At 48.7% G+C, this 72,089-nt stretch overlaps 2 protein-coding genes across 2 annotated transcripts; both read left to right on the top strand.

Annotated features, from left to right (window-relative positions):
* The first annotated feature begins 16,326 nt into the window (after positions 1-16,326).
* Positions 16,327-27,986, top strand: LOC144602652 (E3 ubiquitin-protein ligase TRIM39-like). The gene is made up of 6 exons (XM_078415784.1): positions 16,327-16,420; positions 16,512-16,607; positions 18,123-18,292; positions 19,487-19,509; positions 23,943-24,061; positions 27,270-27,986. Exons 3-6 carry the CDS (start codon positions 18,185-18,187, stop codon positions 27,800-27,802), a joined length of 783 nt encoding a protein of 260 aa, XP_078271910.1. The 5' UTR covers positions 16,327-16,420; positions 16,512-16,607; positions 18,123-18,184; the 3' UTR covers positions 27,803-27,986.
* An 8,356-nt stretch (positions 27,987-36,342) lies between these two features.
* On the top strand, positions 36,343-67,967 carry LOC144602818 (uncharacterized). The gene is given in 16 exon segments (XM_078415940.1): positions 36,343-36,753; positions 36,844-36,939; positions 40,554-40,787; positions 42,311-42,333; positions 42,429-42,544; positions 44,664-45,187; positions 45,189-45,215; positions 53,855-54,304; positions 54,396-54,491; positions 55,965-56,198; positions 60,962-60,984; positions 63,929-64,047; positions 67,274-67,800; positions 67,803-67,890; positions 67,893-67,924; positions 67,926-67,967. Coding segments are annotated over 16 exon segments (3,042 nt in total).
* Positions 67,968-72,089: the final 4,122 nt, after the last annotated feature.

Genomic DNA, 72,089 nt, shown 5'->3' with positions numbered 1-72,089 from the left:
TCAATCTTCTAAATTCCAGCGAGTAGAAGCTGAGTCTATCCAGTCTTTCTTCATATGAAAGTCCTGCCATCCCAGGAATCAATCTGGTGAACCTTCTCTGTGCTCCCTCTATGGCAAGAATGTCTTTTGTCAGATTAGGAGACCAAAACTGTACGCAATACTCCAGGTGCGGTCTCACCAATGCCCTGTACAACTGCAGCAGAACCTCCTTGCTCCTATACTCAAATCCCCTCACTATGAATGCCAACATACCATTCGCTTTCTTCACTGCCTGCTGCACCTGCATGCCTACTTTCAATGACTGGTGTACCACGACACCCAGGTCTCGTTGCATCTCCCCTTTTCCTAATCGGCCACCATTCAGATAATAGTATGCTTTCCTGTTCTTGCCACCAAAGTGGATAACCTCACATTTATCCACATTATACTGCATCTGCCATGCATTTGCCCACTCACCTAACCTATTCAAGTCACCCTGCAGCCTCCTAGCATTCACCTCACAGCTAACACTGCCCCCCAGCTTTGTGTCATCCGCAAACTTGGTGATGTTGCATTCAATTCCCTCGTCCAAATCATTAATATATATTGTAAATAGCTGGGGTCCCAGCACTGAGCCTTGCGGTACCCCACTAGTCACTGCCTGCCATTCTGAAAAGGACCCAATTATTCCTACTCTTTGCTTCCTGTCTGCCAGCCAGTTCTCTATCCACATCAATACTGAACCCACAATACCGTTTGCATACTAATCTCTTATGTGGGACCTTGTCGAAAGCCTTCTGGAAGTCCAGATATAACACATCCACTGGTTCTCCCTTATCCACTCTACTAGTTACATCCTCGAAAAATTCTATAAGATTCGTCAGACATGATTTACCTTTCATAAATCCATGCTGACCTTGTCCAATGATTTCACCACTTTCTAAATGTGCTGCTATACCATCTTTAATAACTGACTCTAGCATTTTCCCCACTACCGACGTTAGACTAACTGGTCTGTAATTCCCCGTTTTCTCTCTCCCTCCCTTTTTGAAAAGTGGGGTTACATTATCTACCCTCCAATCCTCAGAATCTAAAGAGTTTTGAAAAATTATCACTAATGCATCCACTATTTCTGGGGCTACCTCCTTAAGCACTCTGGGATGCAGCCTATCTGGCCCTGGGGATTTATCGGCCTTTAATCCATTAAATTTACCTAACACCACTTCCCGACTAACCTGGATTTCACTCAGTTCCTCCATCTCATTTGACCCCCGGTCCCCTGCTATTTCCGGCAGATTATTTATGTTTTCCTTAGTGAAGACAGAACCAAAGTAGTTATTCAATTGGTCTGTCATGTCCTTGTTCCCCATGACCAATTCACCTGTTTTTGACTGTAAGGGACCTACATTTGTTTTAACTAATCTTTTTCTCTTCACATATCTATACAAGCTTTTGCAGTCAGTTTTTATGTTCCCTCCCAGTTTTCTTTCATAATCTATTATCCCTTTCCTAATTAAGCCATTTGTCCTCCTCTGCTGGATTCTGAATTTCTCCCAGTCCTCTGGTAGGCTGCTTTTTCTTGCTAATTTGTATGCTTCATCTTTTGTTTTGATACTATCCCTAATTTCCCATGTTAGCCACGGATGCACTACCTTCCCTGATTGATTCTTTTTCCAAACTGGGATGAACAATTGTTGTAGTTCATCCATGCGGTCTTTAAATGCCTTCCATTGCATATCCACCGTCAACCCTTTAAGAATCAATTGCCAGTCTATCTTGGCCAATTCATGTCTCATACCCTCAAAGTTACCTTTCTTTAAGCTCAGAACGGTTGTTTCTGAATTAACTATGTCACTCTCCATCCTAATGAAGAACTCAACCATATTATGGTCACTCTTGCCCAAGGGGCCACGCACATCAAGACTACTAACTAACCCTTCCTCATTACTCAATACCCAGTCTAGAATAGCCTGCTCTCTCGTTGGTTCCTCTACATGTTGGTTTAGAAAACTATCCCGCATACATTCCAAGAAATCCCCTTCCTCAGCACCTCTGCCAATTTGATTCACCCAATCTATATGTAGATTGAAGTCACCCATTATAACTGTTTTACCTTTGTTGCACGCATTTCTAATTTCCTGTTTGATGCCATCCCCAATTCTCCTACTACTGTTAGGTGGCCTGTACACAACTCCCACTAGCGTTTTCTGCCCCCTAGTGTTTCGCAGCTCTACCCATATCGATTCCACATCCTCCAAGCAAATGTCCATCCTTTCTATTGCGTTAATCTCCTCTCTAACCAGCAACGCTACCCCACCTCCTTTTCCTTTCTGTCTATCCCTCCTGAGTATTGAATATCCCTGGATGTTCAGCTCCCGGCCTTGGTCACCCTGGAGCCATGTCTCCGTGTTCCCAACGATATCATATTCATTAATAACTATCTGCACATTCAACTCATCCACCTTATAATGAATGCTCCTTGCATTGAAACACAAAGCCTTCAGGCTTGTCTTTACAACACTCTTACCCCTTATACAATTATGTTGAAAAGTGGCCCTTTTTGTTTTTTTGTCTGGATTTGTCAGCCTGCCACTTTTACTTTTCACCTTGCTACCTATTGCTTCTACCCTCATTTTACACCGCTCTGTCTCTCTGCTCATGCTCCCATCCCCCTGCCACATTAGTTTAAATCCTCCCCGACAGCACTAGCAAACACTCCCCCAAGGACATTGGTTCCATTCCAGCTCAGGTGCAGACCGTCCTGTTTGTACTGGTCCCACCTCTCCCAGAACTGGTTCCAATGTCCTAGAAATTTGAATCCCTCCCCCTTGCACCATTTTTCAAGCCACGTATTCATCTGAAATATCCTCCTATTTCTACTCTGACTAGCGCGTGGCACTGGTAGTAATCCAGAGATTATTACCTTTGAGGTCCTACTTTTAAGTTTATCTCCTAGCTCCCTAAATTCACCTTGTAGGACCTCATCCCATTTTTTACCTATATCGTTGGTGCCAATGTGCACCACGACAACTGGCTGTTCACCCTCCCCCTCCAGAATGTTCTGCAGCCGCTCAGAGACATCCCTGACCCTTGCACCAGGGAGGCAACATACCATCCTGGAGTCTCATTTGCGGCCGCAGAAACGCCTATCTATTCCCCTTACAATTGAATCCCCTATTACTATAGTCCTTCCACTCTTTTCCCCCCCCTCCTTTGCCGCAGAGCCACCCACGGTGCCATGAACTTGGCTGCTGCTGCCTTCCCCTGATGAGCCATCTCCCCCAACAGTATCCAAAATGGTATATCTGTTTAGGAGGGAGATGACCGCAGGGGACTCCTGCACTACCTGCCTACTGCTACGCTGGCTAGTGGCCACCCGTTCCCTTTCTGTCCGCTTAACTTTTACCTGCTGTGTGGTGAACTCACTGTACGTGCTATTCACGATCTTCTCAGCATTGTGGATGCTCCTGTATGAATCCAACCGCAGCTCCAACCGTTCAATGCGGTCTGCCAGGAGCCGCAGCTGGACACACTTCTTGCACACGTAGTCATCAGGGACACCGACAATATCCCTGATCTCCTACATGTTGCAGGATGAGCACTCCACTCCACAGTAAACTAGCCAATAATATAAAGGAGGATAGTAAAAGCTTTCTTAGTTATTTAAAGAGGAAAAAAAGAGTCAAGGCAAATGTGGGTCCCTTGAAGACAGAAGCAGGGGAATTTATTATGGGGAACAAGGAAATGGCAGACGAGTTGAACCGGTACTATGGATCTGTATTCACTAAGGAAGATACAAGCAATCTCCCAGATGTTCTAGCGGCCAGAGATCCTAGGGTGACGGAGGAACTGAAGGAAATCCACATTAGGCAGGAAATGGTGTTGGGTAGACTGATGGGACTGAAGGCTAATAAATCCCCAGGGCCTGATGGTCTGCATCCCAGGGTACTTAAGGAGGTGGCGCTAGAAATTGTGGGCACATTGGTGATCATTTTCCAATGTTCTATAGATTCAGGATCAGTTCACGTGGATTGGAGGGTAGCTAATGTTGTCCCACTTTTTAAGAAAGGAGGGAGAGAGAAAACGGGAAATTATAGACCAGTTAGTCTTGCATCAGTGGTGGGGAAGATGCTGGAGTCAATTATAAAAGACGAAATTGCGGAGCATTTGGATAGTAGTAACAGGATCGTTCTGAGTCAGCATTGATTTACAAAGGGGAAATCATGCTTGACTAATCTTCTGGAATTCTTTGAGGATGTAACTAGGAAATTTGACAGGGGAGAGCCGGTGGATGTGGTGTACCTCGACTTTAAGAAAGCCTTCGACAAGGTTCCACATAGGAGGTTAGTGGGCAAAATTAGATTTTTAGATTTAGAGATACAGCGCGTAAACAGGCCCTTCGGCCCACCGGGTCCGCGCCGCCGAGCGATCCCCGCACATTAACAATATCCTACACACACTAGGGACAATTTTAAAAAAACATTTACCCAGTCAATTAACCTACATACCTGTACGTCTTTGGAGTGTGGGAGGAAACCGAAGGACTCGGAGAAAACCCACGCAGGTCACGGGGAGAACGTACAAACTCCGTACAGACGGCACCCGTAGTCAGGATCGAACCTGTGTCTCCGGCGCTCCATTCGCTGTAAGGCGGCAACTCTACCGCTGCGCCACCGTGCCGCCCATGAGAACATGGTATTCTGCCTAACACCCGATCATTCAACCTCTGCTTCCTTCCATGGTCCAAGCCACCCCTCCCTCTCTCTCACCCTCCACTCTAAGAAACAGGGGCAGGTCATCTGGCCCCTCGTGTCTGCCCCCTTTCACTGTGATCATGACGACCCCGCCACGCACCTCTACCTCCTCTTTAACAACCTCAAATTACCGCTAACCTCAATATCCTCTTGCTCCGATCTGCCTCCAGATGTGTACCCCCCCCATTCGATTCTCCTTCACCACCGCAATCTCACAATCCTCCTCACTCTCCGCACTCGTCCTCCCCGTCCACCCTCCCCCACCTCACGAAATTCCCCTCGCCATCTCTGGATTAAAAACTACGGGGGAGATGTCTGTTGTCCACCCGATGTGGTTGTGGGTGAAACCCCGGGCAGGGTTTCAGTTGTCTGCCCGCCTGTGCCTGAGGCCGAGCGGCCTCTCCCCCGGTCCCGGGGCTGCGCTGCCCGAGTCTCCCCCCGACCCCCGGGGACTCTCTGATTCTCTGCTTCTCCCCCCCAGTCTCCGTCACCCTGGATGTGGGAACAGCGCATCCGGAGCTCGAGGTGTCTGAGGATCGGAAGAGGGTGAGACGGACCGGGACCCGGAGGAGTCTCCCTGACACCGGGAAGAGGTTTACAGGCAGTGCGTGTGTGCTGGGATCGGAGGGATTCACATCGGGGAGACATTACTGGGAGGTGGAGGTGGCGGGGAGTGAGGGCTGGAGTCTGGGAGTCGCCGCAGAGTCTGTGGAGAGGAAGAGACCGGTCACACTGACCCCGGAGACTGGAGTCTGGAGCATCGGGCGGTGGGATGACCAGTTTGCTGCACTCACCTCCCCTCCATCCCGTCTCCCCGCCCGTCCCATCCCCGGGAAGGTGGGAGTTTATCTCAGTTACGAGTCCGGGACAGTTTCATTTTACGACGCGGACACCAAGTCCCATCTCCACACCTTCACTGGGAATAAATTCACGGAGAAACTTTATCCTTTCTTCTGGCCTTGGGATGAAGACCACTGGCTGAGAATCTGCTCCGGTTCCGCTCCGGGTGTGTAAAAGGGTCGGGTCCCGGGACCGGCGTCAGGAGCGGGGCTCAGGGGCTGTGGGGCAGAAACCCGGTGGACAACAGGTCGGCGCTGAACGGCTCCCATTTAATCCCCAAATTCCGCGTCGTAAAAACCCCAGTGAGCGCGGAAATAAAACCAGGGGGAATGTAAATGTGGGAAGAGAGAAATAAACAGCAAGTGGAATCAGAGATGTCGATCCGTTCATTTCAACGCGTTAACCGCGTCACTTCTTGGTCCCGCCACTAGATGGCAGCAACGTCACGCGGTGCGACCACAGACCAGCTGTAACTTTGAGAATTAACTATGACAATTGCAGAAACAGCGGGAATCTGATTTAATAAGTGTCTTTTGTCACCTGTTACCACACCTGCGGCCCAAACCACATGCATGGCTTAAAATGTGGAATAAAAGCAGAAATTGCCCCAAATACTCAGCAGGTCAGGCAAGGTGAAACAGACCTATTTCAGGTCTAAGACCGACGACGAGTGGTGTTTCCATTTGGATTTTCAGGATCTGTGTTTTTTTAAACTTTATCCAGTTGATTGGGTGATTGGAATGTGTGACTGAGCATAAACTGCCAACAAAAAACAGAAAACATTGTCGGCATTCAGCAGGTTGGGCAGTATACTATGGGCACAGCGCTGTGGAGTTTAAATATAGCACTATGGCCACAGCGCTATGGGTCACAGACTGTTCACGAAAATTCACGTTTACCAAGGGTGACCATCCCTGTGGTGTGCTGGGGGAATTAGATGCTGACGTTCAGATGAATTGTTAAACTCCAGTGACATCCGCACCATTGGATGAACTTAGTTTCTTATAGTTTAGTTCATTTCAGAGGTGCAGCTCGGAAACAGGCCCTTCAGCCCACCTAGTCCGTGGCAAACCATCAACACTATGACCATTACCATCAACACTATCATACACACTCAGGGGACGTTTTAGAATTCGTAACGGAACCAATTAACCTACCAATCTGCACGTCTTTGAAATGTGGATGGAAACCAGATCACCTGGAGGAAACCCATGTGGTCACACGGAGAATGTACAAACTCTGTGCAGACAGCACCCGTAGTCAGGATTGAACCCTGACGCTGTATATCTAAAGTTTAAAGATACTTGGACAGGAACATGGTAGGAAAGGTTTAGAGGGTCGTGGGCCAAATGTGGGGCAGGTAGGACTAGTATAGACGGGGCATGTTGGTTGAGATGGGCAAGTTGGGCTGTTGGGCCCGTTTCCACACTGTATGACTTAATTGGTGCTTCAGGCTTGACTTGGTGTAAGGAATATTTGAATAATTGAGTAGGCAGCATCACCGGAGAACCTCAATAGGTGACATTTCAGATTGAGTCTGAAACATCGCCTAACCGTGTTCTCCAGAGATGCTGCCTGATGAGCGTTTGACTGCACTGGGCCCGTGCTCGCTGGAGTTTACAAGAATGCGGGGGGACCTCATCAAAACATACTAAATAATGAAAAGCTTGGATAGAGTGGAGATGATGTTTCCACCAGTGGGAGAGTCTAGGTCTAGAGGTCATAGCCTCAGAATTAAAGAATGTTCTTTTGGGAAGGAAATTAGGAAGATTTTAATTTTGCCAGAGGGTAGTGAGTCTGTGGAATTCTTTGCCCTAGATGGCTGTGGAGGCCATCAGTGGATGTTTTACGGCAGCAATAGATAGATTCTTGATTATTTTGGATATCAGAGGTTATGGGGAGAAAGCAGGAAAATGGGGTTAGGAGGGAGAGAGAGAGATCAGCCATGATTGAATGGCGGAGTAGACAATGGGCCGAATGGTGGCGCAGCGGTAGAGTTGCAGCGCCGGAGACTCGGGTTTGATCCTGACTACGGGTGCTGTACTGTACGGAGTTTGTACGTTCTCCCAGTGACCTGCGTGGGTTTTCTCCGAGATCTTCGGTTTCCTCCCACACTCCAAAGACGTACGGGTTTGTAGGTTAATGTAGGTTTGTAGTTTAATTGGCTGGGCAAATGTAAAAATTGTCCCTAGAGGGTGTAAGAATAGTGTTAATGTGCGGGAATCACTGGGCGGCGCGGAGCCGGTGGGCCGAAGGGCCTGTTTCTGCGCTGTATCTCTAAATCTAAATGTCCCAATTCTGCTCCTATCACTTGTGACCCGCTGAGTTACTCCAGCACTTTGTGTCCTTTTGAACATAATATTCTCGAGTGCAGCCTCACCAATGAGTTGGACAAAGTGAGTGCTGTGGTCTTTGCAGATGGGACACTGAAACATGTGAAGCTCCCACTGTCAGTCCATGCGTAGGTTGGGTGACCAAGTCAAGGGCTCCCAGGAGAATTTGTAATGAATGAACACGTTTAAACACGGCTGTTTGTCTATCCCTTTTCACTGAACAGAATGATTTAGAAATCAACACAACTGTTTTGTTGAATGGCACTGTGGATAACTTCCTGGAACTTCACCTCTGCAACTTATGTTCATCCCCATGACCAAAGCTTCAAAGAGTTGCCAATATTTGAAGCCGGGATGAGACTGGGGGAACGGGGGCCCTTGTCACGTGCGGAGGGCAGGACAATGGGAGCGCCCTGAGTTACGTCACTCTGCTGTCACGTGCCGTGGGTGGGTGGTCGGATGATCCTGTTGTCACGTGCCGGGGGGAAAGGGGGTGTGTACGGAGACCACTGTCGGGGGCGGGTTGAATGGAGATCAGGTGTCACGTGTTGGGGCGGGTTGAATGGAGATCTGGTGTCACGTGTCGGGGCAGGTGAATGGGGTCTGCTGTCATGTGTTGGGTGAGATGGGGTCCGGTGTCACGTGTCGGGCCGGTTGCATGGGGTTTGTTGTCACGTGTCGGGGGCGGGTGAATGGGGTCTGATGTCACGTATCGGGGGAAAGGGGTCTGGTGTCACGTGTCGGGGACGGGTGAATGGGGGTTTGGTGTCATGTGTCGGGCGGATTGTGTTCTGGTGTCACATGTTGTGGGCGGGTGAAATGGGGTTTGGTGTCACTTATCGGGGCGGGGAATGGGGGTCTGGTGTCACGTGCCGGGGGCGGTTGAATGAGGGTCTGGTGGTGTCATGTGTCGGGCGGATTGTGTTCTGGTGTCACATGTTGTGGGCGGGTGAAATGGGGTTTGGTGTCACGTATCGGGGCGGGAGAATGAAGATCTGGTGTCACGTGCCGGGGGCGGTTGAATGAGGTCTGGTGTCACGTGTTCGGGGCGGATGAATGGCGACCTGGTGTCACGTGTCGGGGGCGGAATAGCGGCGCCGGCTGGTGACGTGTAGTTGGACGCGCAGGCGGGCGGGCGCCGGAGGAGAGAGGGTGAGTAACCATGGCGACCGGAGAGGGGGGCAACGGCGGGGTCCGTCTCCATGGAGACGCGGCCTGGTCCCAACCAACCTGGAGAGGGAAGAGGGAGGAAAAAAGGGAAGGGCGGGTTATGGGGAGGGAGGGAAGGAGGGAGGGAGGGAGGTGTTTGGGGAGGAGAAGTGAAGGGGAAAAAGAGGAGGGGGGGAGGTGAGGGGTGAGAGGCGAAGGGAAAGGGGACGGAGCGGATGGGGAAGGGAAGGGAAGGGAAGGGGGGTGGCTGAGGGGCGGGGAGGGGAGGAGGGAGGAGGGGTGGGGGAAGAGAGGTGAGAAAGGAGGGCAGGCAGAAGAGGAGAGGTTGAAGGGAGGGGGACAAGATGGGATACATAGATAAATAGACAATAGGTGCAGGAGGAGGCCATTCGGCCCTTCGAGCCAGGACCGCCATTCAATGTGGTCATGGCTGATCATTCTCAATCAGTGCCCTGTTCCTGCCTTCTCCCCATATCCCTTGGTTCCGCGAGCCCCTAGAGCTCTATCTAACTCTCTCTTGAATATATCCAGTGAATCCACAGATTCACAACTCTCTGGGTGAAAAGTTTTTTGTCATCACAGTTCTAAATGGCTGACCCCTTATTCTTAAACTGTGTGTGACCCCTGGTTCTGGACTCCCCCAACACCGGGAACATGTTTCCTGCATCTAGCGTGTCTAATCCCTTCATAATTTTATGTGTTTCTATAAGATCCCCGCTCATCCTTCTAAATCCCAGTGAATACAAGCCCTGCAGCTCCATTCTTTCATCATATGACAGTCCCGCCATCCCGGGAATTAACCTTGTGAACCTGCGCTGCACTCCCTCAATAGGAAGACAGCTCGTTCCACGTACCTACCACCCTTTGTATTAAAAAAGTGACCCCTCATGTTCCTGTGAAATCTTTCCCCCGTCTCACCTTAAACCTATGTCCTCTGGTTCTTGATTCCCCGACTCTGAGTAAAAGACTCTGTGCCTCTACCCTAGCTATTCACTTCAGGATCGTATACATCATCATAAGGTGACCCCTCATCCTCCTGCGCCCCAAGGAATAAAGTCCGAGCCTGTTCAACCTCTCCCTATTGCTCAGGCCCTCATGTCCTGGCAACATCTTTGTAAAACTTCTCTGTAATCTTTCCAGTTTAACGACATGTATACATGAATGACACACAACATTCTACAAGAAGGACTGTGCGAAAAAGCGAGACTTTTATTCTGCAGAATTCTGTTCGTGCCAGCCCCAAACTGTGGTCCCAAATCGCCCCTTCCAGTTTTTAATCGTGTGATTTTTCTATTAACACAAGTTTGCTAGGAATGCAACTATTACATTACAGCAGGAATGTATATTTTAATTTAGTTTATTAATATAAACTGCAGATTCTGTTTCTAATATTGCAGCCTTTTCAATGACAATTTTAATGTTCTTTGAAATATTTTTGTGGGTTTGTTTGAATTATTCATTGGATGCAAATGACACAAAACAGACATCTAAAGAGGGGTCTCGACCCAAAACATCACCCATTCCTTCCATCCGGAGATGCCGCCTGTCCCGCTGAGTTACTCCAGCAATTTGTGTCTATGTTTGGTTTAAAGCAGCATTTGCAGTTCCTTCCTACACACAAACAGACCATTTGGCCCAATCAAGCATTTCTAGTCTTCATGCTCCAGACACGCTTCCTCCTCAGTTTAAAACTATCGGCATAACCCCCTTTTTTGCTTTTTCCCTTGGGTGGCACAGTGGCCTAGATGGTAGAGCCGCTGCCCCACGGTGCCAGATACCAGGGTTTCCAGCCTGACCTCGGGTACTGTCCGTGTGGAGTTTGCACATTCTCCCTGTGACTGCATGGGTTTTCTCCAGGTGCTCCGGTTTCCTCACATATCCCAAAGACGTGTGGGTTCGTAAATGGAGGGGTGAGGGAGAGGAGGAGAGAGAAATGGAGGGGTGAGGGAGAGGAGGAGAGAGAAATGGAGCGCAAAATGGAAGGGTGAGGAGGTGAAGAAGAGGAGTCGAGGGAGAGGAGGGGAAGGAGAGGGATGAGGGAGAGGAAGAGGGGTGAGGAGGAGGAGGAGAGGTGAAGGAGAGGAAGAGGAGGGGTATGGAGGAGAGGTGGAGGAGAGGAAGACGGGGGGGCTTGTGAGGAGGTGCTGCAGGGAGAGGGAGAGGATGAGAGGGAATGGTGGAGAGGGAGAGGAGGAGGGATGAAGGAGAGGAAGGGGATGGTTGAGGGGGAGGAGGAGCAAAAGGAGGAGGGTTGATATTCACTGCCCTCTGAGAGATGCAACCTCTACACACCGCGTGGGAGGCCGCTCTGGAAGGTTGGATCTCATGGAATCCGGGGTGAACTAGCGGATGGAACACAACATTACCTGAAGGTCACAGACAGAGGATGTTGGTAGAGGGTTGTTGTTCAGACTGGAGACAGAGTCCACTGTTGTTCCTTATTTATATACACGATTGGGTGTGTATGTAGGTTGCACGGTTAGTCAGTTTGCAGATGAAACAAAAATTGGTGACATTGTGGAGAGTGAAGAAGGTTACCTGAGAGTAAATGGGATCCCTGTGAACTGGGCCAATGGGCTCAGGAACGGCAGGTGGGATTTATTCATGTGAAGGTGAGGTGATGCACTTTGCTGAGACAAACCAGGGCAGGACATTCACAGTAAATGGGGAGCTTTATAGAACGGAGAGATGTCGGGGTGCAGGTACACAGTGCCATGGAAGATGCAACGGTGACAGGCAGGGAGGTGAAGAATGTGTTTGTTGCTCATTCTTTCAAACGTCAGGATATTAAAGACAGCGTTTGACACAATGAGGTTGTTGGCAAACTGGAGACGGTGGAAGTAGATTTACGAGGACTCTATCGGGTCTGGAAGGTTTGTTTATCAGGAGAGTTTGCGCAGGTGGGGACATTTGACGTGCCGTGGAGCTGCAGGGAGACCCTTTGCCTCACAGGGTCACAGACCATAGTTCAAACCTGACCTCTGTTGCAGTATGTTCGGAGTTTGCACGTTTTTCCTGTGACCACGTGGGTTTCCTGCAGGTGCTGCGGGTTTCTCCCACCTCCAAAAGGCAAGCGGGTGTGTTGGTTAATTGGGCTCGGTAAATTGCCCTCAGTGTTGCAACATTTAGCACAGTGGCATCTGCTTATAATGTACAGTGGGCTGTGGCTCAGATTGAACCACGACAAGACTATTGCATTGTTCTTCCTGTATTCTGTGCCAAATCATGCCGTGGAACTTGTCAAGTCAAGTCAAGTCAAGTCAAATTTATTTGTCACATACACATACTTGGTGTGCAGTGAAATGAAAGTGGCAATGCCTGCGGGTTGTGCACAAAAAGAATTACAGTTACAGCATATAAATAAAGTTAATAAGTTACTAAACATAGCACAAAAAGTGTCGACAAAAATTTAGTCTCTGGGGTTATCAAAGTTGACAGTCCTGATGGCCTGTGGGAAGAAGCTCCGTCTCATCCTCTCCGTTTTCACAGCGTGACAGCGGAGGCGTTTGCCTGACCGTAGCATCTGGAACAGTCCGTTACTGGGGTGGCAGGGGTCCCTCATGATCTTGCTTGCTCTGGATCTGCACCTCCTGATGTATAGGTCCTGCAGGGGGACGAGTGTAGTTCCCATGGTGCGTTCTGCCGAACGCACTACTCTCTGCAGGGCCATCCTGTCCTGGGCAGAGCTGTTCCCAAACCAGACTGTGATGTTGCCGGACAGGATGCTCTCTACAGCCCCAGAGTAGAAGCAATGAAGGATCCTCAGCGACACTCTGAATTTCCTCAGTTGTCTAAGGTGGTAAAGGCGCTGCTTAGCCTTACCCACCAGTGCGGCAATGTGCGTTGCCCACGTCAGATCCTCTGCGATGCGGACTCCCAAGTATTTGAAACTGCTCACCCTATCCACAATAGACCCATTTATCTCCAGTGGCGTGTACGTCCTTAGATGTTTAGCCCTTCTGAAGTCCACAATCAGCTCCTTTGTTTTAGTGACATTCAAGAGGAGGCTATTGTCCTGACACCAGAGTGCCAGATCAGCCACCTCCTCCCGGTAGGCCTTCTCATCGTTGTTGGAGATCCGGCCCACCACCACAGTGTCATCAGCAAACTTGATGATGGAGTTTGAGCTGAACCTGGCCCTACAGTCATGTGTGTACAGGGAGTACAGTAGGGGGCTAAGGACGCAGCCCTGGGGGGATCCTATGTTCAGGGTGAGGGAGCTAGATGTGTGTTCCCCCATCCTGACCACTTGGGGCCTGGCAGTGAGAAAGTCCAGGACCCAGGCACACAGAGGGGTGCTAAGCCCCAGTTCCAGCAGCTTCTCAACCAGTCTGCTGGGGACTATTGTGTTGAATGCTGAACTAAAGTCAATGAACAGCATCCTCACATAGCCCCCCTGGCTGTCCAGATGAGAGAGAGCGGTGTGTAGAACCTGGGAGACCGCATCATCCGTGGACCTGTTCGGACGGTATGCGAACTGTAGTGGGTCCATGTTGCGAGGAAGGAGGGCGCAGATGTGCTTCTTGACTAGCCTCTCCAAGCATTTCATGACAACCGAGGTGAGGGCCACCGGTCGGTAGTCATTTAAACACGCTGGAGAGGCATTCTTTGGCACCGGTACAATAATGGATCTTTTGAAGCATGCAGGGACCACGGACTTTGCCAAGGAGAGGTTGAATATTGTGGTGAGCACTGGAGCAAGCTGAGTAGCACAAGACTTTAGTACTCGCCCAGATATACCATCTGGGCCTCCAGCTTTCCTCGTGTTCACACGCGTCAGAGCCCACCTCACCTCATGCTCGGACACCGAGAATGTGTGCACATCCCCGGCGGTGGATCCCCCTCCAGCCTCGCTAGCCAGCGCCCCTTCGGTGCTGTTTTTAGACGGCGAGCTGGTGGTGTTACCCGTCTCAAACCGTGCGTAAAAAGAGTTCAGGTCATCAGCTAAGGAGGAGCCGGCACTTCCGGTTGAGGGGGTGCTGGACCTGTAGCTAGTTATAGTCCGTAGCCCCTGCCAAAGGCGCCTGGTGTCCTGCTGCTCCATCTGTGACTCCATCTTGTCCCGGTACCTCTTTTTTGCATCCTTCACTGCCCTTCGCAGTCGGTAGGACTCTCCCTTGTAGTCGTCCATGTTGCCGGATGCCAGGCCGGAGTTGTAAGCAGCGGTGCGAGCATTCAAGGCCACGCGAATAGACCTGTCCACCCAGGGTTTTTGGTTAGGGAAGATACTGACCCTTACCGTGGGGATGATGGTATCGGCTATTGTGGCAATGAAGTCCGTAACCGCTTCCGCAAACTCATTTACGTCTCTGGAACTTGCTTGGAACATGTTCCAGTCGACTTCGCTCAGTGCATCTTGCAGCATGGCCTCTGAATGGTCAGCCCACCGCTTTACGTCCCTCGTCACTGTCGCTTCCCGTACTATCCGTTGTTTGTACTCCGGCAGCAGGAAAATGGCAGTGGAGGTGTTTATTGCCGCGGCTCCTCATCGCCCTCCTCCACCCTCTCCGCCGGGCCTATAGCGGCGGCTCCGACCCCGACCGGCAGCGGCTCCACAAGGAGCGGCGGCGGCTGCGGAGAGAGGCGGCCATAGAGGCCCGGAGCGGAGGAGGAGAGAGAAATGGAGGGGTGAGGGAGAGGAGGAGAGGGAAATGGAGGGGTGAGGGAGAGGAGGAGAGGGAGTGGAGGAGAGGTGAAGGAGAGGAAGAAGGGGAGGAGGAGGAGAGGTGGAGAGGAAAAGGGGGGTGATTCGGAGGTGCAGGGAGAGAATGAGAGGGAGAGGATGAAAGGGAGAGGAGGAGGAGGAGACGGAGAGGGCGAGGATAAGGATGAGGGAGAGGAGGAGAGGGAGAGGAGGAGAGGGTGAAGGAGAGGAAGAGGAGGGGTAAGGGAGAGGTGGAGCAAGAGGAGGAGGGGTGATTCGGAGGTGTCCTCTTTGTTCAGGAAACGGGGCTTCAACTCCACTCCACGTTGTTGTCCAGCCTCACTTACCCCCTCTGGCAGCTTGTTCCAGACACCCACGACCTTCTGTGTGAAAATGTTGTTCCTCAGCTTCCGATTAAATCTTGCACCTCTCACCACAAACCTGTGTCCTCTAGTTCTCGATTCCACTGCTCCGGGTAAAAGACTGCATTCACCCTGTCTATTCACCTCTTGATCTTATGCACTTCAGCCTCCTGCGCTCCAATTAATAAATCCTTCCCTGCCCAACCTCTCCCTTTCGCTCTGACCCTCAAATCCTGGCACCATCTTCGTGAATCTACACTGCAGTTGTTCTCAACATTTTATCCTGCCTTACACTGTCCCAAGCGCTACCCTCCGCTTCCGTCTATATTCAGAACAGTTTAATGTGTAACTGACCCCTCCCTGTGTTAGAGAGCGGGGGAACCCTCCATAGTTTCCGCAGGTGGATTTGTCTCCTTCCTTTAAAATGGTCGTAACGATGGTGACCCTCGGGTGCTCTGGCCGGCCCTCCTCTTCGCAGAGGAAGGCAGTCATTGATGGTGAAACTCACCAGCGCCTTCAGTGCACCTGCACAACCTTTGGCCGTCTGAGGAGAAGACTGTTTGAAGATCAGGACACAATTCGCAAGTCCTCAATCATTTTGTCACACACCTTATGTCTTCTCATCTCTGGCCTTTGTCCACCCATCTGCCTATCAACGGCAAAACCCGCCTCTCGCAGTGTAATCAGTGTTTTGGGGGAACAGTATGTGTGATAATGCCATTAAAATGCAGAATATATCTCATCTATCATTTCACAGATTTTAGTTATTTTTCTTTTAAAATGTTTCTGCAGGTTTCTGCTACTAAAATATGGAAATGACCTACTACGGTTTCAAGGGCCGAGTGGTCTATCTTGCCCCTCTAGTATCTTTGATCAGCAGCTGCGCGAAAGGGAATGCGTTTTGAACCAGGAAGAGGTGGAGTTAAAATGGCTTCGAAAGACCAGGTCGAGAGTTTAACCGAGGAGGCAGTTTGTCCCATCTGCCTGGATTTCTTCACCGATCCGGTGTCACTGGAGTGTGGGCACAACTTCTGCCGCTCCTGTATCACACAGAGTTGGGACAGGGAGGGGAGAAACTCCTGCCCGGAATGTAGAGAGGTGATTACAGACCGCACCCTCAGGGTGAGTCGGGCCTTGGCGAGACTGGCTGAGAAAGCTCGAACACTGAGCCTGAATCGGACAGAGAAGGAAAGTAAACTTCACTGCGAGGAACATCAGGAAGAACTGAAGCTGTTTTGTGAAACTGACAAGAAGCTGATCTGCCTGGTTTGTGCAGCTGGGCGGGAACACAAGTCTCACAGCTTCATGCCGGTTAAAGAAGCCGTTGAAAACCAGAAGGTAAAAGCAAACCGATTTTAATCACATCATTGTTTAATTCCGTTTTTATTGTCTAACGCTTTTATTCTCCGATTTTCAAACACAAACGCAGGGTCAGGTTAAAGCTTCCATCCAGTCTCTCACAAAAGATAAATCAGAGATCCAGCAAATGGAGCAGCAACAGAAAGAGAAGATTTCTGGAGTTCTGGTGAGGCTTTTAAGTTTCGATTTCCTGATCTTGTGCAGGTTTGATCCCTGTGAATCGTGCAATAACAGGGCAGCGCAGTGACACAAGTAGTGCTCCTGTCTCCTAGTTCTGGCGAGCTGGTTCGATCCTGACCTCGGGTGCTGCATAGGAAATATGTGCAGGAATAGGCCATTCGGCCTTTCAAGCCAGCACCGGCATTCATGGCTGCTTATCCATATTCAATACCCCGTTCCTGCTTTTTCCCCATATCCCTTGATTCAATTAGCCCTAACAGCTACATCTAACTCTTGAAAACATCCAGTGAATTGGCCTCCATTGCCTTTTGAGGCAGAGAATTCCATAGATTCACAACTCTTTGTGTGAAATTTTTCCCTCGTCTCATTGTAAATTTCCCTCGTGTGGGACGAATAAAGGAATATATTATTATTATATCGGTCCTAAATAGAAAATAGAAAAATAAGTGCAGGAGTAGGCCATTTGGCCCTTTGAGCCAGCACCACCATTCAATATGATCATGACCTATCCCTTATTCTTTAACTATAAACCCTGGTTCTGGACTCGCCCAACATCAGGAACATTTTTCCTGCATCTAGCCTCTCCAATCCCTAAAGAATTTTACATGTTTCTATAAGATCCCCTCTCATCCATCGAAATTCCAGTGGATACAAGCCCAGTCGACCAATTCTTTCATTAGGTGTCAGTCCTGCCGTCCCGGTAATTAACCTGATGAACCTACACTGCACTCCATCAATAGCAAGAATGTCCTTCCTTAATTTAGGAGACCAAAACTGCACACAATACTCCAGGTGTGGTCTCAACAGGACCATGCACAACTGCAGTAGGACCTCCTTGCTCCTAAACTCAATTCCTCTCACAATGACGGCCAACATGCCATTAGTTTTCTTCACTGCCTGCTTTATCTGCATGCTTACTTTCATTGACTGATGTACAAGGACACCCAGGTCTCATAGCACCTCCCCTTTTCCTAATCTGACACCATTCAGATAATAATCTGCCTTCTTGTTCTTGCCACAAAAGTGGATAACGTCACATTTATCCACATTTAACTGCATCTGCCATGCATCTGACCACTCACCCAACCTATCCAACTCACCCTGCAGCATCACAACATCCTCCTCGCAGCTCACACTGCCGCCCAGCTTTGTGGCATTCACAAATTTGGAGATATTACATTTAAATCCCTCGTCTAAATCGTTAAGATATATTGTAAATAACTGCGGTCCCAGCAATGAGCCTTGCGGCACCCCACTAGGGGGTGGTGGACGAATAAATGGGAATTAATGGACACGTGAGAAGGAATAGGCAGCTGGGAATTGTATTAGGAGTAGAGGATTGATGGGTTGTAAGATTACCCTCATGATATTTTAGAACCATTTAGAAAAACTATTGAATGGCCAAAGCAAATCAAAATGCACAGGCCAAATGTCACCAGTAAAGACGCGAGGAACCATAATCAGTGACATGAAATATTGATCTTCACCTTTCATTTCACAGGAACAGTCACACAGCGTGTACTGGCAGATGTCCGGGAGGAAGAGAAGAGGATTCTGAATAGAATGAAGAGAAGTCTTGGAGCGATCGAAGAGAATTTAAAATCTATTCAGGAGGAACTCTTTAAGTTGCAGCAGCAGATGGATCAAAAGGACAATGTGGTGTTTCTGAAGGTGAGGGGTGACACTACAGTCTGGCAAAGTGAAAGGGCACAGTCACAAAATGGTGTAGACATTTCAGAAATAAATGCTGCCTTTACCAGTAATTGAGAACTGGGTAAATGGTCTTTCTGTTCCAGCTGTTGTTGTTCCCAAACTAAATTGTCTCCCGCATAATCTATGGGATCTCAGGACTGCCTGGCCGGAATGTAGAGAGGTGTTTGTGGAGTTCAGAACTACGACGGGTGATCCTATAATCTGATCACTGAATGGACAGAGGGCAGTAAATCTCGGGGACTCTCCAACCAAGAGACTCTGAGAGGTTTAACCTGTTAGACGTATTTATACCAGAGGAAGATACATTTTTGAAAGTTCAGGGAACTGAAATCAAAGGGAATGGGACAAAGCGGAGCAGTTCAGTCCTGGGCTAGATCAGCCATGACCACATTGTGGGGATTAACATTGAAATCTAGAGCGTGGCGCACACAGCAGATTGATCATCTACATCCGGTTCCCATCAGCAGTGGGCGGTCACCTTGGGGGAATTTGCTCTGTTTGTTTTATCCACCTTTGTTCACCATAGAATGACATCCTATCCTACATCATAGACAGGCCATTCGGCCCATCCTATCCAGTCAACATTTCTGCTCCACTCAAAATCCCTCCCATCTACTCACCACACTCGGTAACAATACCCCGAATTCCAGGAGTGCTTACGTGATTATCCCACTGGCCCTTAAATTATCTCTGCTGTTGGCTTGAGTCCCTCCAATGCAAGTGAGGTCCATGTTCTCATGACTGGTTTCCTTTCAGTATTTGTTAAAGACCGCGTTACATTTCAGGTATGATTTTTGCTCTCCCATCGATTAGAGATATTATTTCATCCTCAGCCATTTAAATCCACCGATAAACTTAAATCCTATCTCATCATTCCTGACATCTTCCCCAGATAAACTCCCACGACCTGCCCAGTCTTTGCATTGAATTCCATCCTCTCGGTTATGGTGTCATTCTCATGAATATTCCTTATGCTTTTCCCCATCGTTCTACGTCTCGATGGAAATGTCCGCTTTCTATCTGCATGACAGTGGCGATAAGAGTTGAGAAATGGGTTTAATCAGAGGGTTGTGGAAATATGGACAAATTCCCGCTGTCGGGATGAGGACGGTCCATCTCAGTCAATTGAGATTTGTGTTTTATTTCTTTCAGGAGGAAGCTGGTCGCAAGCGAAGGTAGGACATGCTCTTGATGGAAACAATGTAAGGTTTTGTAACATTGCACCTTATTGTAACATTGCACCTTATTGTAACATTGTAACATTGCAGCTTATTGTAACATTGCACCTTAACAGCAGGGGGACCAACATTCTGATAGGCAGGTTTGCTTGTGCTGCATGTGTGGCTTTAAACTGAGTAGTGAGGGGGAGGGGTTGACAAATTGGGAATATGAAGATGGAGTTAAAGGGGAAGCGAAAACAGTAGAAATTGCAAAGGACTCTTGAATAAATGGGAAGGGAAGTTCTAGATGGCATAAGAGAGCAAGGTCAGGGAAAATTGTAACTGGTGTAAGAGGGGAGGTGAATACCGAAGGTAAAGTGTTGTATTTAAATGCGCGAAGTATAAAAATTAAAGTGGATGAGCTTGAGGCTCAGTTAGACATTCGCAAGTATGATGTTGTGGGAATCATGGAGACATGGCTACAAGAAGACCAGGGCTGGGAACTGAATATTCAGGGGTACACAATGTATAGAAAAGGCAGACAGGTGGGCAGAGGGGGTGGGGTCGTTCTGTTGGTAAGGAATGATATTCACTCCCTTGCAAGGAGTGACATAGAATCAGTAGATGTAGAATCAGTATGGATAGAAATGAGGAATAGTAAGGGTAAGAAGACCCTAATGGGAGTTATCAACAGGCCCCCAAACAATAGCCTCGACATAGGGTGCAAGTTGAATCAAGCGCTAAAATTGGCATGTCGCAAAGGTAATGCTACGGTAGTTATGGGAGATTTCAACATGCAGGTAGACTGGGAAAATCAGGTTGGCAATGGACCCCAGGAAAGAGAGATTGTGGAGTGCCTCCGAGATGGATTCTTAGAACAGCTTTAGATTTTAGATTTAGAGATACAGCACAGAAACAGGCCCTTCGGCCCACCGGGTTCGCGCCGCCCAGCGATCCCCGCACACTAACATATCCTACATCCACTAGGGACAATTTTTACATTTGCCCAGCCAATTAACCTACATACCTGTACGTCTTTGGAGTGTGGGAGGAAACCGAAGATCTCGGAGAAAACCCACGCAGGTCACGGGGAGAACATACAAACTCCGTACAGACGGCGCCCGTAGTCAGGATCGAACCTGAGTCTCTGGCGCTGCATTCGCTGTAAAGCAGCAACTCTACTGCTGCGCCACTGTGCCGCCACTCAATAGTCAATAGTCGTTTATTTGTCACATACACATAAATGTGTAGTGAAATGAAACATTACCCGCAGTTAAACAATAAGACCAATAAGAATAATCAATAAAAATGCAATAACACATACAATCACAACTAACATCAAACAAAAAGAAACATCCATCACAGTGAGTCTCCTCCAGTCCCTCCTCACTGTGATGGAAGGCCAAAATGTCTTTTTCTCTTCCCTGCCGTCTTCTCCCGCGGTCAGGCTGTTGGATTTGCCACGTCGGGGCGGTCGGGGCTCCCGATATTGAAGCCGCCGCTGGGCGGTGAAAGGTCCACGGCCTATTTCAGGCCGCGCCGGACGGTGAAAGGTCCGCGGCGGGCCGACCCAAGCCCCGCGATTCGGGGCGGGCGAACACGCTGCCTCTGCCGCTGCCGGAGCTCCCGATGTCGGCCCCCACCCAGGGGTCTGCGGGCTTCCGACATCCACGCGGCCCGCGCCGGAGCCTCCGGAGACGAATCGCAGCCGCTCCCGTAGCATCCGCAGGCAGCCAGCGCCGCAGGTGGTGAGTCCAGGCCGCGGGCTCTGCGAACCAGAGCCCCAGGTGGTCCCAGGTGCATGGCCGGTGGTAGGCCGCAACAGGAACGGAGACACGGCACAGAAACAAAGGTCGCGTCCCCGTTCTGGAGAGAGAATTTTACAGTTCCCGTTCCCTCCCACCCCCCCCCCCAAAACATAACATACAAACACTACACCATATTAAAACTACAATTCATACAAAAACAACAAAAAACACAAAAGACAGACGGACTGCAGGCAAGCCGCAGCTGCGACTGGAGCCTACCAGGAAGAAGGCAATTCTGGATTTAGTGTTGTGTAATGTACCTGATCTGATAAGGGGACTCGAGGTAAAAGAGCCATTAGGAGGCAGTGATCACAATATGATAAGTTTTACCCTAAAAATTGAGAGGGAGAAGGGAAAATCGGTAGTGTCAGTATTACAGTGCAGCAAAGGGGATTACAGAGGCATGAGGCAGGAGCTGGCCAAAATTGACTGGAAGGAGGCCCTAGCAGGGAAGATAGTGTAACAGCAATGGCAGATATTCCTGGGAATAATGCAGAAGTTGCAGGATCAATTTATCCTAAAGAGGAGGAAAGATTCTAAGGGGAGTAAGAGGCACCCATGGCTGACAAGGGAAGTCAAGGACAGCATAAAAATTAAAGAGATGAAGTATAACATAGCAAAGAAGAGTGGGAAGCCAGAGGATTGGGACTCTTTTAAATCACAATAGAAGATAGCTAAGAAGGCAATACGGGGAGAAAGGATGAGGTACGAAGGTAAACTAGCCAATAATATAAAAGCTTTCTTAGTTATGTAAAGAGGAAAAAAATAGTCTCGGCAAATGTGGGTCCCTTGAAGACAGAAGCAGGGGAATTTTTTATGGGGAACAAGGAAATGGCAGACGAGTTGAACCGGTACTTTGGATCTGTCTTCACTAAGGAAGATACAAGCAATCTCCCAGATGTTCTAGTGGCAAGAGATCCTAGGGTGACGGAGGAACTGAAGGAAGTCCACATTAGGCAGGAAATGGTGTTGGGTCGACTGATGGGACTGAAGGCTGATAAATCCCCAGGGCCTGATGGTCTGCATCCCAGGGTACTTAAGGAGGTGGCGCTAGAAATTATGGACGCATTGGTGATCATTTTCCAATGTTCTATAGATTTAGGATGAGTTCCTGTGGATTGGAGGGTAGCTAATGTTGTCCCACTTTTTAAGAAAGGAGGGAGAGAGAAAACGGGAAATTATAGACCAGTTAGTCTTACATCAGTGGTGGGGAAGATGCTGCAGTCGATTATAAAAGACGAAATTGCGGAGCCTTTGGATAGTAGTAACAGGATCGTTCCGAGTCAGCATGGATTTACGAAGGGGATATCATGCTTGAATAATCTTCTGTAATTCTTTGAGGGTGTAACTAGGAAAATTGACAGGGGAGAGCCGGTGGATATGTGTACCTCGACTTTCAGAAAGCCTTCGACAAGGTCCCACATAGGAGATTAGTAGGCAAAATTAGAGCACCTCGTATTGGGGGTCGGGTACTGACATGGACAGAAAATTGGTTGACACACAGAAAGCAAAGAGTGGGGATAAATGGGTCCCTTTCAGAATGGGAGCCAGTGACTAGTGGGGTACCGCAAGGCTCGGTTCTGGCACCGCAGCTATTTACAATATACATTAATGACTTGGATGAAGGGATTAAAAGTACCATTAGCAAATTTGCAGATGATACAAAGCTGGGTGGTAGTGTGAACTGAGGAAGATGCTATGAGGTTGCAGGGTGACTTCGACAGGTTGTGTGAGTGGGCGGATGCATGGCAGATGCAGTTTAATGTGGATAAGTGTGAGGTTATCCACTTTGGTAGTAAGAATAGGAAGGCAGATTATTTTCTGAATGGTGTCAAGTTAGGAAAAGGGGACATACAACGAGATCTGGGTGACCTAGTGCATCAGTCACTGAAAGGAAGCATGAAGGTACAGCAGGCAGTGAAGAAAGCCAATGGAATGTTGGCCTTCACAACAAGAGGAGTTGAGTATAGGAGCAAAGAGGTCCTGCAGTTGTACAGGGCCCGAGTGAGACTGAAGCTGGAGTACTGTGTGCAGTTTTGTTCTCCAAATTTGAGGAAAGATATTCTTGCTATTGAGGGTGTGCAGCGTAGGTTTACTAGGTTAATTCCCGGAATGTCGTGACTGTTATATGTTGAAAGACTGGAGCGACCAGGCTTGTATACACTAGAATTTAGAAGGATGAGAGGGGATCTTATTGAAACATATAAGATTATTAAGGGTTTGCACAGGTTAGAGGCAGGAATCATGTTCCCAATGTTGAGGGTGTCCAGAACCAGGGGCCACAGTTTAAGAATAAGGGGTAGGCCGTTTAGAACAGAGATGAGGAAAAACCTTTTCAGTCAGAGAGTTGTAAATCTGTGGAATTCTCTGCCTCAAAAGCCAGTGGAGGCCAGTTCTCTAAATGCATTCAAGAGAGAGCTAGATAGAGCTCTTAAGGATAGTGGAGTCAGGGGGTATGGGGAGAAGGCAGGAACGGGGTACTGATTGAGAATGATCAGCCATGATCACATTGAATAGTGGTTCTGGCTCGAAGGGCCGAATGGCCTCCTGCTGCACCTATTGTACATTGTCTATTGTTTTGTTGAACAGCCCAATATATTTCTAACGCTCAATTTATAACCAGCTGTTAAATATTTGCAGAGTTCGTGATGAAGCCAAACCACAGTCGGAGGCAGATGGTAACTTGCTGATTGAAAAGTTTGAAACTCCTTTTTTGTACAACACGGTATTGGCAGAAACATCTGATGCCATCAAGCAAGGTAAAGCTTATACCTTTTCCATTGTTCTTGTTTCTGACATCTTTAAGTAATGCGTCGATGCAAACATTAATGGTATTTTGGACTGAAGGGAAATTGAAGATTTGATCTACCACCAAACACAGCTGCAGAAAAGCATGACAGAGTCAGAGAGCTGTGTCACACAGAAACAGGCCCTTTGACTCGACATGACCATGCCAACCAAGTTGCCCAACCGAGCTTGTCCCACTTGCCCGAGTCTGACACATATTCTTCCAAGTCGTTCTATCAACGTATTCACCCAACTGTCTGTAAAAGTTCGTCATTATACCGCCCTCGACCATTTCCTCTGTCAGTTCGTTCCATACATACACAATGCATTGACTGAAAAAGCTGCTCCTTTTTACTGTTTCCACTCTCACCTTGAACTGATGCACTCTAGGTTTAGACTCTCCTTCCTTTGCTAAAATACTGTGGCTATTCACCTCATCTGTGCAGCTTATATAGATCTGATACACAACTCTTAAAGCACCCTGATGGGCTCCAAAGACAAATGTCCCTGCCTGTCCAACGTCTCCCTTCAGACCTGATTAAATTGTCGAAAAAATCCTTTTGCACCCTCTCCAATTTACAAACAACCTCGTGTCAAATGCTGTATTTAATATCCTGACCTATGAACGCATGAGCGACAAACACATTCTTCACCTCCCTGCCTGTCACCGTTGCATCTTCCATGGCACGGTGTACCTGCACCCCGACATCTCTCCGTTCTATAAAGCTCCCCGTTTACTGTGTATGTCCTGCCCTGGTTTGTCTTAGCAAAGTGCATTGCCTCACCTTCACATGAATAAATCCCACCTGCCGTTCCTGAGCCCATTGGCCCAGTTTACGGGGATCCCATTTACTCTCAGGTTACATTCTTCACTCTCCACAATGTCACCAATTTTACTTCCATATGCAAACTGACTAACCGTGCAACCTACATACACACCCAATCATGTATATAAATAAGGAACAACAGTGGGCTCTGTCTCCAGTCTGAAAAACAACCCTCTACCAACATCCTCTGTCTGCGACCTTCAGGTAATGTTGTGTTCCATTGGCTAGTTCACCCCGGATTCCATGAGATCCAACCTTCCAGAGCAGACTCCCATGCGGTGTGTAGAAGTTGCATCTCTCGGAGGGCAGTGAATATCTGGCATGTTGTGCCCAGGGTGGTGGTAAAAAGCTGAGTTGTTGGATATGTGCAACTTGGCTACAATAAATAAAGATTATGGGGAACTCACACGGAAGAGGAATTGGTGCCAGCTTAGATCAGCCATGATCACATTGAATGGAGGGGCAAGCCTGAGGAGCAGATCCTAATCCTGCTCCTGTTTTCTTGTGTTCCTTTCCTCCTGTGTACCGATAAATTGACAGACTTGAGACAGAGGGAATGCAGCAAAGATTAACAATACTTGTCCCTGGGACAATGAGTTTGCTGTGTGGTGTGAGATTGAGTAGACCAGGCCTGTGTACTCGAGTGTTTGGGTGTATTAGAGGAGATCTCAGTGAAACACAGAGTTCTTACAGGGCTCAGTGGGCTGGATGCAGTGAGGATGGTTCCCCTGTCAGAGGGGTCTGGAGAGCAGGCACTCTCAGAATGTGGGCTGCAACGTGTAGCACAGAGATAAGGAGACATTACTGCACGCAGAGACTGGGGAACGACCCTGCACTGGTGGCTGTGGAGACTCAGTCATTCAGTGCTCTTGGAGCTGAGAGCCGTGGTTATTACATTACAGAGTCTGGCCCTTCGGCCCATCGTGTCCATGACCATCTTTTCCCCAGCTATACAAATCGATTTGCCCACATTCCATCGGCATTCTTCTCCACCTCACCTATTTAAGTACCTCTAATATATTGATGATATCTCACTCCGCCACCCCCTCTGTAGCATGTTCCCGATATCACCCACTCTCAGAGTAAATCTATGTACTAAACCTCTCGTTTGTTTGTTTGTTCCTGAACTACAGCGAAAATGGTACACGACAGCATGACGATTTTAAGCCCACCTTTCTCACCGTCATCCCTTTGGTGCTAATGGAAGATGTTTCATTGAAATCGGTGTTATATTTTTTGTTATTCACATTTTAAATCTCTTAGGGAGGTGGGGTAGAGGGAGGGAGAGGGGGGGTGGGGTGAGGGAGGGAAGGAGGGGGAGAGGTGGGGAAGAGAGGGTGCTGCACCAATGCAGGAGAGGTTTGGGCCCAACGTGTCCACTTGGTCTAGTAAAACCTAAATTTCAGATATACTTTTAAATTCTTTGCTCTTAATATAAACCTGCACTCTCGTGATTTGATATCCCTGCATGCGAATATGGTCACATCCAAGCCATGATCATATAACATAAACAGCAAAGGTTGCAGCACCGATCTCTGCTGCACACCACCAGCCACAGACCTTCAAGCAGAAGAATCATCCTTCTACCGCTACCTTCTACTTCCAACCACCAAGCCACTTGTGGATCCATTTCACCAGCTCGCCTTGGATTCCACCTGCCTTCGCTTTCTGGACCAGCCTTGCACGCGGAACATTGTCAAGTCCCTCAGTGAAGTTCATATATTGGTTCACAATGAGATCAATGTGTTAGTTGTACACACCCATCAAATCCACCCGTGAATCCACTCTCTTTCAACGACCCCACAACCACAAGTCTCCACCCATTCTGTCCAACACCCGATCATTCAACCTCTGCTTCCTTCCATGGTCCAAGACACCCCTCCCTCTCCCTCACCCTCCACTCTAAGAAACAGGGGCAGGTCATCTGGCCCCTCGTGTCTGCCCCCTTTCACTGATCATGACGACCTCACCACGCTCCTCTACCTCCTCTATAAACTCCTCAAATTAGCTCTCACCTCAATATCCTCGTGCTCGGATCTGCCTCCATATGTGAGTACGCCCCCCCCCCCTTCGTTTCTCCTTCACCACCGCAATCTCGCAATTATCCTCACTCTCCACACTCGTCCGCCCTCCCGCACCTCACGAAATTCCCCTCGCCATCTCTGGATTAAAGACTCCGGGGGAGATGTCTGTGTCCACCCGATGTGGTTGTGGGTGAAACCCCGGGCAGGGTTTCAGTTGTCCGCCCGCCTGTGCCTGAGGCCGAGCGGCCTCTCCCCCGGTCCCGGGGCCGCGCTGCCCGAGTCTCCCCCCGACCCCCGGGGACTCTCTGATTCTCTGCTTCTCCCCCCAGTCTCCGTCACCCTGGATGTGGAAACAGCGGCTCAGGGGCTCGAGGTGTCTGAGGATCGGAAGAGGATCAGATGGACCGAGACCTGGAGGAGTCTCCCTGACACCGGGAAGAGGTTTACAGTCAGTGTGTGTGTGCTGGGATCGGAGGGATTCACATCGGGGAGACATTACTGGGAGGTGGAGGTGGCAGGGAGTGAGGGCTGGTGTCTGGGAGTCGCCGCAGAGTCTGTGGAGAGGAAGAAAAAAGTCACACCGACCCCGGAGACTGGAGTCTGGAGCATCTGGCGGTGGGATGACGAGTTTGGTGCACTTACCTGCCCTCCATCCCGTCTCCCCGCCCGTCCCATCCCCGGGAGGGTGGGAGTTTATCTCAGTTACGAGTCCGGGACAGTTTCATTTTACGACGCGGACACCAAGTCCCATCTCCACACCTTCACTGGGAATAAATTCACGGAGAAACTTTACCCTATCCTCGGGCCTTATTGGGATGAAAACTGGCTGAGAATCTGCTCCGGTTCCGCTCCGGGTGTGTAAAAGGGTCGGGTCCCGGGACCGGCGTCAGGAGCGGGGCTCAGGGGCTGTGGGGCAGAAACCCGGTGGACAACAGGTCGGCGCTGAACGGCTCCCATTTAATCCCCAAATTCAGCGTCGTAAAAACCCCAGTGAGCGCGGAAATAAAACCAGGGGGAATGTAAATGTGGGAAGAGAGAAATAAACAGCAAGTGAAATCAGAGCTGACGATCCGTTCATTTTAACGCGTTAACCGCGACCGTCAACGGAACAGAAATCACTTTTGTGAAAATATAAAGATTGAAACAACTGCCCTTCCCGCGGGTTCAGCAGCGGCCGCGGGCGGCGGGTCCTGAGCTCCGGGCTCCCCCGGGTTCTAAAGTTTGTAGTTCAATGTCGATACATAGATCGTTCTTCATTCAGTCGCCACCAGACCCCTCCCCCACCTCTCCCTCAGTTACATCAAGTCTGTATCGCTGCTGCTTCCTGCTTTTGTTCACCGCATTAAGTTCATAAGTGATAGGAATAGAATTAGGTCATTCGGCCCATCAATTATACCCCGCAATTCAATCATGGCTGATCTATCTCTCCCTCCTAACCCCATTCTCCTGCCTTCTCATAACTCCTGACACCCACATTAATCAAGAATCTATCTGTCTCTGCCTAAAATATATTAACTGACTTGGCCTCCACAGCCTTTTGTGGCAGAGAATTCCACCGATTCACCACCCTCTGACAAAATAAATTCCTCCTCATCTCCTTCCTAAAAGAACGTCGTTTAATTCTGAGGCTGTGACCACTTGTCTTCGACTCTCCCACTAGTGGAAACATCCTCTCCACATCCACTCTATCGAAGCCTTTCACTATTCTGTATGTTTCAATGAGGTCCTCCCTCATTCTTCTAAACTCCAGCGAGTACAGGCCCAGTGCAGTCAAATGTTCATCATATGTTAACTTTCTCATTCCTGTGATCATTCATGTAAACGTCCTCTGGACCCTCTCCAGAGCGAGCACATCCTTCCTCAGATATGGTGCCAGGAATTGCTCACGATATTTGAAATGCGGCCAGACCAGCGCCTTATAGTCTCAGCATTTAACGCTTCATCTCCCTCACCTCTCTCTCAGGCACATCATGTCTGTATCGGTGCTGCTTCCTGCTCTCGTTCATCGCTTTAACGTTTCACCTCCCTCAATAGTCAATTTTATTTGTCACACACACATAAATGCGCAGTGAAATGAAAGATTACCCACAGTCCAACAATAAGAGCAATAAAAATAAGCAATAACACACACAATCACAAACCAACACCAAACAAAAAGAAACATCCATCACAGTGAGTCTCCTCCAGTCACCTCCTCACTGTGATGGAAGGCCAGAATGTCTTTTCTCTTCCCCTGCCGTATTCTCCCGCGGTCAGGCTGTTGAATTTGCCATGTTCCAGGCCGCGCCGGACGGTGAAAGGTCCGCAGCGGGCCAACCCAAGCAGCGCGATCCATAGAAACATAGAAAATAGGTGCAGGAGTTGGCCATTCGGCCCTTCGAGCCTGCACCGCCATTCAATATGATCATGGCTGATCATTCAGCTCAGTAACCCGTACCTGCCTTCTCTCCATACCCCCTGATCCCTCTAGCAAAAAGGGCCACATCTAACTCCCTCTTAAATGTAGCCAATGAACTGGCCTCAACTACCTTCTGTGGCAGAGAATTCCACAGACTCGCCACTCTGTGTGAAGAAATGTTTTCTCATCTCGGTCCTAAAAGACTTCCCCCTTATCCTTAAGCTGTGACCCCTAGTTCTGGACTCCCCCAACATCGGGAACAATCTTCCCGCATCTAGCCTCTCCAACCCCTTAAGAATTTTATATGTTTCTATAAGATCCCCCCTCAGTCTTCATCCGGGGCGGGCGAAGACGCTGCCGCTGCCGGAGCTCCTGATGTTGCCCCCGCCCAGGGCAGGGCCTGCGAGCTTCCCATATCCACACGGCCGAAGCCTCCGGGGCCTCCGAAGGCGAGTCGCAGCCGCTCCCGCATTTGGAAGAGACAGTTTTACAGTCCCCCTCCCCCCACCCCCACCCCAAACACATAGTACACAACCACAAAAAAACACGACATCACATCTAAACACTACAATTAAGACAAAAAACAACAAAAAAACACAAAAGACAAACTGACTACAGGCGAGCCGCAGCTGCTAGAGTAGCGCAGTCAGTTTCCCACCAGCTCCCACTTTCCTCTGCTCGAGCCCCGACTCTTCCCTTCGCTTTCTCGCCGTCTCTGTCTCCGTTTCAGAGAAAACGCGAGCGACCAAAGTCCATTCCAAGCTCGCGGACGCCATCGGCCACTTTGTCTCTCCACTACCCCTGTTTGCGGATCGGAAATGGAATATTCCCTCCAAGTCCGAGTGCGCACAGCAACGACCCCCCCCCCCCCATTTACATTTACACAACGTCCTCGCATCCTTTTAGGAGACCCCAGAGTGCTTTACAGGCGCTAATCTCTTTTGAAACGCAGGAGTCAATTTGCAGACAGGAACATTCACAAAATTAAAAGCAAGCGATACTCTCCAAAGAGAATTGGGTTGATTTCAATTGCAGTATTAGAAGCACCAAGCACATAATTCTAACAAAAACACAATCTTTCTATTCAGTTCTTGTGAATGTTACTGGTCGTGCAAATTATGGAAATTTACCAACAGGGTATTAAATTAATCTGTTGCGGAGAAAAGAACAGAGGAGGCCACAAGCTGCCTGGATATCTAAATTTGATACAAATTGCGCCATTACTAGTGTTAATTGTTCATTAACTTGAACAGTTAATAAGATAACATCTTCCATAAACACTACTCCAACTTCCTATAGAGGAATACTTTAAATGGATGAGCTTGATCGGTGTTCACGGTTTGGTTGTCGCTGCAGGTTCACTTACTGCACATCCCTAATTATCCTCTGAGTGGTTCCTTCAAGCACTTTGAACTTGATGCGTGTCTCAGCAGCGTTGTGGTCATCACCCCTCGGACTAGTTCATTTTTAAAGGATTTGAGATGATATTTTTGAGATGATATTTCAATGGGCATCTTTAAGACAGAGATAGCTAGATTCTTGAACAGTACAGGTGTCAGGGGATATGGGGAGAAGGCAGGAGAATGGGGTTAGGAGGGAGAGAAAGATCAACCATGATTCATGCGATGAATGGCCAAATTCTGCTCCTATCACTTATGAGTAACTGTATTTAAGGTGCGTTAGGAGACTTCAATTTGTGTCTCTGGGTTCCTCATTCAATAAATAAATCGCTCCCTCAACACCTCACGCCGACTGCCTGTTGCTGCCTTGAGTTCGCCAGTTTCTATGGAATTAGTTAATAATCATGCTTAAAACCGGGATTAAGGCTGGCCGGACATTGTAACGTTACACAGCGATGTAGTTTATTATCACGTGTACTGAGGTACAGGGGGAAGTCATTGGGGAAGCTCCCGGCAGGCGCCGAGGAGTCGTCTGGAGAGGACCCAGCGGCGGTGAGGACGGGGCCGTTGGTCGAAGTCGAGGACGGTCGGAGGCGGTCGAGGACAGGCCTGCAGAGGGCGCCATGACGTCGACAGACTCGTGTGCGTGCAGAAGGGTGGAGGTATCACAAAATGCTGGAGTAACTCAGCAGGTCAGGCAGCATCTAGGAGAGAGGGAATGGGTGACGTTTCGGGTGGAGACCCTTGGTTGGATGCGCGGCCGAGAACAAAAGAAGGGTCTCCACCCGAAACGTCCCCCATCCTTCTCTCCCGAGATGCTGCCTGACCTGCTGAGTTACTCCAGCATTTTGTGAATAAAACAAATAGGGGCCGGCGTGTTGAGGGAGGGGGAGGGGGGGGGGGGGGAGCTGCGAGAACAGAGGGACCATTGTGGACTAAGTGGAATACTTTGTAACTCTATCGGTGCAGTTTGTGTGGCGACTCTTTGCATACTTGTGCATGGAAAACAAAGAATCCCACTCTGACATGTCACATGTGATAATAAACTGTCATTCATTCATTCATTAATTCATTCATTCACTAACACGCTGAAAACAACATGGTGGTATTGGTTTCGTTAGGTTTATGATTTCACGTGCACCGAGGTACAGTGAAAAACTTTGCCTGCCTGCTGTCCATTCAAATCATACTGTACACGAGCACAATCTAGATGTACCAAGTCATACCAGCGGCCGCGCGGTTCAAGGGGAAATTCAAGTTCTGAAAGTGAAATTCTGTCAAGGCTCGTTCTTTTTTACGCACGATTTTAAAGACGAGGAGCCAATCGTCCATCAAGCCTGAGGATCACGAGTGGAAACGTGAAACATCCATGTCCCTCCACAGGTGCTGCCTCACCCGTTGGGTCGATCGGATTTTTAAAATTTTGTTCCAGATTCCAGCAACTCCTGGCTCTTGTGAGTCAACTCTCTGCCGCCACTCACTGTATTCCCATCAGCCCCACTGCTTGTACTCATTTCTCGCACTTGTACCATCACTCCCCCCCCCCCCCCCTCACCCAACCCTATTCACATTTGCCTCCACCCCTACACTAACCTACGCTGGGGTCACATCATAGCAGCCGGTTCACCGAGAGCCCCTCACGCCCTCGGGAAGTGGCAGGAAACCGGAGCACCCGCGGGAAAAGCGCGCGGTGACGGGTTGAATGAACAAAGTCCACACAGGCAGAACCGGAGGCCAGGATCGAACCCTGGTCGTTGGATCTCGCTGGCGGACGCTGTAATCATTGGAACACCCCGCCAGCCACGGCAGCGTTTGTGATGGGGCAGTGCAGCGAATTTGTCGACTAAACCAGTTAAATAATTATCGATTTATATTCCAAATATGTGACTTTCTTCACAGAATGTCCAAAAGTCTCTGTGAGTGAGGCCACCATCATTACGCGGCGGCCCTACGGATCACGGACAACACGGGGGCAGAACATAAACACCGGAGGGTGTGAAACCACCGCCCACCCAACCCGGCCGCCTCCCACCCCCGGCACTCAACCCCCCCCCCCCCCCCCACCACAATACATATATTGTATTGTATTGTATTGTATTGTTCTCAGCATTGCAGCGTCACAACCCGCTAACATTTATTCAATGTCCTCGCATCTCTCTTAGGAGACCCCAGAGTGCTTTGCTGGCGTAAATCGCATTGAAGTGCAGCCAGTAATTGTAACAAGAATGGAGAATGGATTTGCAGACAGGAACATTGACAAACAGACTTTAAAAGCAAGTTATACTATCCGAACAGATTTGTGTTGATGTGTTGGAAAGACCTGCAGATGCTGGTTGAAATCGAAGGTAGACACAAAATGCAGGAGTAACTCAGCGGGACAGGCAGCATCTCTGGAGAGAAGGAATGGGTGACGTTTCGGGTCGAGAAGCACCAAGCACATGTTCTAATAAACACAAACTTTCTATTCGGTTCTTGTGAACCTTACTAGTCGTGGAAATTATCCAAATCCAACCAGAAGGTATTTCATTTATCTATTGCACGAACATATTAATATATAATACTGTAGGTGGGTATGAGTTTTTAATTGTCATTGAAAGACAAGTGGGAGACCAACTTCCTCGTAGAGGGTGTACAGGGAAGGGGAGAGGGTGTGACCGAGGAGCCCTGGATCCAAAGCCTCTCCTGTACTGGTGTAGCACCCTCAACCCCCTACTCAATCCCCCTTAACCCCCCTCTCCACCCTCCACTCTCCCATCTTCCCTGACCCCACCGCCCCCTTCCCCCTCACCCACACTCTCTCATCCCCCCTCCACCAGCCCCCCACCCCTGCTGTCCCCTTCTCCCCACCCCCTCCTCCACACCTCCACTCTTCCCCACCCCCACACTTCCCTCCTCCCCACCCGCTCACCCTCCCACCCCACTCTCCCCCACCCCCCATTAACCACCACCCCCCTTTCCCCCACTCACTCCTTCCCCCACACCCCCCCATTCTCTCCCCATCCACTCCTCCCCCACTGTCTCCCTCCCCAGTCCCACTTTCCCTCCCACCACTACTCTCTTCTTCCCCTCCATTCTCTCCTCTCCTCCCCTAGCCCCACTCTCACTCCCTCACCCCCCTTTCCCCCACTCTCTTCTCCCCCCACATCCTCCCCACCCCCATATTCTCTCCTCCCCCAGCCACACTCTCACTCTCCCCCACCCCCTCTCTCCACCACCCCGCCTCCTCCGCTCTCTCCTCCCCCAATGTCACCCCCTCCTACCCCCACCCTCGGCTCCACCTACTCGCTCCACCCATTCTCACTGTCCCCTCCCCCCCTTTTCCCCCACCCCCACTCTCCCCTCTTCCCCACCCCAAATTCTTCCCTGACACCAACTGTCCCCTTCCCCCCACCCCCACTCTCTCTTCCCCCCACCACTATCCCCCTTCCCCCGCTGTCCACTCCACCGTCCCACTCTCCCTCCCAGCCTCACTCTCTGCTTCTTCCAACCTCCCCCCTCTTCCCTGACACCCACTGTCCTCCCCCCCCCCCACCCCCACTCTCCCTTCCCCATCACCACCCCTCCTCCCCCACTGTCCCCCTCCCCAGTCCCACTCTCCCTCCCACCCCTACTCTCTGCTCCCCCCTCCCCCCATTCTCTCCTCCCCCAGCCCCACTCTCACTCTCCCCCATCCCCCCTCTCTCCTCCACCCCTCCTCCCCCACCTCCCGCTCCTCTCCTCCCCCACCCTCAGCCCCTCATACCCCCACCCCTCCCCTCCACACACTCGCCCCACCCCCATTCTCACTGACCCCCTCCCCCCACCCCCACTGTCCCCTCTTCCCCACCCCCACTGTCCCCTCTTCCCCACCCCCACTGTCCACTTCCCCCACCCCACTCTCTTCCCACCACCACCACCCCCCTTCCCCCTACACCCCCTCTCTCCCCCCAGCATCCCCCTCCTGCCGCACCCCCTCCTCCCCTTTCACTCTCACTGTCCCCTCCCCCCACCCACCTTCCCCCCTTTCCATCCCCCCACTCTTCCCTGACCCCCACATTCCCACTTCCCTCCCACCCCACTCTCTCTTCCCCCACCATCCCCAGTCCCCCTCCCAAGTCCCACTCTCCTTCCCACCCTACTCTCTACTCCTCCCCCTCCCCCTCCCCCATTCTCTCCTCCCCCAGCCCCACTCTCACTATCCCCCCTCTCTCCTCCACCCCTCCTCCCCCACCTCCCGCTCCTCTCCTCCCCCCACCCTCAGCCCCTCATGCCCTCACCCCTCCACACACTCGACCCACCCCCATTCTCACTGTCCCCCTCCCCCCGACTGTCCCCTCTTCCCCACCCCCACTGTCCCCTTCCCCCACCCACCTTCCCCCCTTTCCCTCCCCCCACTCTTCCCTGACCCCCACATTCCCCCTTCCCTCCCACCCCCACTATCTCTTCCCCCAACCACCCCTCTCCCCCGCTGTCCCCCTCCCCAACCCCCGTTTACCCCACTCTCTCCCCCCCCATTCTCTCCTCCCTCAGCCCCACTCTCACTTTAGATAGTTCCTCTGTCTCTCTCTTCCCCTCCTCCTTCCCAGATCTACCTCTATCTTCCTGTCTCCACCTATATCCTTTCTTTGTCCCGCCCCCTGACATCAGTCTGAAGAAGGGTCTCGACCCGAAACGTCACCCATTCCTTCTCTCCTGAGCTGCTGCCTGACCTGCTGAGTTACTCCAGGACTTTGTGAATAAATACCTTCGATTTGTACCAGCATCTGCAGTTATTTTCTTACGACAGACAGACAGATAAACGGCCCTGGCATGTCTTACCAACTTGCATCACCTTTATCCGAGTCAAATAAATCAGCCGTTGATCCGCCCATTGGCCCAGTTCATGAAAATCTTGCTCCATCCCAGATGAATGGATTCACTCTCCAAAACGTCACCATAGAAACGGCGAAACGTAGAAAATAATTGCACGAGTAGGCCATTCGGCCTTTTGACGAATCTCTGACGATAAGGCAGCAACTCTACCGCTACCACCCCTTAATCTTTTGAACGTTGTTTTTGAGTTGTCCTTTCTGCAAATTGGCGACTGCATTTCCTACACCTTCAACAGTGGCAGGTTTTCATTGACAGGGAGGTGGTGGTTGAGAGGAACCCGTGAACCACTTGCCCTGTGGTTGACAGCGGGGGAACCCCCACCCCACCCTTGTTGGGGCCGCAGGTGCGTTTGTTCAATTTCTTAAAAGTGGTCGCCATGATTGTGGCCCTCGGGTCCTATGTCAGACGACCCTCTGAGACCGGGTAAAAGTCTCTTTCTATCTTGATCCCGGGCTGTGAACGGAGATGCGGGCGGCGGGTTCCACTGCCCAACAGGTGCAACGCCTCCTCAGTTACACCTCCTTAGCGCTGGTCCATGTCCCTTTCTGTCCTGCCTTGCACAATCCCAGGGCAATCTCTCCGCTTTCGTCTATATTCAGACCGGTTTAATGTCTAAGTGACCCCTCCCTCGAGTGATTAGTTGGAAGTGGCCAGGACACTTTCACACTGAACACTTGCACCCAAATAACGTCATTGCCGGAGACGGCAGCGCGCGCAGTGGAAAACACTGAACCATGAAGAGGCGGAGTTACAATGGCTGCGAAAGACCAGGTCGAGAGTTGGACCGAGGAGGCAGTTTGTCCCATCTGCCTCGATTTCTTCACCGATCCGGTTATACTGGAGTGTGGGCACAACTTCTGCCGCCCCTGTATCACACAGAGTTGGGACAGGGAGGAGAGAAACTCCTGCCCGGAATGTAGAGAGCAGTTTGCAGACCGCACCCTCAAAGTAAATCAGGCCTTAGTTAGACTGGCTGAGAAAGCTCGAGCACTGAGCCTGAATCGGACAGAGAAGGAAAGTAAACTTCACTGCGAGAAACATCAGGAAGAACTGAAGCTGTTTTGTGAGACTGATAAGAAACTGATCTGTGTGATCTGTCGAGATGCGATGGAACACAAGACTCACAGCTTCTTACCGATAGAAGAAGCTGTTGAAATCTACAAGGTAAAAGCAAACCGATTTTGATCGCATCATTGTGTGATCTCTTCTTTATTGGCTAACAAATTTCTTCTCTGATCTCACACCCAATGCCAGAATCAGGTGAAATCATCCTTCGAATCTCTCACAAAAAAGAAATCAGAGATGCAGCAAATGGAGCAGCAACAGCAAGAGAAGATTTCTGGAGTTCTGGTGAGGTTTTCCAAATTCGATTACCACATCTTGTGCAGTTTTCGTCAACGTGATGTGTGTGTCACGTGAGGGCACCTCTCTACAGCTCAGGAGTCGAGGGTTGGGGCTATGGAGAGACACTGGGTGGGAAGGCACTGAGATGGAGTGGATGTGGAAAGGATGTTTCCACTGGTGGGACAGTCCAGACCCAGAGATCATTGCCACTGCACTAAAGTGCGCTCTTTCATAAAGGAGGTGAGGAGGAACTTCTTTAGTCAGACAATATAGACAATAGATAATAGATGCAGGAGTAGGCAATTCGGCCCCTTCGAGCCAGCACCACTATTCAATTGATAGACAATAGGTGCAGGAGTAGGCCATTCAGCCCTTCGAGCCAGCACCACCATTCAATGCGATCATGGCTGATCACTCTCAATCAGTACCCCTTTCATGCCTTCTCCCCATACCCCCTCACTCCGCTATCCTTAAGAGCTCTATCCAGCTCTCTCTTGAAAGCATCCAACGAACTGGCCTCCACTGCCTTCTGAGGCAGAGAATTCCACACCTTCACCACTCACTGACTGAAAAAGTTCTTCCTCATCTCCATTCTAAATTGCCTACCCCTTATTCTTAAACTGTGGCCCCTTGTTCTGGACTCCCCCAACATTGGGAACATGTTTCCTGCCTCTAATGTGTCCAATCCCCTAATTATATTATATGTTTCAATAAGATCCCCCCTCATCCTTCTATATTCCAGTGTATACAAGCCTAATTGCTCCAGCCTTTCAACATACGACAGTCCCGCCATTCCGGGAATTAACCTAGTGAACCTACGCTGCACACCCTCAATAGCAAGAATATCCTTCCTCAAATTTGGAGACCAAAACTGCACACAGTACTCCAGGTGCGGTCTCACCAGTGCCCGGTACAACTGTAGAAGGACCTCTTTGCTCCTATACTCAACTCCTCTTGTTATGAAGGCCAACATTTCATTGGCTTTCTTCACTGCCTGCTGTACCTGCATGCTTCCTTTCAGTGACTGATGCACTAGGACACCCAGATCTCGTTGAACATCCCCTCTACCTAACTTGACACCATTCAGATAATAATCTGCCTTTCTATTCTTACTTCCAAAGTGAATAACCTCACACTTATCTACATTAAACTGCTTCTGCCATGTACCCGCCCACTCACACAACCTGTCCAAGTCACCCTGCAGCCTTATTGCATCTTCCTCACATTTCACACTACCCCCCAGTTTAGTATCTTCTGCAAATTTGCTAATAGCACTTTTAATGCCTTCATCTAAGTCATTAATGTATATCGTAAATAGCTGGGGTCCCAGCACCGAACCTTGCGGTACCCCACTGGTCACTGCCTGCCATTCCGAAAGGGACCCGTTTATCCCCACTCTTTGCTTTCTGTCTGTCAACCAATTTTCTATCCATGTCAGTACCCTACCCCCAATACCATGTGCTCTAATTTTGCCCACTAATCTCCTATGTGGGACCTTGTCGAAGGCTTTCTGAAAGTCGAGGTACACCACATCCACTGACTCTCACCTGTCAATTTTCCTAGTTACATCCTCAAAAAATTCCAGTAGATTTGTCAAGCATGATTTCCCCTTCGTATGGCTGATCATTCTCAATCAGTACCCCGTTCTTCCCTTCTCCCCATACCCCCTGCCTCCACTATACTTAAGAGCTCTATCTAGCTCTCTCTTGAATGCATTCGGAGAATTGGCCTCCACTGCCTTCTGAGGCAGAGAAGGCAGTGAGGAAGAGGGGAGTTAATCTGTGTAACTCACTGCGCAGAGGGCTGTAGAGGCCAGCGGATATTTTTTGAGGCAGAGAGAGACAAATTCCCTATTGGAACGGTGTCAATTGTTATGGGGTGAAGGCAGGAATATGGGATTAGACCATGAATGAGTGGCGATGTAGACTTGATGAGCCGAATGGCCCAATTCCACCCCTGTCAACTTTCCCCTTTTAGCCCTACTAGCAGAATCAATAACCAGGGGACATATGCTTAATGTGTGAGGGGAAAGATTTACTACGAATCTTTTTCACACAGCATATGGTGGGGGTATGGGACAGACTGCCAGAGGAGGTGGTTGAGTCAGGTATAACAACATATACAATGCACAAGCTGCTGTGGACCCGTTGGGTCAAAACATCTCCTGCATTTGTGTAGCATCGTCCCCTCTCCCGCTCCCCCCTCCCCCCCCAACTCACCCACTCCGACCCCCTTAACATCAACGGGCCCCAACTGCGCAGGCGCGGACCCGAGCTTCCCATTGTGACATCGGACACGGAGGTATTACTGCGCAGGGGCGGCTGACGCGCAGGGAGAGTGGAAAAGGCATTTATTAAAGTTTAAAAAGTGATATTTAAGTTTAAAAAGTGAATAACTTTTAAAATATAACAAACATTTGAACCGGACGGCAATGGTGAGTAAGATGTGCCTTATTGTTGTGCGATCGGGTACTGTTTTGGCTCAATTTCGGGTACAAATATGTATATATACAAGATGAGAGGTTTAATAATATATAGATTTGGACCGCGATATGGAATAGAAAGGTTTAGAATGACTGGGGCCAAAAGCGGGCAGGTGGAACCAGAGTAGGTGAGTCACCTTGGGCAAGTTGGACTGCTATTGAGGGCGTGCAGCGTAGGTTTACTAGGTTAATTCCCGGAATGGAGGGACTGTCATATGTTGAAAGACTGGAGCGACTAGGCTTGTATACACTGGAATTTAGATGGATGAGAGGAGATCTTATCAAAACGTATAAGATTATTAAGGGGTTGGACACGTTAGAGGCAGGAAACATGTTCCCAATGTTGGGGGAGTCCAGAACAAGGGGCCACAGTTTAAGAATAAGGGGGAGGCCATTTAGAACTGAGATGAGGAAAACGTTTTTCAGTCAGAGAGTTGTGAATCTGTGGAATTCTCTGCCTCAGAAGGCAGTGGAGGCCAATTCTCTGAATGCATTCAAGAGAGAGCTAGATAGAGCTCTTAAGGATAGCAGAGTCAGGGGGTATGGGGAGAAGGCAGGAACGGGGTACTGATTGAGAATGATCAGCCATGATCACATTGAATGGTGGTGCTGGCTCAAAGGGCCGAATGGCCTCCTCCTGCACCTATTGTCTATTGTCTATTGACTTGTTTCCACACAGTCACCTATGTGACTCTACGATTTGCTGGTGTCTCCTTCTTCTGGTGACATGGTTCTAGTCTGATCTCGGTGCTGTCCATGTTATTCACGCATTCTCCCTGTGACAGCGAGGGATTCATATCACATCCCAAAGTCAGATGGGTTAGATGACCAGATGGCAACTGCATGTTATGCTCGTGAAAGTGGGCGGTGGGCGAATGAGTGGGAATGAACGGGCAGGCGAAATGGAATAAGCATTAAGACAAGCTTTTGAATTGCCACGGTAATTAAACACACGGATTAAACCCAAGTGAATGGGACTATCGTAGATGTCTACAAAGGGCAGCATGGACATGGTGGGCCAAATAGATTATTATTGTGCTCCATGCCACAAGGGTGATTTACCAACTACCCCCTCCCATATCGTTAGGAAACACAATAGAGTAATATTACATATTGATCGTCACCTTCCCTTTCACAGGAACAGTCACACGACCTTCAGTCACAGATGACATCCCATTTTGCTGACCTGCACCAGATTCTCACTGAGAAAGAGCGGCGCGTGCTGGCGGATATCCGGGAAGAAGAGGAGAAGATTCGACGCACAATGGAGAAAAGTCTTCAAGAGATTCAAGCGAATTTAAATTCCATCCAAAAGGAACTCTCAACGTTGCAGAAACAGATGGATCAAAAAGACAACGGGATATTTCTGAAGGTGAGGGGTTACCCTGCTGTTAGGCGAAGTGAAACTGCACAGTCACAACATGGTGGGTGACATTTCTGAAATTAATGCATCATTCACCCGTAATTCAGAGCTGGGTCAATGTTCCGTCTGTTCCAGCGCCGTGCTGCTGTTCTTCCCAAATGAAAGGACCTCCTGATTAAACTGTGTGATCTCAACACGGCCTGCAAACTCCTTGAGAAAGAGTCGCTGTGACCTTGTCACTGAGTTAGTGAACGTGTAATATTTCCCCGAAAAGAAGGAAAATCTGCAGGGATCATAAGACCAAGGGGAAAGTCTTTTGTATGGTCAGCATTAGAGGAAAAGGAGTTTGTGGCGTTAGAGCATCCCCGTGAAGGCAGTCTAATGATTTTAGTCTGGGATACACATTGGAATCTGACCTCCTCAACAGCACTTAATTTTACCTGTCCTATCCCTAGTTATCCTTCTGCTCTTAAAGGGGAATGTTCTCCGCCGGTTATTCTTTTGCTGGTAATACACTCGTAGAATCTTGTCAAGGAGGTTGTCACAATTATCCGACCTACATCATGAGCACCTTGCAGAGATTTCATGACGTTAACCATGAAATGATGTTACAGTAATGGAGGCAACACAAAAGTGAATCATCGGGATCATTGCAGGATGAGGGGCTGGTCTCATCAGCTGTCCTTATCGAGGTTGGATCGATATTCCTTGCAGTTTAAAAGGATGAACAGTCGTTTTACCATTGTCTCCAAGGTCCACGACTGGACAGAGGGCAGTGAATCTCTGGAATTCTCTAACCCAGAGACATTTGGGGATTTAAACTGTTGGCAGTATTTGAACCAGGAGGAGAGACTTTTTTTGTTGTTGAAACTTCCAGGAAATGAACATGAGGGGAATGGGGGAAAAGGGGGAGTTCTGTCCTGGGCAAGATTAGCCATGGCCACATTGTGGGGGTTAGCATTGAAATCTAGAATGTGGCACACACATCATCGTTAGTCATCTGTCATCCATGAATTGGACCTGAAGGGAATGGGGCAAACAGGGGGAAAACTCTTGTGCTTATCCAGCTTCCCCTTCAATGTATCTCCAGTAATGGCTTCAGCCACTTTTGTGCGATTGAGTTCCACGTTCCCTTTGCTGCATTACTAATGGGATTTATTAAAGGCCATCCCATATTTCATCTTTGAATTTTGTTCTCCCTAAAAGTAGGAATACTATTATTCGCCCCACCCATTTAAATCCACAGATAATCTTAAATCATTCCACCCCTTCATTCCCTGCCATCTTCTTCAGATAACACCCCACCATCTTCGCATTCTTCCCCGTAACATGCCCCCTCTCAATTATGGCATAATTTTCATGTGCTTTCCGTGTGTTCTTTGTCCCTACAGAAATACTGTATCCTCTTTATGTGTGCCTGCCGCAATAAGAGTTGGTAAATACGAATCTTGTGTCAATTTGCTTGCCATTTCGGTTGTTGGGATGCAGATATTCTGGCCCAGTTATTCAGATTTGTGTTTTGTTTCTTTCAGGAGGCAGCTGGTCGGAAAAGGAGGTAGGATACACTCTTGATTGAAACGGTGATGTTTTCGTAGAACAGCTCCGAAATTGTTGAAGGTCAGATTCTAACCAGCTGTTAAATATTTGCAGGGTTCGTGATGAGGTTAATACATTGTCAGTGACAGACAGGGCCTTGCCGATTGAAAAGATTCATAACCACTTTGTGTTGAACACGTTGTGGAGAGAAACCTGTGTCATTCAACGAGGTAAAACATGTTCAGTTTCCATTCTTCTTATTGATTACACCACAAATGTAAGCATTACGCAGTAATTGTACCCGCCTCCGCCTCTGGCATCTCGTTCTATCTCTCGACCATTCACCGTCTGAAAACATTGACCTTCACTTCCTTTCCCAATTTTACCATCTCACCTTAAACTGATGCCCTCAATCTTTAGACTTCAGAAAAATTCCGTCTTCCATTCTTCAGCCCATTACACCCGCTAATTAAGATCACTCTTCATCTCAGATAACCTTCTTCTCTGTCCATGACGACATCAATGTTAGTGTCCTCCACAAAACTACTAACCATGCCACCCACATACTCACATAAAGCGCCCATATAAATAACGACCAATAATGGAAAGAGCATCGAGCTCTATGGCACACCCTTTGTGAGAGACTCCAGTGTGCATCCCTCCACCAACCCGCTGTCTTCTGACTTCAGGCCACGGCTGTGCTCCATTGTGTAACTCGCCCTGTATTCGATCAGATCCAAACATCCAGACCGCGTACCACGCAGAGGGTTGAAGTTGTTTCTCCAGCACAGCAGTAAATATCTTGAATTGTGTGACCTAACTAATGACGACAGTCCAGATTTTTGGATATATGTGAAGGGAAAATAGTTGGATATTGGAAATATCATTAAACTGCGGGTTATGGTGAAGTCACACTGAAGAGGGATTGGAGCCATCTTAGATCAGCCATGATCACATTGAACAGAGGATGTGCCTGAGGGGCAGCGCCTACTCCCGTATCTACTTTCTTTCTGTCTTATTTTTTTCCTACTTAAACAAAGATAAGCTCTGCGCAGAGGGAATGCAGCAACGATAGACAATACTTGTTTCTGTAATGATATGTGTTGTGCGGGCCTGTGTTGAGTAGACTCGGCCTGTGTACTCGAGAGTTCAGTTGTATTTGAGGAGATCTGACTGTTCAGTGGGCTGGGTGTAGGGAGGATGTCTCCCATGTCTGAGGGGTCTGAAGCCAGCAGCCACCCTCTCAGAATGTGGGCTGGACCATTTAGGACAGAGATAAGGAGTCATTGCTGCACGCAAAGTCTGGGGAACCTTAGGAATTCCCTGCACTGGTGGCTGAGATGACTCAGTCTTTCAGTACTCTTGGAGCCAGAGTGCCATGGTTGTACATTACAGGGTCAGGCCCTTCAGCCCATCGTGCCCATCTCCATCTTTTGTCCCGGCCAAACAAATCCCATTTGCTCGCATTAGAACCGTATTATTTTACACCTCGATGGCTAAATTGCAATGCCTCTGAAATGTCGTGATGACATCTGATTCCACCACCTACTTCATGACAATAAAGTATCGGTGATCTAGCCTATATCCTGCTGCAGACTTTGACAGACTTCCTTGCTGTCCACAACAATACCTGTTCTCCACAAACTTAGTAATCACACCTTCTACCTCTAACCACCAAACCAATTACGGGTCCATTTTACCAACTCGTCTTGGATCCCACCTGCCTTCGCTTTCTGGACCAGCCTTACATGCGGAACATTGTCAAGTCCCTCAGTGAAGTTCATATATTGGTTCACAACGAGACCAGAGTGTTCTTGGTTGCACAGACGCATTAAATCCACCCTCCAATAAATAAAGCAAGTAACCAGTAGCAGATTGCCTCGCCCGTCCAGTCCACTCCCGTTCAGTGTGATCACGGCAACTCCACTACCTCCTCTTTAACCATCTCCAATTACCCCTCACACCAGTCTCCTCATCTTCCAATCTGCCTCTCCCTCGCCATCTACCCGCAAGATATGTGAATACCCGCCTTATTTCTCCATCCCCACCCGCAATCTCTCGTTCATCCTCACTTTCCGCATTTGTTTTCCCCGTCCGCATGCACCACCCCCTCCCCTTCCCGATAACCCTCGGGATTTCCCCTCTCCAGCCCGGTTAAAAACGCCGGTAAAGATGTCTGTTGTCCACCCGATATGGTTGTGGGTGAAACCCCGGGCAGGGTTTCAGTTGTCCGCCCGCCTGTGCCTGAGGCCGAGCGGCCTCTCCCCCGGTCCCGGGGCCGCGCTGCCCGAGTCTCCCCCCGACCCCCGGGGACTCTCTGATTCTCTGCTTCTCTGCTTCTCCCCCCAGTCTCCGTCACCCTGGATGTGGAAACAGCGGCTCAGGGGCTCGAGGTGTCTGAGGATCGGAAGAGGATGAGACGGACCCGGACCCGGAGGAGTCTCCCTGACACCGGGAAGAGGTTTACAGGCAGTGCGTGTGTGCTGGGATCGGAGGGATTCACATCGGGGAGACATTACTGGGAGGTGGAGGTGGCAGGGAGTGGGCGCTGGAGTCTGGGAGTCGCCGCAGAGTCTGTGGAGAGGAAGAGACCGGTCACACTGACCCCGGAGACTGGAGTCTGGAGCATCGGGCGGTGGGGTGGCCAGTTTGATGCAGTCACCTCCCCTCCATCCCGTCTCACCGCCCGTCCCATCCCCGGGAGGGTGGGAGTTTATCTCAGTTACGAGTCCGGGACAGTTTCATTTTACGACGCGGACACCAAGTCCCATCTCCACACCTTCACTGGGAATAAATTCACGGAGAAACTTTATCCTTTCTTCGAGCTTTGGTATGAAGACCAGTGGCTGAGAATCTGCTCCGGTTCCGCTCCGGGTGTGTAAAAGGGTCGGGTCCCGGGACCGGCGTCAGGAGCGGAGCTCAGGGGCTGTGGGGCAGAAACCCGGTGGACAACAGGTCGGCGCTGAACGGCTCCCATTTAATCCCCAAATTCCTCGTGGTAAAAACTTCAGTGAGCGCGGAAATAAAACCAGGGGGAATGTAAATGTGGGAAGAGAGAAATAAACAGCAAGTGGAATCAGAGCTGTCGATCCGTTCATTTCAACGCGTTAACCGCGTCACCTCTTGGTCCCGCCACTAGATGGCAGCAACGTCACGCGGTGCGACCACTGACCAGCTGTAACTTTGAGAATTAACTTTGACAATTGCAGAAACAGCGGGAATCTGATTTAATCAGTGATTTTTTGTCACCTGTTACCACACCTGCGGCCCAAACCACATGCATGGCTTAAAATGTGGAATAAAAGCAGAAATTGCCCAAAATACTCAGCAGGTCAGGCAAGGTGAAACAGACTTTACATTTCAGGTCTAATACCGACGACGAATGGTGTTTCCATTTGGATTTTCAGGATCTGTGTTTTTTTCAACTTTATCCAGTTGATTGGGTGATTGGAATGTGTGACTGAGCATAAACTGCCAACAAAAAACAGAAAACATTGTCGCCATTCAGCAGGTTGGGTAGTATACTATGGGCACAGCGCTGTGGAGTTTAAATATAGCACTATGGCCACAGCGCTATGCGTCACAGACTGTTCACGAAAATTCACGTTTACCAAGGGTGACCATCCCTGTGGGGTGCTGGGGGAATTAGATGCTGACGTTCAGATGAATTGTTAAACTCCAGTGACATCCGCACCATTGGATTAACTTAGTTTCGTATAGTTTAGTTCATTTCAGAGGTGCAGCTCGGAAACAGGCCCTTTAGCCCACCTAGTCCATGGCAAACCATCAACACTATGACCATTACCATCAACACTATCATACACACTCAGGGGACGTTTTAGAATTCGTAACGGAACCAATTAACCTACCAATGTGCACGTCTTTGAAATTTGGATGGAAACCAGATCACCTGGAGGAAACCCATGTGGTCACACGGAGAACGTACAAACTCTGTGCAGACAGCACCCGTAGTCAGGATTGAACCCTGACGCTGTATATCTAAAATTTAAGACACTTGGACAGGAACATGGATAGGAAAGGTTTAGAGGGTCGTGGGCCAAATGTGGGGCAGGTAGGACTAGTATAGATGGGGCATGTTGGTTGAGATGGGCAAGTTGGGCTGTTGGGACTGTTTCCACACTGTATGACTTAATTGGTGCATCAGGCTTGACTTGGTGTAAGGAATATTTGAATAATTGAGTAGGCAGCATCACCGGAGAACCTCAATAGGTGACATTTCAGATTGAGTCTGAAACATCGCCTATCCGTGTTCTCCAGAGATGCTGCCTGATGAGCGTTTGACTGCACTGGGCCTGTGCTCGCTGGAGTTTAGAAGAATGCGGGGGGACCTCATCCAAACATTCTAAATAATGAAAGGCTTGGATAGAGTGGAGATGATGTTTCCACCAGTGGGAGAGTCTAGGTCTAGAGGTCATAGCCTCAGAATTAAAGAAAGTTCTTTTGGGAAGGAGATGAGGAGGATTTTCATTTTGCCAGAGGGTAGTGAGTCTGTGGAATTCTTTCCCACAGATGGCTGTGGAGGCCATCAGTGGATGTTTTTACAGCAGAAATAGATAGATTCTTGATTATTTTGGATATCAGAGGTTATGGGGAGAAGGCAGGAGAATGGGGTTAGGAGGGAGAGAGAGATCAGCCATGATTGAATGGCGGAGTAGACAATGGGCCGAATGGTGGCGCAGCGGTAGAGTTGCTGCCTTACAGCGAATGCAGCGCCGGAGACTCAGGTTTGATCCTGACTACGGGTGCTGTACTGTACGGAGTTTGTATGTTCTCCCAGTTACCTGCATGGGTTTTCTCCGAGATCTTCGGTTTCCTCCCACACTCCAAAGACGTATGGGTTTGTAGGTTAATTGGCTGGGCAAATGTAAAAATTGTCCCTAGTGGGTGTAAGAATTGTGTTAATGTGCGGGGATCACTGGGCGGCGCGGAGCCGGTGGGCCGAAGGGCCTGTTTCTGTGCTATATCTCTAAATGTCCCAATTCTGCTCCTATCACTTGTGACCCGCTGAGTTACTCCAGCACTTTGTGTCCTTTTGAACATAATATTCTCGAGTGCAGCCTCACCAATGAGTTGGACAAAGTGAGTGCTGTGGTCTTTGCAGATGGGACACTGAAACATGTGAAGCTCCCACTGTCAGTCCATGCGTAGGTTGGGTGACTAAGTCAAGGGCTCCCAGGAGAATTTTTAATGAATGAACACGTTTAAACACGGCTGTTTGTCTATCCATTTTCACTGAACAGAATGATTTAGAAATAAACACAACTGTTTTGTTGAATGGCACTGTGGATAACTTCCTGGAACTTCACTTCTGCAACTTATGTTCATCCCCATGACCAAAGCTTCAAAGAGTTGCCAATCTTTGAGGCGGGGATGAGACTGGGGGAACGGGGCCCTTGTCACGTGCGGAGGGCAGGACAATGGGAGCGCCCTGAGTTACGTCACTCTGCTGTCACGTGCCGTGGGTGTGTGGTCGGATGAGCCTGTTGTCACGTGCCGGAGGGGAAGGGGGTGTGGACGGAGACAACTGAAGAAAAATATATCTTGAAAAACTCAGTCTGGCAACCCCAGATTTTAAAGAACTAGACGATATATCAAAACTAAGAATAATCCTTGGCGAAGGAAATACGGCACATCTTGGCGCACAATACGTAACAGCATGCCACAACCTGAGAGACAGTGAATGACCAACATGTACACATACACTCATACATAAATTGACACTAAGGAAATTAATATCAAGCTACTAAACTTGCCACCTTGCTGTATGTTTACAACTGCAAGAACGAGTAGCAATCGATAAAAGGCTATAAATGTATTGCGTGAATATATATATGTACATGTACAGGGCCATATCGACCCATGCATTGTATGCTTGTCTTTATATTCATGCATTTTAAATATGTATGATGCAATGTTCTATACTTTGGCAATATAATGATGTATCTTATCATGCCAATAAAGTCTTTTAAATTGAAATTGACAACTGTCGGGGGCGGGTTGAATGGAGATTTGGTGTCACGTGTCGGGGGCGGGTTGAATGGAGATCTGGTGTCACGTGTTGGGGCGGAGAATGGAGATCTGATGTCACGTGTCGGGGGAAAGGGAATGGGGTCTGCTGTCACGTGTCGGGGCGGGTGAAATGGGGTCCGGTGTCACGTGTCAAGCCGGTTGCATGGGGTTTGTTGTCACGTGTCGGGGGCGGGTCAATGGGGTCTGGTGTCGGGGGGAAAGGGAATGGGGTCTGCTGTCACGTGTCGGGGGCGGGTGAAATGGGGGGCGGGGAATGGGAGGAGGTGTCACGTATCGGGGCGGGAGAATGAAGATCCGGTGTCACGTGTCGGGGGCGGTTGAATGAGGTCTGGTGTCACGTGTCCGGGGCGGGTGAATGGCGACCTGGTGTCACGTGTCGGGGCGGAATAGCGGCGCCGGCTGGTGACGTGCAGTTGGGCGCGCAGGCGGGCGGGCGCCGGAGCAGAGGGGGTGAGTAACCATGGCGACCGGAGATGGGGGGGAGAGGAGGGCAACGGCGGGGCCCGTCTCCATGGAGGCGCGGCCTGGTCCCAACCTGGAGAGGGAAGAGGGAGGAAAAAGGGGAAGGGCGGGTTATGGGGAGGGAGGGAGGTGTTTGGGGAGGAGAAGTGAAGGGGAAAAGAGGAGGGGAGGAGGTGAGGGGTGAGAGGCGAAGGGAAAGGGGACGGAGCGGATGGGGAAGGGAAGGGAAGGGGGGTGGCTGAGGGGCGGGGAGGGGCGGGGAGGAGGGGTGGGGGAAGAGAGGTGAGAAAGGAGGGCAGGCAGAAGAGGAGAGGTTGAGGGGAGGGGGACAAGATGGGATACATAGATAAATAGACAATAGGTGCAGGAGGAGGCCATTCGGCCCTTCGAGCCAGGATCGCCATTCAATGTGGTCATGGCTGATCATTCTCAATCAGTGCCCTGTTCCTGCCTTCTCCCCATATCCCTTGGTTCCGCGAGCCCCTAGAGCTCTATCTAACTCTCTCTTGAATATATCCAGTGAATCCACAGATTCACAACTCTCTGGGTGAAAAGTTTTTCGTCATCTCAGTTCTAAATGGCCGACCCCTTATTCTTAAACTGTGTGTGACCCCTGGTTCTGGACTCCCCCAACACCGGGAACATGTTTCCTGCATCTAGCGTGTCTAATCCCTTCATAATTTTATGTGTTTCTATAAGATCCCCGCTCATCCTTCTAAATCCCAGTGAATACAAGCTCTGCAGCTCCATTCTTTCATCATATGACAGTCCCGCCGTCCCTGGAATTAACCTTGTGAACCTGCGCTGCACTCCCTCAATAGGAAGACAGCTCGTTCCACGTACCTACCACCCTTTGTATTAAAAAAGTGACCCCTCATATTCCTGTGAAATCTTTCCCCCGTCTCACCTTAAACCTGTGTCCTCTGGTTCTTGATTCCCCGACTCTGAGTAAAAGACTCTGTGCCTCTACCCTAGCTATTCACTTCAGGATCGTATACATCATCATAAGGTGACCCCTCATCCTCCTGCGCTCCAAGGAATAAAGTCCGAGCCTGTTCAACCTCTCCCTATTGCTCAGGCCCTCAAGTCCTGGCAACATCTTTGTAAAACTTCTCTGTAATCTTTCCAGTTTAACGACATGTATACATGAATGACACACAACATTCTACAAGAAGGACTGTGCGAAAAAGCGAGACTTTTATTCTGCAAATTCTGCAGGGGCATTGTAACTGTTCGTGCCAGCCCCAAACTGTGGTCCCAAATCGCCCCTTCCAGTTTTTAATCGTGTGATTTTTCTATTAACACAAGTTTGCTAGGAATGCAACTATTACATTACAGCTGGACTGTATATTTTAATTTAGTTTATTAATATAAACTGCAGATTCTGTTTCTAATATTGCAGCCTTTTCAATGACAATTTTAATGTTCTTTGAAATATTTTTGTGGGGTTTTTGAATTATTCATTGGATGCAAATGACACAAAACAGACATCTAAAGAGGGTTCTCGACCCAAAACATCACACATTCCTTCCATCCGGAGATGCCGCCTGTCCCGCTGAGTTACTCCAGCAATTTGTGTCTATGTTTGGTTTAAAGCAGCATTTGCAGTTCCTTCCTACCCACAAACAGACGATTTGGCCCAATCACGCATTTCTGGTCTTCATGCTCCAGGCACGCTTCCTCCTCAGTCTAAAACTATCGGCATAACCCCCTTTTTTGCTTTTTCCCTCGGGTGGCACAGTGGCCTAGATGGTAGTGCCGCTGCCCCACGGCGCCAGATACCAGGGTTTCCATCCTGACCTCGGGTACTGTCCGTGTGGAGTTTGCACATTCTCCCTGTGACTGCATGGGTTTCCTCCAGGTGCTCCGGTTTCCTCCCATATCCCAAAGACGTGTGGGTTCGTAAATGGAGGGGTGAGGGAGAGAGGAATGGAGGGGTGAGGGAGAGGAGGAGAGAGAAATAGAAGGGTGAGGAGGTGAAGAAGAGGAGTCGAGGGAGAGGAGGGGAAGGAGAGGGATGAGGGAGAGGTGGAGAGGAAGAGGGGTGAGGAGGAGGAGAGGTGAAGGAGAGGAAGAGGAGGGGTATGGAGGAGAGGTGGAGGAGAAGAAGACGGGGGGGCTTGTGAGGAGGTGCTGCAGGGAGAGGGAGAGGATGAGAGGGAATGGTGGAGAGGGAGAGGAGGAGGGATGAAGGAGAGGAAGGGGATGGTTGAGGGGGAGGAGGAGCAAAAGGAGGAGGGTTGATATTCACTGCCCTCTGAGAGATGCAACCTCTACACACCGCGTGGGAGGCCGCTCTGGAATGTTGGATCTCATGGAATCCGGGGTGAACTAGCGGATGGAACACAACATTACCTGAAGGTCACAGACAGAGGATGTTGGTAGTGGGTTGTTTTTCAGACTGGAGACAGAGTCCACTGTTCCTTATTTATATACACGATTGGGTGTGTATGTAGGTTGCACGGTTAGTCAGTTTGCAGATGAAACAAAAATTGGTGACATTGTGGAGAGTGAAGAAGGTTACCTGAGAGTAAATGGGATCCCTGTGAACTGGGCCAATGGGCTCAGGAACGGCAGGTGGGATTTATTCATGTGAAGGTGAGCCGATGCAGGTTGCTGAGACAAACCAGGGCAGGACATACACAGTAAATGGGGAGCTTTATAGAATGGAGAGATGTCGGGGTGCAGGTACACAGTGCCATGGAAGATGCAACAGTGACAGGCAGGGAGTTGAAGAATGTGTTCATTGCTCATTCTTTCAAACGTCAAGATATTAAAGACAGCGTTTGACACAATGAGGTTGTTGGCAAACTGGAGAGAGTGCAAGAAGATTTACGAGGACCCTATCGGGTCTGGAAGGGTTGTTTATCAGGAGAGTTTGCGCAGGTGGGGACATTTGACGTGCCGTGGAGCTGCAGGGAGACCCTTTGCCTCACAGGGTTACAGACCAGATTTCAAACCTTACCTCTGTTGCAGTCTGTTCGGAGTTTGCACGTTTTCCCTGTGACCACGTGGGTTTCCTGCAGGTGCTGCGGGTTTCTCCCACCTGCAAAAGGCAAGCGGGTCTGTTGGTTAATTGGCTTCGGTAAATTGCCCTCAGTGTTGCAACATTTAGCACAGTGGCATCTGTTTATAATGTGCATTGGGACAGTGGGCTGTGGCTCAGATTGAACCACGACAAGACTATTGCATTGTTCTTCCTGTATTCTGTGCCAAATCATGCCGTGGAACTTGTGGAGGTGTTTATTGCTGCGGCTCCTCATCCCCCTCCTCCACCCTCTCCGCCGGGCCTATAGCGGCGGCCCCGACCCCGACCGGCAGCGGCTCCACAAGGAGTGGCGGCGGCCAGGGCCGTCTTAACGCATGGGCTTGATGGGCACTTGCCCGGGGGCCCACGAGCATAGGGGCCCCATGCTGATCTGTGTATGTTAAGTGACTTGCAATAAATAAATACTACTTTAAAAATGTAAGTTCAATAAGTGTTTTTTTCGCAACATTTTCGGTCACTAAGTGCTTCTCACAGCGATCTGTAAGTGCTTTTCGCAACAATGTAGCACCCTAAGTCCATCGCTAAGTGCTTTTCGGTAACTGCTTTTCGCCGGCACGACAGGGGGGGGCTGGTAGGGAAAGGGGGGTGAGGGAGAATAATGGTAGGGGCCCCAGTACACTGCTTTGCCCGGGGGCCCATAATGTTGTAAAAACGGCCCTGGCTGCGGCTGCGGAGAGAGGCGGCCATGGAGGCCCGGAGCGGAGGAGGAGAGAGAAATGGAGGGGTGAAGGAGAGGAGGAGAGGGAAATGGAGGGGTGAGGGAGAGGAGGAGAGGGAGTGGAGGAGAGGTGAAGGAGAGGAAGAAGAGGAGGAGGAGGAGAGGTGGAGAGGAAAAGGGGGGTGATGAGGAGGTGCAGGGAGAGAATGAGAGGGAGAGGAGGGTGAAAGGGAGAGGAGGAGGAGGAGAGGGAGAGGGCGAGGAGAAGGATGAGGGAGAGGAGGAGAGGTGAAGGAGAGGAAGAGGAGGGGTAAGGGAGAGGTGGAGCAAGAGGAGGAGGGGTGATTCGGAGGTGTCCTCTTTGTTCAGGATACGGGGCTTCAACTCCACTCCACGTTGTTGTCCAGCCTCACTTACCCCCTCTGGCAGCTTGTTCCAGACACCCACGACCTTCTGTGTGAAAATGTTGTTCCTCAGGTTCCGATTAAATCTTGCACCTCTCACCACAAACCTGTGTCCTCGTTCTCGATTCCACTGTTCCGGGTAAAAGACTGTGCATTCACCCTGTCTATTCACCTCTTGATCTTATGCACTTCAGCCTCCTGCGCTCCAATTAATAAATCCTTCCCTGCCCAACCTCTCCCTTTCGCTCTGACCCTCAAATCCTGGCACCATCTTCGTGAATCTACTCTGCAGTTGTTTCCAACATTTTATCCTGCCTTACACTGTCCCAAGCGCTACTCTCCGCTTTCGTCTATATTCAGAACAGTTTAATGTGTAACTGACCCCTCCCTGTGTTAGAGAGCGGGGGAACCATCCATAGTTTCCGCAGGTGGATTTGTCCCCTTCCTTTAAAATGGTCGTAACGATGGTGACCCTCGGGTGCTCTGGCCGGCGCTCCTCTTCCCAGAGGAAGGCAGCCATTGATGGTGAAACTCACCAGCGCCTTCAGTGCACCTGCACAACCTTTGGCCGTCTGAGGAGAAGACTGTTTGAAGATCAGGACACAATTCGCAAGTCCTCAATCATTTTGTCACACACCTTCTGTCTTCTCATCTCTGGCCTTTGTCCAACCATCTGCCTATCAACGGCAAAACCCGCCTCTCGCAGTGTAATCAGTGTTTTGGGGGAACAGTGTGTGTGATAATGCCATTAAAATGCAGAATATATCTCATCTATCAATTCACAGATTTTAGTTATTTTTCTTTTTAAATGTTTCTGCAGGTTTCTGCTACTAAAATATGGACATGACCTACTACGGTTTCAAGGGCCGAGTGGTCTATCTTGCCCCTCTAGTATCTTTGATCAGCAGCTGCGCGAAAGGGAATGCGTTTTGAACCAGGAAGAGGTGGAGTTAAAATGGCTTCGAAAGACCAGTTCGAGAGTTTAACCGAGGAGGCAGTTTGTCCCATCTGCCTGGATTTCTTCACCGATCCGGTGTCACTGGAGTGTGGGCATAACTTCTGCCACTCCTGTATCACACAGAGTTGGGACAGGGAGGGGAGAAACTCCTGCCCGGAATGTAGAGAGGTGTTTACAGACCGCACCCTCAGGGTGAGTCGGGCCTTGGCGAGACTGGCTGAGAAAGCTCGAACACTGAGCCTGAATCGGACAGAGAAGGAAAGTAAACTTCACTGCGAGGAACATCAGGAAGAACTGAAGCTGTTTTGTGAAACTGACAAGAAGCTGATCTGCCTGGTTTGTGCAGCTGGGCGGGAACACAAGTCTCACAGCTTCATGCCGGTTAAAGAAGCCGTTGAAAACCAGAAGGTAAAAGCAAACCGATTTTAATCACATCATTGTTTAATTCCGTTTTTATTGTCTAACGCTTTTATTCTCCGATTTTCAAACACAATCGCAGGGTCAGGTTAAAGCTTCCATCCAGTCTCTCACAAAAGATAAATCAGAGATCCAGCAAATGGAGCAACAACAGAAAGAGAAGATTTCTGGAGTTCTGGTGAGGCTTTTAAGTTTCGATTTCCTGATCTTGTGCAGGTTTGATCCCTGTGAATCGTGCAATAACAGGGCAGCGCAGTGACACAAGTAGTGATGCTGTCTCCTAGTTCTGGCGAGCGGGTTCGATCCTGACCTCGGGTGCTGCATAGAAAATATGTGCAGGAATAGGCCATTCGGTATGATCATGGCTGATTATCCAAATTCAATACCTCGTTCCTGCTTTTTCCCCATATACCTTGATTCAATTAGCCCTAACAGCTACATCTAACTCTTGAAAACATCCATTGAATTGGCCTCCATTGCCTTTTGAGGCAGAGAATTCCATAGATTCACAACTCTTTGTAAATTTCCCTCGTGTGGGACGAATAAAGGAATATATTATTATTATATCGGTCCTAAATAGAAAATAGAAAAATAAGTGCAGGAGTAGGCCATTCGGCCCTTCGAGCCAGCACCACCATTCAATATGATCATGACCTATCCCTTATTCTTTAACTATAAACCCTGGTTCTGGACTCGCCCAACATCAGGAACATTTTTCCTGCATCTAGCCTCTCCAATCCCTAAAGAATTTTACATGTTTCTATAAGATCCCCTCTCATCCGTCGAAATTCCAGTGGATACAAGCCCAGTCGAACAATTCTTTCATTAGGTGTCAGTCCTGCCATCCCGGTAATTAACCTGATGAACCTACACTGCACTCCATCAATAGCAAGAATGTCCTTCCTTAATTTAGGAGACCAAAACTGCACACAATACTCCAGGTGTGGTCTCAACAGGACCCTGCACAACTGCAGTAGGACCTCCTTGCTCCTAAACTCAAATCCTCTCACAATGACGGCCAACATTGCCATTAGTTTTCTTCACTGCCTGCTTTATCTGCATGCTTACTTTCATTGACTGATGTACAAGGACACCCAGGTCTCATAGCACCTCCCCTTTTCCTAATCTGACACCATTCAGATAATAATCTGCCTTCTTGTTCTTGCCACAAAAGTGGATAACATCACATTTATCCACATTTTACTGCATCTGCCATGCATCTGCCCACTCACCCAACCTATCCAACTCACCCTGCAGCATCACAACATCCTCCTCGCAGCTCACACTGCCGCCCAGCTTTGTGGCATTCACAAATTTGGAGATATTACATTTAAATCCCTCGTCTAAATCGTTAAGATTTATTGTAAATAACTGCGGTCCCAGCAATGAGCCTTGTGGCACCCCACTAGGGGGCGGTGGACGGATAAATGGGAATTAATGGACACGTGAGAAGGAATAGGCAGCTGGGAATTGTATTAGGGGTAGAGGATTGATGGGTTGTAAGATTACCCTCATGATATTTTAGAAGCATTTAGAAAAACGATTGAATTGCCAAAGCAAATCAAAATGCACAGGCCAAATGTCACCAGTAAAGACGCGAGGAACCATAATCAGTGACATGAAATATTAATCTTCACCTTTCATTTCACAGGAACAGTCACACAACCTTCAGTCCAAGATCACGTCCCAGTTTGCTGACCTGCACCAGATTCTCACTGAGAAAGAGCAGCGTGTACTGGCAGATGTCCGGGAGGAAGAGAAGAGGATTCTGAATAGAATGAAGAAAAGTCTTGGAGCGATCGAAGAGAATTTAAAATCTATTCAGGAGGAACTCTTTAAGTTGCAGCAGCAGATGGATCAAAAGGACAATGTGGTGTTTCTGAAGGTGAGGGGTGACACTACAGTCTGGCGAAGTGAAAGGGCACAGTCACAAAATGGTGGAGACATTTCAGAAAAAAGGCGCCCGGGCCTCTGGCGCGGAGTCCGGCCCTGTTGCTTAGAAGGGTAGGGAAAGGAAGAAGAGAGCGATAGTAATAGGGGACTCTATAGTGACGGAGTCAGATAGGCGATTCTGTGGACGCAGTCGGGAGACCCGGATGGTGGTTTGCCTCCCTAGTGCCAGTGTCTGGGATGTGTCTGAGCGTGTCCAGGATATCCTGAAAGGGGAGGGAGAGGAGCCAGAGGTCGTGGTACATATAGGTACCAACAATATAGGTAGGATAAGGGAAGAGGTCCTGAAAGGAAAATTTAGGGGGCTAGGAAGGGAGTTAAAAAAAAGGACTTCCAAAACAATAATCTCAGGCTTACTGCCTGTGCCACGCGATAGTGAGAATAGGAATGGAGTGAGGTGGAGGATAAATACGTGGCTGAGGGACTGGTGCAGGGAGCAGGGATTCAAGTTTCTGGATCATTGGGACCTCTTCTGGGGGAAGTATGACCTGTACAAAAAGGACGGGTTGCATCTGAACCTGAGGGGAACCAATATCCTGGCGGGGAGATTTGCTAAGGTAATTGCAGAGACTTTAAACTAGTACGGTTGGGGGGAGGGACTCAAACACAGATAGCTAATAGGCAGTGTGTGAGGCAGGAGGCAGAAAAGGGAAACACTCAGACCCAATATGTAGGAGAGAAAGAAGGGAAAATAAATAAACTGAGAATAAGAAATGATGGGTCCCTTAAATGTGTATATTTTAATGCTAGGAGCATTGTAAGAAAGGTGGATGAGCTTAGAGCCTGGATTGACATCTGGAAGTATGATGTTGTGGCGATCAGTGAAACATGGTTGCAGGAGGGTTGCGATTGGCAATTAAATATTCCAGGATTTCATTGTTTCAGATGTGATAGAATCGGAGGGGCAAGAGGTGGGTGTGTTGCATTGCTTGTCAGGGAGGATATCACAGCAGTGCTTTGGCAGGACAGACTAGAAGGCTCGATTAGGGAGGCTGTTTGGGTGGAACTCAGAAATGAGAAAGGTTTAGCAACACTTATAGGGGTGTATTATAGACCGCCAAATAGGGAACGAGAATTGGAAGAGCAAATATGTAAGGAGATAGCAGATATTAGTGGTAAGCACAGTGATAGTGGGTGATTTCAATTTTCCGTACATAGACTGGGAATCACATTCTGTTAAAGGGCTGGATGGTTTTGAGTTTGTAAAATGTGTGCAGGATAGTTTTTTGCAACAATACGTAGAGGTACCTACCAGAGAAGGGGCAGTGTTGGACCTCCTGTTGGGAAATGAGACGTATGTGTTGAGGAGCACTTTGGGTCTAGTGATCACAATGCCATTAGTTTCAATATAATTATGGAGAAGGTCAAATCTGGACCAAGGGTTGAGATTTTGGATTGGAGAAAGGCTAATTTTGAGGAGATGAGAAAAGATTTAAAAGGAGTGAAATGGGACATTTTGTTTTATGAAAAGGATATAATAGAGAAATGGAGGATATTTAAAGGTGAAATTTTGAGAGTACAGAGTCTTTATGTCCCTGTTCGGTGGAAAGGAAAGAATAATAATTTGAAAGAGCCGTGGTTTTCCAGGGAAATTGGACACTTGGTTCGGAAAAAGAGGGAGATATACAATAAATATAAGCCGCAGGGAGTAAATGAGGTTCTTGAGGAATATAAAGAATGTAAAAGGAATCTTAAGAAGGAAATTAGAAAAGCGAAAAAAAGATATGAGGTTGCTTTGGCAAGTAATGTAAAAGTAAACCCCAAGGGGTTCTACAGATATGTCAATAGTAAAAGGATAGCGAGGGATAAAATTGGTCCATTAAAGAGTCAGAGTGGACAGCTATGTGCTGAGCCGGAAGAAATGGGGGATATATTAAACAATTTCTTTTCTTCGGTATTCACCGAGGAGAAGGATATTGAATTATGTGAGGTAAGCGAAACAAGTAGAGTAGTGATGGAAATTATGAGGATTAAAGAAGAGGAGGTACGGACACTTTTGAAAAATATAAAAGTAGATAAGTCTCCAGGTCCTGATAGGATATTCCCTAGGACATTGAGGGAAGTTAGTGCAGAAATAGCAGGGGCTATGACGGAAATATTTCAAACGTCATTAGAAACGGGGATGGTGCCGGAAGATTGGCGCATTGCGCATGTTGTGCCTTTGTTTAAAAAAGGTTCTAAAAGTAAACCTAGCAATTATAGACCTGTTAGTTTGACCTCTGGTGGGAAAATTAATGGAAAAGATACTTAGGGACAATATATATAATTATATGGATAAACAAGGCCTGATTAGAAACAGTCAACATGGATTTGTGCCTGGAAGGTCATGCTTGACTAATCTTCTTGAATTTTTTGAAGAGGTTACCAGGGAAATTGATAGGGGCAAGGCTGTGGATGTTGTCTATATGGACTTTAGTAAGGCATTTGACAAGGTTCCACATGGTAGGTTGATTAAGAAGGTTAAATCGTTGGGTATTAATAGTGAGATTGCAAGATGGATTCAACAATGGCTGAATGGGAGATACCAGAGGGTAATGGTTGACAACTGTATGTCAGGTTGGAGGCCAGTGTCTAGTGGAGTACCCCAAGGAGCTGTGTTGGGTCCACTGTTGTTTGTCATTTACATTAATGATCTGGATGATGGTGTGGCAAATTGGATTAGTAAATATGCAGATGATACTAAGATAGGTGGTGTAGTTAATAATGAAGTAGAGCTTCAAAGTCTACAGAGAGACTTGGGCCTTTTGGAAGGGTGGGCTGAAAGATGGCAGATGGAGTTTAATGCTGATAAGTGTGAGGTGCTGCATTTTGGTAGGACAAATCAAAATAGGACGTACAGGGTAAATGGTAGGGAATTGAGGAATGCAGTGGAACAGAGGGATCTGGGAATAACTGTGCATTGTTCCCTGAAGGTGGAATCTCATGTGGATAGGGTGGTGAAGAAGGCGTTTGGTATGCTTGCCTTTATAAATCAGAGCATCGAGTATAGAAGTTGGGATGTAATGTTAAAATTGTACAGGACATTGGTGAGGCCGAATCTGGAGTATGGTGTGCAGTTCTGGTCGCCAAATTATCGGAAGGATGTCGACAAAATGGAGAGGGTACAGAGGAGATTTACAAGAATGTTGCCTGGGTTTCAGCACTTAAGCTACAGAGAGAGGTTGAACAGGTTGGGTCTTTATTCTTTGGAGCGTAGAAGGTTGAGGGGGGACTTGATAGAGGTTTTTAAAATTTTAAGAGGGTCGGACAGAGTTGACGTGGGTAGGCTTTTCCCCTTGAGAGTGGGGAAGATTCCAACAAGGGGACATAACTTTAGAATTGAGGGACAAAAGTTTAGGGGTAACATGAGGGGTAATTTCTTTACTCAGAGGGTGGTGGCTGTATGGAATGGGCTTCCGGTGGAAGTGGTGGAGGCAGGCTCGCTTTTATTATTTAAGAGTAAATTGGATAGGTATATGGATGAGAGGGGATTGGAGGGTTATGGTCTGAGAGCAGGTAGATGAGACTAGGTCAGAGAGAGTGGTCGGCGTGGACTGGTAGGGCCGAACGGGCCTGTTTCCGTGCTGTAGTTGTTATATGGTTATATGGTTATATGCTGCCTTTACCAGTAATTGAGAACTGGGTAAATGGTCTTTCTGTTCCAGCTGTTGTTGTTCCCAAACTAAATTGTCCCCCGCATAATCTATGGGATCTCAGGACTGCCTGGCCGGAATGTAGAGAGGTGTTTGTGGAGTTCAGAACTACGACGGGTGATCCTATATCTGATCGCTGAATGGACAGAGGGCAGTAAATCTCGGGGACTCTCCAACCAAGAGACTCTGAGAGGTTTAACCTGTTAGACGTATTTATACCAGAGGAAGATACCTTTTTGAAAGTTCAGGGAACTGAAATCAAAGGGAATGGGACAAAGCGGAGCAGTTCAGTCCTGGGCTAGATCAGCCATGACCACATTGTGGGGATTAACATTGAAATCTAGAACGTGGCGCACACAGCAGATTGATCATCTACATCCGGTTCCCATCAGCGGTGGGCGGTCACCTTGGGGGAACTTGCTCTGTTTGTTTTACCCACCTTTGTTCACCATAGAATGACATCCTATCCTACATCATAGACAGGCCATTCGGCCCATCCTATCCAGTCAACATTTCTGCTCCACTCAAAATCCCTCCCATCTACTCACCACACTCGGTAACAATACCCCGAATTCCAGGAGTGCTTACGTGATTATCCCACTGGCTGCTGTTGGCTTGAGTCCCTCCAATGCAAGTGAGGTCCATGTTCTCATGACTGGTTTCCTTTCAGTATTTGTTAAAGACCGCGTTACATTTCAGGTTTGATTTTTGCTCTCCCATCGATTAGAGATATTATTTCATCCTCAGCCATTTAAATCCACCGATAAACTTAAATCCTATCTCATCATTCCTGACATCTTCCCCAGATAAACTCCCACGACCTGCCCAGTCTTTGCATTGAGTTCCATCCTCTCGGTTATGGTGTCATTCTCATGAATATTCCTTATGCTTTTCCCCATCGTTCTACGTCTCGATGGAAATGTCCGCTTTCTATCTGCATGACAGCGGCGATAAGAGTTGGGAAATGGGTTTTATCAGAGGGTTGTGGAAATATGGACAAATTTCCACTGTCGGGATGAGGACGGTCCATCTCAGTCAATTGAGATTTGTGTTTTATTTCTTTCAGGAGGAAGCTGGTCGCAAGCGAAGGTAGGACATGCTCTTGACGGAAACAATGTAAGGTTTTGTAACATTGCACCTTATTGTAACATTGCACCTTATTGTAACATTGTAATATTGCACCTTATTGTAACATTGCACCTTAACAGCAGGGGGACCAACATTCCGGCAGGCAGGTTTGCTAGTGCTGCATGTGTGGCTTCAAACTGAGTAGTGAGGGGGAGGGGTTGACAAATTGGGAATATAAAGATGGAGTTAAAGGGGAAGCGAAAACAGTAGAAATTGCAAAGGACTCTTGAATAAATGGGAAGGGAAGTTCTAGATGGGATAAGAAAGCAAGGTCAAGGAAAATTGTAACTGGTGTAAGAGGGGAGGTGAATACCGAAGGTAAAGTGTTGTATTTAAATGCGCGAAGTATAAAAAATAAAGTGGATGAGCTTGAGACTCAGTTAGACATTCGCAAGTATGATGTTGTGGGAATCATGGAGACATGGCTACAAGAAGACCAGGGCTGGGAACTGAATATTCAGGGGTACACAATGTATAGAAAAGGCAGACAGGTGGGCAGAGGGGGTGGGGTCGTTCTGTTGGTAAGGAATGATATTCACTCCCTTGCAAGGAGTGACATAGAATCAGTAGATGTTGAATCAGTATGGATAGAAATGAGGAATAGTAAGGGTAAGAAGACCCTAATGGGAGTTATCAACAGGCCCCCAAACAATAGCCTCGACATAGGGTGCAAGTTGAATCAAGCGCTAAAATTGGCATGTCGCAAAGGTAATGCTACGGTAGTTATGGGAGATTTCAACATGCAGGTAGACTGGGAAAATCAGGTTGGCAATGGACCCCAGGAAAGAGAGATTGTGGAGTGCCTCCGAGATGGATTCTTAGAACAGCTTTAGATTTTAGATTTAGAGATACAGCACAGAAACAGGCCCTTCGGCCCACCGGGTTCGCGCCGCCCAGCGATCCCCGCACACTAACATATCCTACATCCACTAGGGACAATTTTTACATTTGCCCAGCCAATTAACCTACATACCTGTACGTCTTTGGAGTGTGGGAGGAAACCGAAGATCTCTGAGAAAACCCATGCAGGTCACGGGGAGAACATACAAACTCCGTACAGACGGCGCCCGTAGTCAGGATCGAACCTGAGTCTCTGGCGCTGCATTCGCTGTAAGGCAGCAACTCTACTGCTGCGCCACTGTGCCGCCACTGGACTGGAGCCTACCAGGAAGAAGGCAATTCTGGATTTAGTGTTGTGTAATGTACCTGATCTGATAAGGGGACTCGAGGTAAAAGAGCCATTAGGAGGCAGTGATCACAATATGATAAGTTTTACTCTACAAATTGAGAGGGAGAAGGGAAAATCGGTAATGTCAGTATTACAGTGCAGCAAAGGGGATTACAGAGGCATGAGGCAGGAGCTGGCCAAAATTGACTGGAAGGAGGCCCTAGCAGGGAAGATAGTGTAACAGCAATGGCAGATATTCCTGGGAATAATGCAGAAGTTGCAGGATCAATTTATCCTAAAGAGGAGGAAAGATTCTAAGGGGAGTAAGAGGCACCCATGGCTGACAAGGGAAGTCAAGGACAGCATAAAAATTAAAGAGAAGAAGTATAACATAGCAAAGAAGAGTGGGAAGCCAGAGGATTGGGACTCTTTTAAATCACAATAGAAGATAGCTAAGAAGGCAATACGGGGAGAAAGGATGAGGTACGAGGGTAAACTAGCCAATAATATAAAAGCTTTCTTAGTTATGTAAAGAGGAAAAAAATAGTCAAGGCAAATGTGGGTCCCTTGAAGACAGAAGCAGGGGAATTTATTATGGGGAACAAGGAAAGCAAAGAGTGGGGATAAATGGGTCCCTTTCAGAATGGGAGCCAGTGACTAGTGGGTTACCGCAAGGCTCGGTTCTGGCACCGCAGCTATTTACAATATACATTAATGACTTGGATGAAGGGATTAAAAGTACCATTAGCAAATTTGCAGATGATACAAAGCTGGGTGGTAGTGTGAACTGAGGAAGATGCTATGAGGTTGCAGGGTGACTTCGACAGGTTGTGTGAGTGGGCGGATGCATGGCAGATGCAGTTTAATGTGGATAAGTGTGAGGTTATCCACTTTGGTAGTAAGAATAGGAAGGCAGATTATTTTCTGAATGGTGTCAAGTTAGGAAAAGGGGACATACAACGAGATCTGGGTGACCTAGTGCATCAGTCACTGAAAGGAAGCATGAAGGTAAAGCAGGCAGTGAAGAAAGCCAATGGAATGTTGGCCTTCACAACAAGAGGAGTTGAGTATAGGAGCAAAGAGGTCCTTCTGCAGTTGTACATGGCCCGAGTGAGACTGAACCTGGAGTACTGTGTGCAGTTTTGTTCTCCAAATTTGAGGAAAGATATTCTTGCTATTGAGGGTAGGTTTACTAGGTTAATTCCCGGAATGTCGTGACTGTTATATGTTGAAAGACTGGAGCGACCAGGCTTGTATACACTAGAATTTAGAAGGATGAGAGGGGATCTTATTGAAACATATAAGATTATTAAGGGTTTGCACAGGTTAGAGGCAGGAATCATGTTCCCAATGTTGAGGGTGTCCAGAACCAGGGGCCACAGTTTAAGAATAAGGGGTAGGCCGTTTAGAACAAAGATGAGGAAAAACCTTTTCAGTCAGAGAGTTGTAAATCTGTGGAATTCTCTGCCTCAAAAGCCAGTGGAGGCCAGTTCTCTAAATGCATTCAAGAGAGAGCTAGATAGAGCTCTTAAGGATTGTGGAGTCAGGGGGTATGGGGAGAAGGCAGGAACGGGGTACTGATTGAGAATGATCAGCCATGATCACATTGAATAGTGGTTCTGGCTCGAAGGGCCGAATGGCCTCCTGCTGCACCTATTGTACATTGTCTATTGTTTTGTTGAACAGCCCAATATATTTCTAACGCTCAGTTTATAACCAGCTGTTAAATATTTGCAGAGTTCGTGATGAAGCCAAACCACAGTCGGAGGCAGATGGTAACTTGCTGATTGAAAAGTTTGAAACTCCTTTTTTGTACAACACGGTATTGGCAGAAACATCTGATGCCATCAAGCAAGGTAAAGCTTATACCTTTTCCATTGTTCTTGTTTCTGACATCTTTAAGTAATGCGTCGATGCAAACATTAATGGTATTTTGGACTGAAGGGAAATTGAAGATTTGATCTACCACCAAACACAGCTGCAGAAAAGCATGACAGAGTCAGAGAGCTGTGTCACACAGAAACAGGCCCTTTGACTCGACATGACCATGCCAACCAAGTTGCCCAACCGAGCTTGTCCCACTTGCCCGAGTCTGACACATATTCTTCCAAGTCGTTCTATCAACGTATTCACCCAACTGTCTGTAAAAGGTCGTCATTATACCGCCCTCGACCATTTCCTCTGTCAGTTCGTTCCGTACATACACAATGCATTGACTGAAAAAGCTGCTCCTTTTTACTGTTTCCACTCTCACCTTGAACTGATGTACTCTAGGTTTAGACTCTCCTTCCTTTGCTAAAATACTGTGGCTATTCACCTCATCTGTGCAGCTTATATAGATCTGATACACAACTCTTAAAGCACCCTGATGGGCTCCAAAGACAAATGTCCCTGCCTGTCCAACGTCTCCCTTCAGGCCTGATTAAATTGTCGAAAAAATCTTTTTGCACCCTCTCCAATTTACAAACAACCTCGTGTCAAATGCTGTATTTAATATCCTGACCTATGAACGCATGAGCGACAAACACATTCTTCACCTCCCTGCCTGTCACCGTTGCATCTTCCATGGCACGGTGTACCTGCACCCCGACATCTCTCCGTTCTATAAAGCTCCCCGTTTACTGTGTATGTCCTGCCCTGGTTTGTCTTAGCAAAGTGCATTGCCTCACCTTCACATGAATAAATCCCACCTGCCGTTCCTGAGCCCATTGGCCCAGTTTACAGGGATCCCATTTACTCTCAGGTTACATTCTTCACTCTCCACAATGTCACCAATTTTACTTCCATATGCAAACTGACTAACCGTGCAACCTACATACACACCCAATCATGTATATAAATAAGGAACAACAGTGGGCTCTGTCTCCAGTCTGAAAAACAACCCTCTACCAACATCCTCTGTCTGCTACCTTCAGGTAATGTTGTGTTCCATCAGCTAGTTCACCCCGGATTCCATGAGATCCAACCTTCCAGAGCAGACTCCCATGCGGTGTGTAGAAGTTGCATCTCTCGGAGGGCAGTGAATATCTGGCATGTTGTGCCCAGGGTGGTGGTAAAAAGCTGAGTTGTTGGATATGTGCAACTTGGCTACAATAAATATGTGATAGATCAAAAATATAAGATTATGGGGAACTCACACGGAAGAGGAATTGGTGCCAGCTTAGATCAGCCATGATCACATTGAATGGAGGGGCAAGCCTGAGGAGCAGATTCTAATCCTGCTCCTGTTTTCTTGTGTTCCTTTCCTCCTGTGTACCGATAAATTGACAGACTTGAGACAGAGGGAATGCAGCAAAGATTAACAATACTTGTCCCTGGGACAATGAGTTTGCTGTGTGGTGTGAGATTGAGTAGACCAGGCCTGTGTACTCGAGTGTTTGGGTGTATTAGAGGAGATCTCAGTGAAACACAGAGTTCTTACAGGGCTCAGTGGGCTGGATGCAGTGAGGATGGTTCCCCTGTCAGAGGGGTCTGGAGAGCAGGCACTCTCAGAATGTGGGCTGCAACGTGTAGCACAGAGATAAGGAGACATTACTGCACGCAGAGACTGGGGAACGACCCTGCACTGGTGGCTGTGGAGACTCAGTCATTCAGTGCTCTTGGAGCTGAGAGCCGTGGTTATTACATTACAGATTCTGGCCCTTCGGCCCATCGTGTCCATGACCATCTTTTCCCCAGCTATACAAATCGATTTGCCCACATTCCATCGTCATTCTTCTCCACCTCACCTATTTAAGTACCTCCAATATATTGATGATATCTCACTCCGCCACCCCCTCTGTAGCATGTTCCCGATATCACCCACTCTCAGAGTAAATCTATGTACTAAACCTCTCGTTTGTTTGTTTGTTCCTGAACTACAGCGAAAATGGTACACGACAGCATGACGATTTTAAGCCCACCTTTCTCACCGTCATCCCTTTGGTGCTAATGGAAGATGTTTCATTGAAATCGGTGTTATATTTTTTGTTATTCACATTTTAAATCTCTTAGGGAGGTGGGGTAGACGGAGGGAGAGGGGGGTGGGGTGAGGGAGGGAAGGAGGGGGAGAGGTGGGGAAGAGAGGGTGCTGCACCAATGCAGGAGAGGTTTGGGCCCAACGTGTCCACTTGGTCTAGTAAAACCTAAATTTCAGATATACTTTTAAATTCTTTGCTCTTAATATAAACCTGCACTCTCGTGATTTGATATCCCTGCATGCGAATATGGTCACATCCAAGCCATGATCATATAACATAAACAGCAAAGGTTGCAGCACCGATCTCTGCTGCACACCACCAGCCACAGACCTTCAAGCAGAAGAATCATCCTTCTACCGCTACCTTCTACTTCCAACCACCAAGCCACTTGTGGATCCATTTCACCAGCTCGCCTTGGATTCCACCTGCCTTCGCTTTCTGGACCAGCCTTGCACGCGGAACATTGTCAAGTCCCTCAGTGAAGTTCATATATTGGTTCACAATGAGATCAATGTGTTAGTTGTACACACCCATCAAATCCACCCGTGAATCCACTCTCTTTCCACGACCCCACAACCACAAGTCTCCACCCATTCTGTCCAACACCCGATCATTCAACCTCTGCTTCCTTCCATGGTCCAAGACACCCCTCCCTCTCCCTCACCCTCCACTCTAAGAAACAGGGGCAGGTCATCTGGCCCCTCGTGTCTGCCCCCTTTCACTGATCATGACGACCTCACCACGCTCCTCTACCTCCTCTATAAACTCCTCAAATTAGCTCTCACCTCAATATCCTCGTGCTCGGATCTGCCTCCATATGTGAGTACGCCCCCCCCCCCCCCCCCCTTCGTTTCTCCTTCACCACCGCAATCTCGCAATTATCCTCACTCTCCACACTCGTCCGCCCTCCCGCACCTCACGAAATTCCCCTCGCCATCTCTGGATTAAAGACTCCGGGGGAGATGTCTGTGTCCACCCGATGTGGTTGTGGGTGAAACCCCGGGCAGGGTTTCAGTTGTCCGCCCGCCTGTGCCTGAGGCCGAGCGGCCTCTCCCCCGGTCCCGGGGCCGCGCTGCCCGAGTCTCCCCCCGACGACTCTCTGATTCTCTGCTTCTCCCCCCAGTCTCCGTCACCCTGGATGTGGAAACAGCGGCTCAGGGGCTCGAGGTGTCTGAGGATCGGAAGAGGATCAGATGGACCGAGACCTGGAGGAGTCTCCCTGACACCGGGAAGAGGTTTACAGTCAGTGTGTGTGTGCTGGGATCGGAGGGATTCACATCGGGGAGACATTACTGGGAGGTGGAGGTGGCAGGGAGTGAGGGCTGGTGTCTGGGAGTCGCCGCAGAGTCTGTGGAGAGGAAGAAAAAAGTCACACCGACCCCGGAGACTGGAGTCTGGAGCATCTGGCGGTGGGATGACGAGTTTGGTGCACTTACCCGCCCTCCATCCCGTCTCCCCGCCCGTCCCATCCCCGGGAGGGTGGGAGTTTATCTCAGTTACGAGTCCGGGACAGTTTCATTTTACGACGCGGACACCAAGTCCCATCTCCACACCTTCACTGGGAATAAATTCACGGAGAAACTTTACCCTATCCTCGGGCCTTATTGGGATGAAAACTGGCTGAGAATCTGCTCCGGTTCCGCTCCGGGTGTGTAAAAGGGTCGGGTCCCGGGACCGGCGTCAGGAGCGGGGCTCAGGGGCTGTGGGGCAGAAACCCGGTGGACAACAGGTCGGCGCTGAACGGCTCCCATTTAATCCCCAAATTCAGCGTCGTAGAAACCCCAGTGAGCGCGGAAATAAAACCAGGGGGAATGTAAATGTGGGAAGAGAGAAATAAACAGCAAGTGAAATCAGAGCTGTCGATCCGTTCATTTTAACGCGTTAACCGCGACCGTCAACGGAAGAGAAATCACTTTTGTGAAAATATAAAGATTGAAACAACCGCCCTTCCCGCGGGTTCAGCAGCGGCCGCGGGCGGCGGGTCCTGAGCTCCGGGCTCCCCCGGGTTCTAAAGTTTGTAGTTCGATGTCGATACATAGATCGTTCTTCATTCAGTCGCCACCAGACCCCTCCCCCACCTCTCCCTCAGTTACATCAAGTCTGTATCGCTGCTGCTTCCTGCTTTTGTTCACCGCATTAAGTTCATAAGTGATAGGAGTAGAATTAGGCCATTCGGCCCATCAATTATACCCCGCAATTCAATCATGGCTGATCTATCTCTCCCTCCTAACCCCATTCTCCTGCCTTCTCCTCATAACTCCTGACACCCACATTAATCAAGAATCTATCTGTCTGCCTAAAATATATTAACTGACTTGGCCTCCACAGCCTTTTGTGGCAGAGAATTCCGCCGATTCACCACCCTCTGACAAAATAAATTCCTCCTCATCTCCTTCCTAAAAGAACGTCGTTTAATTCTGAGGCTGTGACCACTTGTCTTCGACTCTCCCACTAGTGGAAACATCCTCTCCACATCCACTCTATCGAAGCCTTTCACTATTCTGTATGTTTCAATGAGGTCCTCCCTCATTCTTCTAAACTCCAGCGAGTACAGGCCCAGTGCAGTCAAATGTTCATCATATGTTAACTTTCTCATTCCTGTGATCATTCATGTAAACGTCCCCTGGACCCTCTCCAGAGCCAGCACATCCTTCCTCAGATATGGTGCCCAGAATTACTCACATTATTTGAAATGCGGCCAGACCAGCGCCTTATAGAGCCTCAGCATTTAACGCTTCATCTCCCTCACCTCTCCCAGGCACATCATGTCTGTATCGGTGCTGCTTCCTGCTCTCGTTCACCGCTTTAACGCTTCACCTCCCTCAGTGGTCAATTTAATTTTGTCACATACACATAAATGCGCAGTGAAATGAAACATTACCCACAGTCCAACAATAAGAGCAATAAAAATAAGCAATAACACACACACAATCACAAACCAACACCAAACAAAATGAATCATCCATCACAGTGAGTCTCCTCCAGTCCCCTCCTCACTGTGATGGAAGGCCAGAATGTCTTTTCTCTTCCCCTGCCGTCTTCTCCCGCGGTCAGGCTGTTGAAGGTGCCACGTTCCAGGCCGCGCCGGACGGTGAATGGTCCGCAGCGGGCCGACCCAAGCCCCGCGATCCGGGGCGGGCGAAGACGCTGCCGCTGCCGGAGCTCCTGATGTCGGCCCCCGCCCAGGGAGATGCGAGCTTCCGATATCCACGCGGCCGAAGCCTCCGGAGCTGCTCCCGCAGCGCCACCACAGCCTCCGAAGGCAGCCAGCTCCGCAGATGGTAAGTACAGTCCGGTCCGCGGGCTCTGAGAACCAGAGCCCAGGTGGTCCCAGGTGGAGGCCGCCAGCTCCAGGTGTTTGGCCGATGGTAGGGCGCAGCGGGAACGGAGACACCACCCAGAAAAACAAGGTCGTGTCTCCGTTTGGAAGAGACAATTTTACAGTCCCGCCCCACCCCCACCCCAAACACATTGTACACAACCACAAAAAAACACGACATCACATCTAAACACTACAATTAAGACAAAAAACAACAAAAAACACAAAAGACAAACGGACTACAGACGAGCCGCAGCTGCTAGAGTAGCGAAGTCAGTTTCCCACCAGCTCGCACTTTCCTCTGCTCGAGCCCCGACTCTTCCCTTCGCTTTCTCGCCGTCTCTGTCTCCGTTTCAGAGAAAACGCGAGTGACCAAAGTCCATTCCAAGCTCGCAGACGCCATCGGCTACTTTGTCTCTCCACTACCCCTGTTTTGCGCATCGGAAATGCAATATTCCCTCCAAGATCGAGTGCGCACAGCAACAACCCACTTACATTTACACAACGTCCTCGCATCTCGTTTAGGAGACCCCAGAGTGCTAATCTCTTTGAAGTGCAGTCACGAACGGCAACTGATACGCAGGAGTCAATTTGCAGACAGGAATATTCACAAACAGAGTTTAAAAGCAAGCGATACTCTCCAAAGAGATTTGGGTTGATTTCAATTGCAGTATTAGAAGCACCAAGCACATAATTCAAACAAAAACACAATCTTTCTATTCAGTTCTTGTGAATGTTACTGGTCGTGCAAATTATGGAAATTCACCAACAGGGTATTAAATTAATCTGTTGCTGAGAAAAGAACAGGAGGCCACAAGCTGCCTGGATATCAAATTTTGATTTAAAAATTGCGCCATTACTAGTGTTAATTGTCCATTAACAGTTAATAAGATAACATCTTCCATAAACACTACTCCATCTTCCTATAGAGGAATAATTTAAATGGATGATCTTGATCGTTGTTCACTTACTGCACATCCTTCTCGCCCGAGATGCTGCCTGACCTGCTGAGTTACTGCAGCATTTTGTGAATAAATACTCATTCCTGGGATCATTCTTGTAACCTCATCTGGATCCTCTCCAGAGCCAGCACATCCTTCCTCAGATATGGTGCCAAGAATTGCTCACGATATTTGAAATGCGGCCAGACCAGCGGCTTATAGAGCCTCAGCATTTAACGCTTCCTCACCTCTCTCTCAGGCACATCATGCCTGTATCAATGCTGCTTCCTGCTCTCGTTCACCGCATTAACGCTTCACCTCCCTCACTGCCAGTTTCCCTCCAGCTCCCACTTTCCTCTGCTCGAGCCCCGGCTCTTCCCTTCGCTTTCTCGCCGTCTCTGGCTCCGTTTCAGGGAAAAACGCTAGTGTCCAAAGTCCACACCAAGGCCGCGGACGCCATCGGCTGCTTTGTCTCTCCACTACCCCTGTTTGCGCATCGGAAATGCAATATTCCCTCCGAGTTCGAGTGCGCACAGCAACAACCCGCTGACATTTACACAATGTCCTTGCATCCCTTTTAAGAGACCCCGGAGTGCTTTACAGGCGCTAATCTCTGAAGTGCAGCCACGAAAGGCAACTGAAACGCAGGAGTCAATTTGCAGACAGGAACATTCACAAACTGAGTTTAAAAGCAAGCGATACTCTCCAAAGAGATTTGGGTTGATTTACTTTGCAGTATTAGAAGCACCAACGATATAATTCTAACAAAAACACAATCTTTCTCTTCAGTTCTTGTGAATGTTACTGGCCGTGCAAATTATGGAAATTCACCAACAGGGTATTAAATGTATCTGTTGCGGAGAAAAGAACAGAGGAGGCCACAAGCTGCCTCGATATCTAGATTTGATACAAATTGCACCATTACTAGTGTTACTTGTTCATTAACTTGAACTGTTAATAAGATAACATCTTCCATAAACACTATAGAGGAATACTTTAAATGGATGATCTTGATCGGTGTTCACGGTTTGGTTGTCGCTGCAGGTTCATCACTTACTGCACATCCCTAATTATCCTCTGAGTGGTTCCTTCAAGCACTTTGAACTTGATGCGTGTCTTAGCAGCGTTGTGGTCATCACTCCTCGGACTAGTTTATTTTTGAAGGGATTTGAGATTATATTTTTGAGATGATATTTCAATGGGTATCTTTAAGACAGAGATAGCTAGATTCTTGAACAGTACAGGTGTCAGGGGATATGGGGAGAAGGCAGGAGAATGGGGTTAGGAGGGAGAGAAAGATCAACCATGATTGAATGGCTGTGCGGACTTCATGGGCTGAATGGCCAAATTCTGCTCCTATCACTTATGAGTAACTGTATTTAAGGTGCGTTAGGAGACTTCAATTTTTGTCTCTGGGTTCCTCATTCAATAATTAAATCGTTGCCTCAACACTTCACGCCGACTGCCTGTTGCTGCCTCGAATTCTCTAGTTTCTATGGAATTGCTGCCCTTTAGTTAATAGTCATGCTTAAAACCGGGATTAAGACTGGCCAGCATTGTAACATTACACAGCGATGTAGTTTATTGTCACATGTACTGAGGTACAGGGGAAAAGTCATTGGGGAAGCTCCCGGCAGGCGCCGAGGAGTCGTCTGGAGAGGACCCAGAGGCGGTGAGGA

This window comes from Rhinoraja longicauda, chromosome 19, assembly GCF_053455715.1.
Source record: "Rhinoraja longicauda isolate Sanriku21f chromosome 19, sRhiLon1.1, whole genome shotgun sequence".
NCBI lineage: Eukaryota > Metazoa > Chordata > Chondrichthyes > Rajiformes > Arhynchobatidae > Rhinoraja > Rhinoraja longicauda.
This window is presented reverse-complemented; position numbering and strand designations above follow the sequence as displayed.

Coding starts and splice junctions, on each gene's coding strand:
- LOC144602652 (XM_078415784.1), top strand. CDS start 18,185: ATGAAGAGAAGTCTTGGAGCGATCGAAGAGAATTTAAAATCTATTCAG. Junction 19,510..23,942: donor GAAGCTGGTCGCAAGCGAAG/GTAGGACATGCT, acceptor AAATATTTGCAG/AGTTCGTGATGAAGCCAAAC. Junction 24,062..27,269: donor ATCTGATGCCATCAAGCAAG/GTAAAGCTTATA, acceptor TTCTCCCCCCAG/TCTCCGTCACCCTGGATGTG.